The sequence below is a fragment of the Haliotis asinina genome, chromosome 11 (genome assembly GCF_037392515.1).
Source record: "Haliotis asinina isolate JCU_RB_2024 chromosome 11, JCU_Hal_asi_v2, whole genome shotgun sequence".
Taxonomy (NCBI): Eukaryota; Metazoa; Mollusca; class Gastropoda; order Lepetellida; family Haliotidae; genus Haliotis; species Haliotis asinina.
The window spans coordinates 3,855,798-3,915,694 of record NC_090290.1 but is presented as its reverse complement, the minus strand read 5'-3'; the positions used below and the strand labels follow the sequence as shown (position 1 = coordinate 3,915,694).

General features: G+C 42.1%; 2 protein-coding genes across 2 annotated transcripts; one reads left to right on the top strand and one right to left on the bottom strand.

The window, feature by feature from the left end:
• Window positions 1-15,672: 15,672 nt before the first annotated feature.
• Window positions 15,673-22,446, bottom strand: LOC137256222 (synaptosomal-associated protein 47-like). The gene is made up of 3 exons (XM_067793944.1): window positions 22,341-22,446; window positions 19,579-20,564; window positions 15,673-18,525 (listed from the first exon to the last, which is right to left on the bottom strand). The coding sequence occupies exons 2-3, from the start codon at window positions 20,528-20,530 to the stop codon at window positions 18,176-18,178; spliced, it is 1,302 nt and encodes a 433-aa protein (XP_067650045.1). The 5' UTR covers window positions 20,531-20,564; window positions 22,341-22,446; the 3' UTR covers window positions 15,673-18,175.
• Window positions 22,447-24,024: 1,578 nt separating this feature from the next.
• LOC137256098 (tubulin monoglutamylase TTLL4-like) lies at window positions 24,025-55,968 on the top strand. The gene is made up of 18 exons (XM_067793797.1): window positions 24,025-24,116; window positions 25,103-26,427; window positions 42,188-42,294; window positions 43,408-43,662; window positions 44,044-44,154; window positions 45,570-45,646; window positions 46,554-46,748; window positions 47,264-47,346; window positions 47,965-48,093; window positions 48,481-48,603; window positions 49,327-49,425; window positions 51,019-51,153; window positions 51,635-51,769; window positions 52,813-52,924; window positions 53,459-53,669; window positions 54,116-54,189; window positions 54,550-54,650; window positions 55,322-55,968. Exons 2-18 carry the CDS (start codon window positions 25,196-25,198, stop codon window positions 55,488-55,490), a joined length of 3,348 nt encoding a protein of 1,115 aa, XP_067649898.1. The 5' UTR covers window positions 24,025-24,116; window positions 25,103-25,195; the 3' UTR covers window positions 55,491-55,968.
• The last annotated feature ends 3,929 nt before the right edge of the window (window positions 55,969-59,897 follow it).

Sequence of the window (59,897 nt, the reverse complement as noted above, 5' to 3'; positions counted from 1 at the left end):
CCACTTCCAGGATACCTGTCGAGACATCCAACAACACTTCCTACACCTCTGTCGGGAGATGCTACAACACCTCCAGGATACCTGTCGAGACATCCAACAACACTTCCTACACCTCTGTCGGGACATGCTACACCACTTCCAGGACACCTGTCGGGACATCCAGCAACACTTCCTACACTTCTGTGGGGACATGCTACAACACTTCCTACACCTCTGTCGGGACATCCAACAACACTTCCTACACCTCTGTCGGGACATCCAACAACACTTCCTACACCTCTGTCGAGACATCCAACAACACTTCCTACACCTCTGTCGGGATATCCAACAACACTTCCAGGACACCTGTCGGGACATGCAACAACACTTCCTACACCTCTGTCGGGACATGCTACAACACTTCCTACACCTCTGTCGGGAGATGCTACAACACCTCCAGGACACCTGTCGAGACATCCAACAACACTTCCTACACTTCTGTGGGGACATGCTACAACACTTCCAGGACACCTGTCGGGACATCCAACAACACTTCCTACACCTCTGTCGGGACATGCTACAACACTTCCAGGACACCTGTCGGGACATCCAACAACACTTCCTACACCCCTGTCGAGACATGCTACAACACTTCCAGGACACCTCTGTCGGGACATGCTACAACACCTCCAGGACACCTGTCGAGACAACCAACAACACTTCCTACACTTCTGTGGGGACATGCTACAACACTTCCAGGACACCTGTCGAGACATCCAACAACACTTCCTACACCTCTGTCGGGACATGCTACAACACTTCCAGGACACCTGTCGGGACATCCAACAACACTTCCTACACCCCTGTCGGGACATGCTACAACACCTCCAGGACACCTGTCGGGACATCCAACAACACTTCCTACACCTCTGTCGGGACATGCTACAACACTTCCTAGACTTCTGTGGGGACATGCTACAACACTTCCAGGACACCTGTTGGGACATCCAACAACACTTCCTACACCTCTGTCGGGACATGCTACAACACTTCCAGGACACCTGTCGGGACATCCAACAACACTTCCTACACTTCTGTGGGGACATGCTACAACACTTCCTACACCCCTGTCGGGACATGCTACAACACCTCCAGGACACCTGTCGGGACATCCAACAACACTTCCTACACCTCTGTCGGGACATGCTACAACACCTCCAGGATACCTGTCGAGACATCCAACAACACTTCCTACACCTCTGTCGGGACATGCTACAACACCTCCAGGACACATGTCGGGACATCCAACAACACTTCCTACACCTCTGTCGGGACATGCTACAACACTTCCAGGATACCTGTCGGGACATCCAACAACACTTCCTACACCCCTGTCGGGAGATGCTACAACACCTCCAGGACACCTGTCGAGACATCCAACAACACTTCCTACACCTCTGTCGGGACATGCTACACCACTTCCAGGATACCTGTCGAGACATCCAACAACACTTCCTACACCCCTGTCGGGAGATGCTACAACACCTCCAGGATACCTGTCGAGACATCCAACAACACTTCCTACACCTCTGTCGGGACATGCTACACCACTTCCAGGACACCTGTCGGGACATCCAACAACACTTCCTACACTTCTGTGGGGACATGCTACAACACTTCCTACACCTCTGTCGGGACATCCAACAACACTTCCTACACCTCTGTCGGGACATCCAACAACACTTCCTACACCTCTGTCGAGACATCCAACAACACTTCCTACACCTCTGTCGGGATATCCAACAACACTTCCAGGACACCTGTCGGGACATCCAACAACACTTCCTACACCTCTGTCGGGACATGCTACAACACTTCCTACACCTCTGTCGGGAGATGCTACAACACCTCCAGGACACCTGTCGAGACATCCAACAACACTTCCTACACTTCTGTGGGGACATGCTACAACACTTCCAGGACACCTGTCGGGACATCCAACAACACTTCCTACACCTCTGTCGGGACATGCCACAACACTTCCAGGACACCTGTCGGGACATCCAACAACACTTCCTACACCCCTGTCGAGACATGCTACAACACTTCCAGGACACCTCTGTCGGGACATGCTACAACACCTCCAGGACACCTGTCGAGACAACCAACAACACTTCCTACACTTCTGTGGGGACATGCTACAACACTTCCAGGACACCTGTCGAGACATCCAACAACACTTCCTACACCTCTGTCGGGACATGCTACAACACTTCCAGGACACCTGTCGGGACATCCAACAACACTTCCTACACCCCTGTCGGGACATGCTACAACACCTCCAGGACACCTGTCGAGACATCCAACAACACTTCCTACACCTCTATCGGGACATGCTACAACACCTCCAGGACACCTGTCGGGACATCCAACAACACTTCCTACACCTCTGTCGGGACATGCTACAACACTTCCTAGACTTCTGTGGGGACATGCTACAACACTTCCAGGACACCTGTTGGGACATCCAACAACACTTCCTACACCTCTGTCGGGACATGCTACAACACTTCCAGGACACCTGTCGGGACATCCAACAACACTTCCTACACTTCTGTGGGGACATCCAACAACACTTCCTACACCCCTGTCGGGAGATGCTACAACACCTCCAGGACACCTGTCGAGACATCCAACAACACTTCCTACACCTCTGTCGGGACATGCTACACCACTTCCAGGATACCTGTCGAGACATCCAACAACACTTCCTACACCCCTGTCGGGAGATGCTACAACACCTCCAGGATACCTGTCGAGACATCCAACAACACTTCCTACACCTCTGTCGGGACATGCTACACCACTTCCAGGACACCTGTCGGGACATCCAGCAACACTTCCTACACTTCTGTGGGGACATGCTACAACACTTCCTACACCTCTGTCGGGACATCCAACAACACTTCCTACACCTCTGTCGGGACATCCAACAACACTTCCTACACCTCTGTCGAGACATCCAACAACACTTCCTACACCTCTGTCGGGATATCCAACAACACTTCCAGGACACCTGTCGGGACATCCAACAACACTTCCTACACCTCTGTCGGGACATGCTACAACACTTCCTACACCTCTGTCGGGAGATGCTACAACACCTCCAGGACACCTGTCGAGACATCCAACAACACTTCCTACACTTCTGTGGGGACATGCTACAACACTTCCAGGACACCTGTCGGGACATCCAACAACACTTCCTACACCTCTGTCGGGACATGCTACAACACTTCCAGGACACCTGTCGGGACATCCAACAACACTTCCTACACTTCTGTGGGGACATGCTACAACACTTCCTACACCTCTGTCGGGACATCCAACAACACTTCCTACACCTCTGTCGGGACATCCAACAACACTTCCTACACCTCTGTCGAGACATCCAACAACACTTCCTACACCTCTGTCGGGATATCCAACAACACTTCCAGGACACCTGTCGGGACATCCAACAACACTTCCTACACCTCTGTCGGGACATGCTACAACACTTCCTACACCTCTGTCGGGAGATGCTACAACACCTCCAGGACACCTGTCGAGACATCCAACAACACTTCCTACACTTCTGTCGGGAGATGCTACAACACCTCCAGGATACCTGTCGAGACATCCAACAACACTTCCTACACCTCTGTCGGGACATGCTACACCACTTCCAGGACACCTGTCGGGACATCCAACAACACTTCCTACACTTCTGTGGGGACATGCTACAACACTTCCTACACCTCTGTCGGGACATCCAACAACACTTCCTACACCTCTGTCGGGACATCCAACAACACTTCCTACACCTCTGTCGAGACATCCAACAACACTTCCTACACCTCTGTCGGGATATCCAACAACACTTCCAGGACACCTGTCGGGACATCCAACAACACTTCCTACACCTCTGTCGGGACATGCTACAACACTTCCTACACCTCTGTCGGGAGATGCTACAACACCTCCAGGACACCTGTCGAGACATCCAACAACACTTCCTACACTTCTGTGGGGACATGCTACAACACTTCCAGGACACCTGTCGGGACATCCAACAACACTTCCTACACCTCTGTCGGGACATGCTACAACACTTCCAGGACACCTGTCGGGACATCCAACAACACTTCCTACACCCCTGTCGAGACATGCTACAACACTTCCAGGACACCTCTGTCGGGACATGCTACAACACCTCCAGGACACCTGTCGAGACAACCAACAACACTTCCTACACTTCTGTGGGGACATGCTACAACACTTCCAGGACACCTGTCGAGACATCCAACAACACTTCCTACACCTCTGTCGGGACATGCCACAACACTTCCAGGACACCTGTCGGGACATCCAACAACACTTCCTACACCCCTGTCGAGACATGCTACAACACTTCCAGGACACCTCTGTCGGGACATGCTACAACACCTCCAGGACACCTGTCGAGACAACCAACAACACTTCCTACACTTCTGTGGGGACATGCTACAACACTTCCAGGACACCTGTCGAGACATCCAACAACACTTCCTACACCTCTGTCGGGACATGCTACAACACTTCCAGGACACCTGTCGGGACATCCAACAACACTTCCTACACCCCTGTCGGGACATGCTACAACACCTCCAGGACACCTGTCGAGACATCCAACAACACTTCCTACACCTCTATCGGGACATGCTACAACACCTCCAGGACACCTGTCGGGACATCCAACAACACTTCCTACACCTCTGTCGGGACATGCTACAACACTTCCTAGACTTCTGTGGGGACATGCTACAACACTTCCAGGACACCTGTTGGGACATCCAACAACACTTCCTACACCTCTGTCGGGACATGCTACAACACTTCCAGGACACCTGTCGGGACATCCAACAACACTTCCTACACTTCTGTGGGGACATCCAACAACACTTCCTACACCCCTGTCGGGAGATGCTACAACACCTCCAGGACACCTGTCGAGACATCCAACAACACTTCCTACACCTCTGTCGGGACATGCTACACCACTTCCAGGATACCTGTCGAGACATCCAACAACACTTCCTACACCCCTGTCGGGAGATGCTACAACACCTCCAGGATACCTGTCGAGACATCCAACAACACTTCCTACACCTCTGTCGGGACATGCTACACCACTTCCAGGACACCTGTCGGGACATCCAGCAACACTTCCTACACTTCTGTGGGGACATGCTACAACACTTCCTACACCTCTGTCGGGACATCCAACAACACTTCCTACACCTCTGTCGGGACATCCAACAACACTTCCTACACCTCTGTCGAGACATCCAACAACACTTCCTACACCTCTGTCGGGATATCCAACAACACTTCCAGGACACCTGTCGGGACATCCAACAACACTTCCTACACCTCTGTCGGGACATGCTACAACACTTCCTACACCTCTGTCGGGAGATGCTACAACACCTCCAGGACACCTGTCGAGACATCCAACAACACTTCCTACACTTCTGTGGGGACATGCTACAACACTTCCAGGACACCTGTCGGGACATCCAACAACACTTCCTACACCTCTGTCGGGACATGCTACAACACTTCCAGGACACCTGTCGGGACATCCAACAACACTTCCTACACTTCTGTGGGGACATGCTACAACACTTCCTACACCTCTGTCGGGACATCCAACAACACTTCCTACACCTCTGTCGGGACATCCAACAACACTTCCTACACCTCTGTCGAGACATCCAACAACACTTCCTACACCTCTGTCGGGATATCCAACAACACTTCCAGGACACCTGTCGGGACATCCAACAACACTTCCTACACCTCTGTCGGGACATGCTACAACACTTCCTACACCTCTGTCGGGAGATGCTACAACACCTCCAGGACACCTGTCGAGACATCCAACAACACTTCCTACACTTCTGTCGGGAGATGCTACAACACCTCCAGGATACCTGTCGAGACATCCAACAACACTTCCTACACCTCTGTCGGGACATGCTACACCACTTCCAGGACACCTGTCGGGACATCCAACAACACTTCCTACACTTCTGTGGGGACATGCTACAACACTTCCTACACCTCTGTCGGGACATCCAACAACACTTCCTACACCTCTGTCGGGACATCCAACAACACTTCCTACACCTCTGTCGAGACATCCAACAACACTTCCTACACCTCTGTCGGGATATCCAACAACACTTCCAGGACACCTGTCGGGACATCCAACAACACTTCCTACACCTCTGTCGGGACATGCTACAACACTTCCTACACCTCTGTCGGGAGATGCTACAACACCTCCAGGACACCTGTCGAGACATCCAACAACACTTCCTACACTTCTGTGGGGACATGCTACAACACTTCCAGGACACCTGTCGGGACATCCAACAACACTTCCTACACCTCTGTCGGGACATGCTACAACACTTCCAGGACACCTGTCGGGACATCCAACAACACTTCCTACACCCCTGTCGAGACATGCTACAACACTTCCAGGACACCTCTGTCGGGACATGCTACAACACCTCCAGGACACCTGTCGAGACAACCAACAACACTTCCTACACTTCTGTGGGGACATGCTACAACACTTCCAGGACACCTGTCGAGACATCCAACAACACTTCCTACACCTCTGTCGGGACATGCTACAACACTTCCAGGACACCTGTCGGGACATCCAACAACACTTCCTACACCCCTGTCGGGACATGCTACAACACCTCCAGGACACCTGTCGAGACATCCAACAACACTTCCTACACCTCTATCGGGACATGCTACAACACCTCCAGGACACCTGTCGGGACATCCAACAACACTTCCTACACCTCTGTCGGGACATGCTACAACACTTCCTAGACTTCTGTGGGGACATGCTACAACACTTCCAGGACACCTGTTGGGACATCCAACAACACTTCCTACACCTCTGTCGGGACATGCTACAACACTTCCAGGACACCTGTCGGGACATCCAACAACACTTCCTACACTTCTGTGGGGACATCCAACAACACTTCCTACACCCCTGTCGGGAGATGCTACAACACCTCCAGGACACCTGTCGAGACATCCAACAACACTTCCTACACCTCTGTCGGGACATGCTACACCACTTCCAGGATACCTGTCGAGACATCCAACAACACTTCCTACACCCCTGTCGGGAGATGCTACAACACCTCCAGGATACCTGTCGAGACATCCAACAACACTTCCTACACCTCTGTCGGGACATGCTACACCACTTCCAGGACACCTGTCGGGACATCCAGCAACACTTCCTACACTTCTGTGGGGACATGCTACAACACTTCCTACACCTCTGTCGGGACATCCAACAACACTTCCTACACCTCTGTCGGGACATCCAACAACACTTCCTACACCTCTGTCGAGACATCCAACAACACTTCCTACACCTCTGTCGGGATATCCAACAACACTTCCAGGACACCTGTCGGGACATCCAACAACACTTCCTACACCTCTGTCGGGACATGCTACAACACTTCCTACACCTCTGTCGGGAGATGCTACAACACCTCCAGGACACCTGTCGAGACATCCAACAACACTTCCTACACTTCTGTGGGGACATGCTACAACACTTCCAGGACACCTGTCGGGACATCCAACAACACTTCCTACACCTCTGTCGGGACATGCTACAACACTTCCAGGACACCTGTCGGGACATCCAACAACACTTCCTACACCCCTGTCGGGACATGCTACAACACTTCCAGGACACCTCTGTCGGGACATGCTACAACACCTCCAGGACACCTGTCGAGACAACCAACAACACTTCCTACACTTCTGTGGGGACATGCTACAACACTTCCAGGACACCTGTCGAGACATCCAACAACACTTCCTACACCTCTGTCGGGACATGCTACAACACTTCCAGGACACCTGTCGGGACATCCAACAACACTTCCTACACCCCTGTCGGGACATGCTACAACACCTCCAGGACACCTGTCGAGACATCCAACAACACTTCCTACACCTCTATCGGGACATGCTACAACACTTCCAGGACACCTGTCGAGACATCCAACAACACTTCCTACACCTCTGTCGGGACATGCTACAACACTTCCAGGACACCTGTCGGGACATCCAACAACACTTCCTACACCTCTGTCGGGATATCCAACAACACTTCCAGGACACCTGTCGGGACATCCAACAACACTTCCTACACCTCTGTCGGGATATGCTACAACACTTCCTACACCCCTGTCGGGACATGCTACAACACCTCCAGGACACCTGTCGGGACATCCAACAACACTTCCTACACCTCTGTCGGGACATGCTACAACACCTCCAGGATACCTGTCGAGACATCCAACAACACTTCCTACACCTCTGTCGGGACATGCTACAACACCTCCAGGACACATGTCGGGACATCCAACAACACTTCCTACACCTCTGTCGGGACATGCTACACCACTTCCAGGATACCTGTCGAGACATCCAACAACACTTCCTACACCTCTGTCGGGAGATGCTACAACACCTCCAGGATACCTGTCGAGACATCCAACAACACTTCCTACACCTCTGTCGGGACATGCTACACCACTTCCAGGACACCTGTCGGGACATCCAGCAACACTTCCTACACTTCTGTGGGGACATGCTACAACACTTCCTACACCTCTGTCGGGACATCCAACAACACTTCCTACACCTCTGTCGGGACATCCAACAACACTTCCTACACCTCTGTCGAGACATCCAACAACACTTCCTACACCTCTGTCGGGATATCCAACAACACTTCCAGGACACCTGTCGGGACATCCAACAACACTTCCTACACCTCTGTCGGGACATGCTACAACACTTCCTACACCTCTGTCGGGAGATGCTACAACACCTCCAGGACACCTGTCGAGACATCCAACAACACTTCCTACACTTCTGTGGGGACATGCTACAACACTTCCAGGACACCTGTCGGGACATCCAACAACACTTCCTACACCTCTGTCGGGACATGCTACAACACTTCCAGGACACCTGTCGGGACATCCAACAACACTTCCTACACCCCTGTCGAGACATGCTACAACACTTCCAGGACACCTCTGTCGGGACATGCTACAACACCTCCAGGACACCTGTCGAGACAACCAACAACACTTCCTACACTTCTGTGGGGACATGCTACAACACTTCCAGGACACCTGTCGAGACATCCAACAACACTTCCTACACCTCTGTCGGGACATGCTACAACACTTCCAGGACACCTGTCGGGACATCCAACAACACTTCCTACACCCCTGTCGGGACATGCTACAACACCTCCAGGACACCTGTCGGGACATCCAACAACACTTCCTACACTTCTGTCGGGACATGCTACAACACTTCCTAGACTTCTGTGGGGACATGCTACAACACTTCCAGGACACCTGTTGGGACATCCAACAACACTTCCTACACCTCTGTCGGGACATGCTACAACACTTCCAGGACACCTGTCGGGACATCCAACAACACTTCCTACACTTCTGTGGGGACATGCTACAACACTTCCTACACCCCTGTCGGGACATGCTACAACACCTCCAGGACACCTGTCGGGACATCCAACAACACTTCCTACACCTCTGTCGGGACATGCTACAACACCTCCAGGATACCTGTCGAGACATCCAACAACACTTCCTACACCTCTGTCGGGACATGCTACAACACCTCCAGGACACATGTCGGGACATCCAACAACACTTCCTACACCTCTGTCGGGACATGCTACAACACTTCCAGGATACCTGTCGGGACATCCAACAACACTTCCTACACCCCTGTCGGGAGATGCTACAACACCTCCAGGACACCTGTCGAGACATCCAACAACACTTCCTACACCTCTGTCGGGACATGCTACACCACTTCCAGGATACCTGTCGAGACATCCAACAACACTTCCTACACCCCTGTCGGGAGATGCTACAACACCTCCAGGATACCTGTCGAGACATCCAACAACACTTCCTACACCTCTGTCGGGACATGCTACACCACTTCCAGGACACCTGTCGGGACATCCAACAACACTTCCTACACTTCTGTGGGGACATGCTACAACACTTCCTACACCTCTGTCGGGACATCCAACAACACTTCCTACACCTCTGTCGGGACATCCAACAACACTTCCTACACCTCTGTCGAGACATCCAACAACACTTCCTACACCTCTGTCGGGATATCCAACAACACTTCCAGGACACCTGTCGGGACATCCAACAACACTTCCTACACCTCTGTCGGGACATGCTACAACACTTCCTACACCTCTGTCGGGAGATGCTACAACACCTCCAGGACACCTGTCGAGACATCCAACAACACTTCCTACACTTCTGTGGGGACATGCTACAACACTTCCAGGACACCTGTCGGGACATCCAACAACACTTCCTACACCTCTGTCGGGACATGCTACAACACTTCCAGGACACCTGTCGGGACATCCAACAACACTTCCTACACACCTGTCGAGACATGCTACAACACTTCCAGGACACCTCTGTCGGGACATGCTACAACACCTCCAGGACACCTGTCGAGACAACCAACAACACTTCCTACACTTCTGTGGGGACATGCTACAACACTTCCAGGACACCTGTCGAGACATCCAACAACACTTCCTACACCTCTGTCGGGACATGCTACAACACTTCCAGGACACCTGTCGGGACATCCAACAACACTTCCTACACCCCTGTCGGGACATGCTACAACACCTCCAGGACACCTGTCGAGACATCCAACAACACTTCCTACACCTCTATCGGGACATGCTACAACACCTCCAGGACACCTGTCGGGACATCCAACAACACTTCCTACACCTCTGTCGGGACATGCTACAACACTTCCTAGACTTCTGTGGGGACATGCTACAACACTTCCAGGACACCTGTTGGGACATCCAACAACACTTCCTACACCTCTGTCGGGACATGCTACAACACTTCCAGGACACCTGTCGGGACATCCAACAACACTTCCTACACTTCTGTGGGGACATCCAACAACACTTCCTACACCCCTGTCGGGAGATGCTACAACACCTCCAGGACACCTGTCGAGACATCCAACAACACTTCCTACACCTCTGTCGGGACATGCTACACCACTTCCAGGATACCTGTCGAGACATCCAACAACACTTCCTACACCCCTGTCGGGAGATGCTACAACACCTCCAGGATACCTGTCGAGACATCCAACAACACTTCCTACACCTCTGTCGGGACATGCTACACCACTTCCAGGACACCTGTCGGGACATCCAGCAACACTTCCTACACTTCTGTGGGGACATGCTACAACACTTCCTACACCTCTGTCGGGACATCCAACAACACTTCCTACACCTCTGTCGGGACATCCAACAACACTTCCTACACCTCTGTCGAGACATCCAACAACACTTCCTACACCTCTGTCGGGATATCCAACAACACTTCCAGGACACCTGTCGGGACATCCAACAACACTTCCTACACCTCTGTCGGGACATGCTACAACACTTCCTACACCTCTGTCGGGAGATGCTACAACACCTCCAGGACACCTGTCGAGACATCCAACAACACTTCCTACACTTCTGTGGGGACATGCTACAACACTTCCAGGACACCTGTCGGGACATCCAACAACACTTCCTACACCTCTGTCGGGACATGCTACAACACTTCCAGGACACCTGTCGGGACATCCAACAACACTTCCTACACCCCTGTCGGGACATGCTACAACACTTCCAGGACACCTCTGTCGGGACATGCTACAACACCTCCAGGACACCTGTCGAGACAACCAACAACACTTCCTACACTTCTGTGGGGACATGCTACAACACTTCCAGGACACCTGTCGAGACATCCAACAACACTTCCTACACCTCTGTCGGGACATGCTACAACACTTCCAGGACACCTGTCGGGACATCCAACAACACTTCCTACACCCCTGTCGGGACATGCTACAACACCTCCAGGACACCTGTCGAGACATCCAACAACACTTCCTACACCTCTATCGGGACATGCTACAACACTTCCAGGACACCTGTCGAGACATCCAACAACACTTCCTACACCTCTGTCGGGACATGCTACAACACTTCCAGGACACCTGTCGGGACATCCAACAACACTTCCTACACCTCTGTCGGGATATCCAACAACACTTCCAGGACACCTGTCGGGACATCCAACAACACTTCCTACACCTCTGTCGGGATATGCTACAACACTTCCAGGACACCTGTCGAGACATCCAACAACACTTCCTACACCTCTGTCGGGACATGCTACAACACTTCCAGGATACCTGTCGGGACATCCAACAAAACCTCATACACTACTGTCGGACATCCTATATTACATCTAAGACACCCGTCGGTGCATCCTACAACACCTCCAGGACACTTGTCGGGACATCCTATATTTTCTCTTGGACACCTGCCGGGACATCCAACAATACCTCATACACCACTGTCGGGACATCCTATACTACCTCTAGGACACCTGCTGGGACATCCAACAACACCTCCTACACCCTGTCGGGACATCATACAACATCTCTTGGACACCTACCGGTACATCCAACTACACCTTCTAAACCCCTGTCGGGACATCACACATTACCACTAGGACACCTGTCGGAACATCCTACATCACCTCCAGGACAACTGTCTGGACATCCTACACCACCTCCAGCTCACCTGTCGGGACATCCTACACCAACTCCAGGACACCTGTCGGGACATCCTAAACCACCTCCATGACACCTGTCGAGACATCCTACAGCACTTCTAGGGCACCTGTCGGGGCATGGTACAACACTTCCTGGACAGTGTATGTATAGAGGCGAGTTCAGTATGAATGTCCATGAAAATGGCTGTATCGGTCTCTGTCACAGTAGCTATTGGGTACAGATATATATCCTGATTCAGAACGATCAGATAGTAAAATGAAAATATATTCAGATTAACAGACGCCGAGTGTATGTTCTACGTGTATCCAAACTGTCTTACAACCAAACGTATGTTTAATATACCTGCCAAACTGGGTTCATATAAAACAAATTCGAAAATAATTCGTACTATTTTGAGAAGGAAATTTTCAATTATGAGTGGGCTCAAGTTGGACATCCGGACCCAGTCGGGGAGAGAGGCCCTCAGACCCGATTCTCAAGCTTTTCCCTCCCTAGGGTTTGTATACTCTGGGTAATGCTAGCTTTCTAATATTAAGCTGTGAGAATCCCCAGGAAGACGAAGGGCTAATTAATATGCGAAGGCGTGTATCACGACTCAGCGATTACAAAGAACTGGTGTTGTTCATTTCTGAAATGTACCAGTGCTGTCGGTCACTCTATGACAGACCTGTCATAGTATCTGTCAATCATACGGATATATGTTTTTATAATGGCTACTCATGACAGATTTATCTTTCATCAAACAAACAGAAACTCAACCTAATGTTGCCCCGTCTGACGGGATTAACTTTTACACGCATTTAATGGGACAGTCTTCTTCTCTGTCCTTATATGGACATAATCGTCACAGGTTGATGTTCACAAAAGAAAAAAATATGTTGTAGTGTGGATGGTGTGATGATGATGATGAATGTTGTAGTCATATTCTAAAATGTAGAGCAATGGGAATAATCTCATAACAGTACAGAGCAGTATACTCGACATTGGGCAAGAGAATGCGCACACGTGTTGCCCGGCAACTCATCTTACATAATTCAGTTCCTGTTTGTCGTCACGCTGCAGAAAGTGCTCTTCTATGTATGTTGTTTAAATCTACAACTACGACCTACACTTATCATGCCAATCACTGGATCTGGATTCATAAGACCTGTATCATATCTGCCATGGGCTCCGTATGATAAAGTAAGCTACGATGTTCCGTACGCTGTTTTAGGCATGATGGAGGACCGCGGGCTACGACATCACGCGATTTCCTTGTGGACAGGCCGAGACAAACCTGCATGAAGGCTGCACAGAAATCGTGCGGAGATCTCACAGCGAGCGGTTTCCGTGCGGTCTCCTCAGCCCTTGCTGCGTCCTTGCGGATGTTGAACGTTGATCGTACGGTGAACGTGCAGTTACCGTGCATTATTTTTTAAATAAAATATCGTGCGTGTACCACACGATCACCATGCGGCCACCGTGCGGCGTCCATGCCATGCCACCTAGGGCTACGGGCTTACGATTTTTAAAAGTTTGTCAAACTTCGGTGTTTGACAAAGTCGTAGAAGCTACAGTGCCAGGTGATCGTACATCCGCCACACAGAAATGGAGCTATAGTCCCTTTAAGTCAGAAACGTACCGATGAATTGCTAATTTTATCATTGTACAAAATTGCCACATAAATATAAATAGTACACATGTTTATCATTTACTAATACCCAACAGCTTTCCGACATTTGAGCATTTTCGGGACTCCACGAAAAAGCTACTATCACTGAAAACGCAAAAGTTGTTATCTGTGGCGGCGGGGTGAAACCGCAGAAACGGAACAGCCAGTCATGGCGGGGGACATCCCAAAATCTGCTCCTGGAGACCTGACGGTTCGCCTTTGTGGGTTTTCATGAACTCATATAGCTGAGGTTTCGTTGCCTTTGAAGGTCGTGCGATCTGAAATTTGTCGAGCCATGATATCATATCACCTTTTCGACTGTTCGATGTCGGGGCTTTACTGTCGGCATCCTGCACGCTGTGGTACGGAGCATTGTCCGTTACGGAAAAAGACTTCTCTGGTAGAGCTGGTACCAACTTGTTTTTAACCCAATCGAGGAAAACAGCACCATTCATCTAGGAATGGTAGTCTCTGTTATCTGTGGACTTTGCACTGAATACCAAGTCGCAGCCTGGGAGAAAGCCTTTGCTGGAGCAACCAGCATGTAGAATGATAAGTGTTTCTCCTACGTGACCCTTATCACCCCCATCGGATACCCACTTACTGATGACAGTGTGCGAGGCATTGACCTTGGTGTCGTCCAAGTACACTGGCTCGAACCCTTCCTTGCGCTTCTTCTTTCTTACCCTGAGAAAATTATTTCTCAAGCGAACGATATCAGGGCGTTCACAGACTACTTACCTATTCTCCCCCGAAATTTTCTTATAACGATACCCGATAGAGACTAAGGATCGCCAGAATGTGTACTTTGATACTCTGAGGTGCAAGTGTCAACACACGGAACTGTTATAAATATTTCAAGAAATCACTTAAACATTCCATCCATCTGTGCTACCTATTACAAAACACTCACTACATTTCTCGTCTGGCATGAGACGTTGTTTCTTTCAGTTTTCGAGGCGGTAAGGTAGCCTTGTACTTCGTCACGCTGAAGACCGATTCATAGTATGTTGGTGGCTTGATCCAATGTTCTCGCCCTACCTTACAAGACTAATTTATGTTTAGCTTGACGTACAGTAATAAATTGCTGCATGTTCACACAGGAGGACATGGACTTCATAATGTCACATTTAACCCTTTCAGCCATACATTTCACATATTCATGTTAACATTAATAACATAACACAAGCAAATTATGGTCCAAAGTTTTCTTCACCAACTCACATATAAAGTAACACGATTAAGTCACAGTCACACTGTATTAATGTCATGATCTCCATAACAAACTATAAATCACAGCATCTGGAATGAAATCACTTTAAAGTCAGAGCCTAATAGAAATGTCTAGCAAATCAGCTGCAACAAGCATTCATGAACACACAGTTTGTTCCTGACAAACAATGGACACACTCTGATAGCTGAATCACTTCCAGTTGATCATTTCATTATTCAACACCACAGTCATCAGTTTTCCAGCACCAGTAGGAGGAATAGAGTCTGGGCCAGACAAACCAGCGACTGAAAGTGGAATCCCAACTACCTGAAAACTTCATCCCAATCACTGGCTCTTTTGGTCTAGATTTCACCCTCTAAACAGGGCCATGGAATCATTCTGTGTGTTGATCAAATACATGATGAAACAAACGGTCAAACAAATGACCAAGCACATTATCATATAATCAAACACATGGCACATTCAGTCAGCTATATGTAGTCATTCTAGCAACACGTAATGGAATCTGTGGCCCTGTTGTACCCAGGTCCACTCAGGTTCCGGCTAATGATTACAACTAACTATTAGTACTTTGTACTGAATTGGTGGTTTGCACAAAGCAAACAAACCGAGCTGAGGGCCTATTTCCGCAAGTAAAGCATGGCCATGCTGTCAATCAAACCACTGAATAAATAAATTAATCTATCCAGTACATGTGAAATTGTTCATTTGTTCATTTTTTCATTTAGTTGTGTCTTTCATCATAAAAGTACTGTGCATGTGTATCTCCTGGTCAAGGGGGCTAACTCTTGACTCTCACCAGTCCAATTCGGACTCCTCGTAATTCAGACACAAAAGTCGGTCCCAGTCGAGTCTGAATTAGACAGCTTCCACTGTTTTACAAAATCTGCATCATAATAACAATGAACAACAAGCTGACTAGAAATATTCATCAGTATTGCATAATCATATCACATTGTACACTTACTCCCTATTTCAAAGAGGAATACATCAACAATCATGATTGTGTAAAGTAGAGGAGGAGGTTATGGCTAATCACCTTGTTGAAGGTTGCCATGCTGTGTGACCTGGTACCCATATCCCGGCAAGCCGTTATTAGGGTTTGAGATCATACAAAAACTGTAAGTAGGGTTATCACCACTATGAACATCAAACCATGTAACTAGGATACAATTACATGCATCATGGCATCAGGGTATGAACCTCCCAAAACTTTCAGTCTGACCACAGATGTAAAACTGGTCAGATGTAAAACTTGACAGCAATGACCAAAACTTGACAGCCCGCAAATAATTACTTAGGTTTGACGCGTGACATAGTTTATCATGTAATTGGAATTAATTTTACAAGTGGATTTATAATGACTTATTACCCTGAAATATGGCAAATATTTTCCTACACATGTCTAAATTTAACTGGACTGTCAGGCAGATGAATTTGAAAATCTGGCAGTCCGTGCTGAAAATATCCCATCCCAGGTTGTTGGGCAGGCAGGAATTTCAAAAGCTGAGCATGGGTGGGTCGTCGAAGTTTCAAAGAGGGGTTCAGGAGGCTTGAACGCCCTGAACACACCTCACCCCACCTGCTAGATCTGCCTCAATGCGTTACATTAGTAACTATGTTATACCTCACAATCACATCTTCAAATGTCAAGACCAATACAAGTTGTTTGTCTAGTCAAAACCAATTTTAGCCCAGAATATACAAAGTGGAACACAAAATATTTCAATCAAGTCTTCATGTGACTTGGTTGACATGTCATTGGTTCCCAGTTGTGTAGACTGATATTCAGGCTTTTGATCACTGGATTGTCTTACCCAGATTTGATTATTTACAGATTATAACAAGAAGGCATCCAGTCGGACAGGGAGTTACACTATCTGATACAGATGGTTGCAACTTACGACAAGTACAGGTTGGTGAGGGGATTACATTCTTACCTAGAGTCCTCACACCTGGTAAATATTCACAAAAATATCAGCAAAAAAACAGCTCTAATGTATTTGTTGATTAAAAAAGTGAAAATTAATTCAATAACAAATGTTCTGAATCTTAAAAATGACAAAATCCTGTCTAAGAATGGAACTATGCTTTTCGCAAGTTCCATGTATAAATACCCTTCTTGTAAGAAGGACCGTTCGTAAGACAACATTCAGAATTTTGTCAACAATATCCTTTTCAAAGCATCCTTCAATATCTTCTTCAACAGCCACAGAACGCGATGAAAGCTTCTCCACGGTACACATCCGATGCTGGAAACACATGATGATTTGTGAATTCAGCCCCACACCAACATCAGCATATAAATAAGTATTAGATTGATTCATGCTTAATTCATTCAATAATCAGCATTCAGTTCAACACAGTGACCTTCACCTGTAACCATCACCTTACATAATATTAAACACTGAGAAAATGTCAGTGTGAATCTGTATCCTCGTCATACTGTTCATGCATCCGATTCACAGCAGTTTGTTGGTCCTCTTTGTGGTAGCAGCTATTCGATCATTTGCCCTGTCCACAGAATCCTTCAGAACGTCCAGCTTCCCATTCTGAATATCCTCCTCATGTTGAACGGCCAGAGCCATCGATTTGAGATTGCTCAAGGTTGCGGACAGTTGGTCCACCTCCTGGTCACTGATCACCTCCTTGTACATGGAAGCCTGTGATTGGCCATCCTTCTGGACGTCCACTTCATCCACTAATCCAGACAAGTCATACTTCCTGCTTGTGGCGTTTGATTTAGCATTAACGGTTGTCTTGTCAGAGGTCCTGTCTGACATTGTGGCTGATGATGTTGATGCACTGGATGCTGGAATATAAATATGAAGAACATCAGCTTTACTGGCAGAGGTAGATTCAGCATGTCATCAAAACAGGTTTTCAGTATTTCCCTTTCCCGGTATGTACCGGATTCTGACTGGTACATTGATGTCTGGTAATTTCAAAGCCTCCTGGATATCATGTCTGGCAAATTTTGCAATCAATTTTCTAATTACCCCTGTCAATGTTAATGTGGTGGCACTGCTGTCTCCAATGCCATAGCGAATTCAGAGAGGGTGCAAATGTGGCGTGAAACTAAACTCGCTCACTCTGGCACCTTTTTTGACTTTTTGACTTTGACATCACTTTTGATGTACGAATATCAAAAGTCTGTTACTGCCACTAGTTGATATACTGTATTGCTGCCTCTAAACCACAGCTGTGAGTTCAAATATGATTTATTGATTGTAAATGGTCCCTGATTAGTTTCAGAATTTACCATGTTTACTTTCTGCATAAAAACCTCCAGTGACATCACTCTACTGTCTCGCCGGGTTCTCCTTCTATTGAGCAAATCCCTACAGGCAGTTTCATGGGCACTGTCCTAGAAATCCCGGGGACTTCCTACAGAACTGCATGCAGTCCAGGGGTTTTCTCAGGAATAGACCCTGACTTTTTTTTACTTGTTTTGAAGATTGATAACTTTTTTTAAAAGACACATTGACCCTGCCAATTGAGCATTAAGTCTCTGAGGTTTCCTGAAAAGTTGTTTAACAAATGACCACAAGATAGGTAATTTTGTCCCACTATTAATGAATATGATTGTAAAATATTGATATATATTTGAAAAAAAATACTGTGTTGATAGAGCATAGAGAGCATGTGCAGGACACATTGAGGAAGGCAAGCCATTGCCAGTTGCATACCAGTTGATTTAAACAATAAATAACAAATACCAAAATTACATCTAAAGTATATCTTTGTTCATTTCAACAGTTGCATCAAAACCTCGGAGTTAGTTTTGATCATTCACAAGTCAAAGGTCAACCTCTACATCTCAAAAACGCACCTAAAATAATATAACAACAGTGTCTATCCTTACCCAAAGATGTGTCATGTTGTTGAAGACGATGATGTACAGTCACTTCATAATCAAGTTTCCGTCTGCCAGGGGCAAATAACTCTATCTTCCTTAAAATGTGGATCAGGTTTGCGCAGACAATGTCATAGCTCAGATCAGGAGACCCAATGAAATTTTGTGTGAGAACCATCTCCCAAGGACTGACGACTCTTATAGTTGATATAATCGACCAAGCGAAATGCTTAATGATCTTCTGTGTGAGATTGAGGATTGTGATGCCATCACCAGATATTTGTATAACTCCATCTTTCTGAGGATGAAATTTTTTACTGTCAATCACCGAATACAACATTTCATAGTCAAATACCTGTGGAACATCATTGTCTTTTAGGATAATTGGATCCACATGGATGTATTTCTTCGGCATCTGCCATCGTCCAAGCCAAGCCTCGAGGCCAGAGACGACATTGGCTGCAACATCAAGGTCATTATGCAGGTCTTCCATGGTTGCTATGGAATTGTCAATCTGCTCCCCTTGTTGGGAGAGCCGAGTGGCTGCATGTTGCAAGGTCTGCTCCGAGTCTGTGGCGATCCTCAGAAGATTGGTCCCAAGTTTTGTCCTCTGACCTTCAGGGATGCTTTTGACCTTGGAAGATTCTGACAGAGTGGCAGCGCTCAGGAAAAAATGATTTATTGCCGAGAAGACAGACGACCGGTCCTGGAAGGAAGAAAACCAGTGTGTATGTCCTTTATTGTCCACGATAGTTATCGCACCGAAGATGAAGGAGGAAGATGCTTTCTTCATCAAAGCAATCTTGGAAAACTTTATCACTAGGTCACTTGTAAGAGCTGGTTTCTTTGACTCGTCATGAAATGCCACTCCATCAGCGAACACAGAGAACTGTCCATACACCCACTTCCTAAGTGGGCTCACGTAGTACGATGCATACCACTTGCGTATCGCAACATTCATCTTGCTTCAGATATCAGGCACGCTGACACTACACCTGTAATACAGAAGAAATGTAATCACTTAAGTTGTCCAAAAAACAAAACTGTTCAGGTGAACAATAATGGCATCCTCTAACATTCAACTCAACCATGGAAATCTCCTCACCAGGATCGAAATCACATGACAGATTCTGTTACTTATATATTGGGAATTAAACAATGAAATTATGTTAACATCTTACACATTGGTATAATGAATATGCTGATTAGAAAGTTTTGATCAAAGTCAAGGTTTTCGGATATTTGATGCTGAGAATTTATCCCGTGACAAGCTTTAACAAATCACCTTCACAGGTGACTCGTAAACCCAAACTAACCATTTTAAATATTAATGCATTTCACCAATATCAAAATGAATGCCTTTAAATGAGATATTCACACAAAATGATTCCAGCATATGAAACTTTTTATTCTCAAAAGCAGCTTGACAACATTCTCTTCATAAAAAACATTTCAAAATAAAACCTATTGTTGCTGTGAAGGAGTAACTTAGGAACATCCTATTTTAGTCCAGTTTATCCAATAATTTCTGAAGGATTGGATTGGAGCAAAGCCTGGTTTTTATTAAATACTTCTTGAGTTTTCAAGCCAACAATTGATTGAGTTTAGTTTTAAGCTGCTTTCTGCATATTCAAGCATTATCACGGTATGGAACAGTGTCCATGTAGGGAATCCAACCCTGGTCTTCTGTGTGACGAGTTAAAACCTTAACCACTAAGCTACCACACCATCCGTTGAAGCTAACAAACATGATATGTAGACTACAAAAGACATAACACTACGGGTGAAAATTATGTGATCAATTATTCATTTCTTTTTAATATCAATAATAATAAAGTTTGTAGATTGTGCTTGTTTGCTTATATGACAGAAAACGAAATTAAAATGGGGTAGCTAGCACTGATCATTTGAGTGACTGAGCTTTGACTAATGCCACACTCCCAGAGTAATATGGTTGTGTAAGTTATATACTCCAACCACACAAACCAATGATTCATATCATTAGCCATGTCCCTTCCTGTTTGAATAAAACACACTGCCAGTGTTGACAAAGCCATCCTTTGGACCATCCAACCCACTTTGTTTCAACAAGAATAGATGTCTGCTGACCTGTCACAGTCTTTCCACAAGGAGAAAAATTCTTTCAAAGAATCCAACCTGGCCACTTCATTCTCTCAGTTTATATTTTCTTCTTTCACTGACCTGTTTATATTATGCAAGACATGTCAAGAAATAGGACACACTTCTTTTGACAAATTACTTTCTTATTTTTATCCCTGTCCTATTTGGTTTTTTTAAAAAGTATCTAGAAACAGGGGCTCCCTCTCACTGGATGAATATTTCAGGGATTAGTATACATATGCAAGATGTCAACACAAATTCTCAATGTAAGTTGTTGTTGTTATAATTAATATTTGTAGAAGTGACTTATGTTTCTCTGATAGCAGCTGTTACGAATGGTGTTTCAAAGTAACAGGACAATGGGTCATGTCTGTCTGACTGACCCACTGAAAATTCACAGGACCCTCAGAATAATTTTTAAACACACATTTCAGATTTAACACTTCTCATAATTTGCACTGAAAGTATTAACATTATATAATGACAAACATTATAAACATAAATTTATAAACAGGGACCAAGCGTCACAAGTCACAAGTAACAACTTCAGACATAGTCACTGTAATATATTCAGACACATACAAAAGATGCTGAAAACACGCAGTTAAATCAAGAAATATATTACTAATAAATCACCATATTCGTTGTACCTCATCAATGAAAAGTACTGAATATCTGCCGTCCAATATGGACAGCAGACCTCGGAGTTCAGTGTCACTTTTGGATGATGTTACGTTTTGACTTCCGGGAAAGGGGAAGTAATTATTATGCAATATGAGTTGTCTCCCTTTGACAACGTATACCCGGCCGTGGCACGCGATGGTGAAGAGAGCCAGTCAAAAAGCCCCAGATACAACAAAAAGTCACAACAAATTTGGTCACTATGCCCAAGATCTTTTTCTCACAGTGCCCCAGGGGGTAGTCCAAATGCCACCAATATTTAAAATGATTTTATATATATTTATTATGTTTTGCATATTTTCAAATTTGAACGAAATTCCGGGGCCGTGGGGTAGCCTAGTGGTTAAAGCGGTCGCTCGTCATGCCGAAGACCCGGGTTCGATTCCCCACATGGGTACAATATGTGAGGCCCATTTTCTGGTGTCCCCCGCCGTGATATCGCTGGAATATTGCTAAAAGCGGCGTAAAACAAAACTCACTCACTCACTGAACGAAATTCCAGAAAATTCTACCGCTACCCTCGTAGTAATGACTGTAACGGTATAATTTCTGAACATGTTCATTACCGGACGAGGATATTACCATAGAGTGTTTCCGTCACTGAGTTCATCTCAAATTTCTTAAACCCAGCCAGATGTAGTTAAGAACTGCAGGCATGAAAGTTCATAAGCCGACCCAGACATTGTGCGATTAGGACGTTCTTCCTTTATTGTTCAAAATGGATGTGCCCGTTAGCGTTACAGGATAATTTTCAATGCATAACAGCTGAATTTATTTCCTAAAATTGATCGCATGGTGTTCCACTCCCTGAAATAGAATTCATTTAAGATTCTGACACGGTCGGTTTTAAATAAAATAATTCTATAAAATACTCAGTAACACCTGAAATTGGTTAACAGTGAATATATAACATGAGCCAGACATAATTACTGCGCACAGTCAGTCTTGGCAAATACCTCTTTCATCACAGTGATATGGTATTTCGCTTACTGATAAATTGCCGTTTCTGCCATGACACGAACCGTTCGCCATGCCATTTTAATCCCTTAAAATTACATTCTGTTTCCATCTTAACATCTAGGCATACAACTTTAGGGCTTCAAACCTTTGAAACGAACAGCTGTACCAATCATTGAGATACCTTTTCAAACATTCACAGCCCCGAATATAATTTTGTAATAAATTGGCCGTTCTTAGACATCCAATCAGCCATGTCTGTTTTATTTCTTAAATGTTAAGAAGATTTTAGATGTCCTTTTCTCTTGATTTGTTGAAAATGGCCTACCAGCTGTTTGTTACAACGGCAATACCTGATTTTATACGTTACAATGCAACTGGGGTATTTTATGAGGAAAACGAATTGTAACGAAAAATACGTCTCGTTTGATTTTCGGAAGGCCTGTAAGTCATTTCACAGAACTGTTAAGATTTTGCTAAAAATTTACGTCACTCTGGAGACGTTCCACGAGAAATATTATATATCCAAGAACATAAGTTAGATTTTTGTACTGGGCTGCGTTAATGTTCGTTTTTGAGAGTAATTTCCCTTTACTGGCGGGAATCCCACTACCTGTATCGAGAAAAATGATTGGACGACATAATGGTACAGTTATTTTCATTGGTTACATTCTCAAGTTCCCTGTGTTTCTTAGCATCTGTTGTTGTTTGTCAATGGAGGATCGATGGATGTAGGTGAGAACCGGGGATTTTCAATGGGAGAAAATGAGTTGCAAAATCCGAAACAGGTACGTATCGGACATATCACTTTAAGTTTCTTTAAATCGGTCACATATTTGTTAACGTTTAGTGACAAATTGGTAACTGTGTCATGGTTCAAGTCAGAAGAAAAGTCAAGGAGTTTGAGTGTCAGCATTCTCTAGCCATACTCATTCGCAATCGATCACTTGATCTGAACGCGAGAGTTATATGTTCGGCCGATCAACTTGACACGGGCCAACTCATATCTCTTAGTGGGAATAGATTATATCGATAAGGTGTTTGCCAAGTGTCTGATAGCAGCTTGGAATGGTTTTACAACGACCGAATCTGGTGCCAGTGATAGGCCTATCAACATGTTGTTTTGTAAACATTCGTAGCTAACATTTTTTTATGACGTGAATTGTTTTATACGTTCCCCCATTCGAGATTTTGACCTAGGATCTGCACTACGGATATTTTGACACCATGTTTTCCTTATTTTGATCATGTTGAAGAACGTATTGTGAAATAATTCAGTGTTAGGTATTTTGCCCAAGTTTATTGTAAATATATCTGTTAATAACATGTATGGGTGTGAAACTAAATGCCATGCAAATGCATCGCTGCATTGAGCAACATGTCCTTTTAATCCTCAGCTCCAAATATATACACTTTAGCACTTTGATGAGATTGATAGCAATTGTGAATTTAAATAGTGATTATCTTATCATGTTTAATGGAAAGTTCAAGTTTGTTGAACCATCTTCACATTGTAACCATTTTGGTGTAATGTTCCATCAACGCTGAAGAAAGTGTTAATCATTTTTAGATTTTTGGAAAAGGCAATTATGTCAAAGGGACTTAAATAGTAAATAGATCCCAACAAAGCATATCCACGTGCAAAATGAATTTTAATAAAGGAACATCTTCATATGTATTGTGAAATAGACAGTGGAATCACAAATTTCACCACACATACAGCAAGAGCACCCACTCAGAGTTTTTATTTTTGTTTCTTACTGTTTATTTTCAGGGCCATCCAATGTTGAAGTAATCATTCCATAGATGGAGATGATGGATAGATGACACCATGTTGTTACCTTAGGAAGTCATCTTTCAACACAAAATGGGTGACAGTGAATTGAATCTGAGCAAGCTGACAGCCAGCTTAGAGGAACTGTCACTACGAAAACAACTGCCTCTTAGACAACAAGCTCAAAAACCTGTGCTCAAGTACAACACAACGATTACAAAACCTGTCCATTTGTTCAGCCAGTCAGATGTTGTCACCCTCAGAAGAGAGCGACAGCGAGAAAGTTCACAGTCGCCGACATCCCGACAGGCGGCTGTCCATGGTGCACTTCAGAGTCGCAGATCCAATCATAGTCTATCGCCAGTTCGCTCCATAGCTTCGTCAGTATCCTCCAATAGCAGCTCACAAATACAGCAAGGCAAACCAAATGGAAACCCATATGCACGACCAGTTAGTGCAAAAGAAGTAGCTGAAGACATCTTCGGCCACACTATTAAGAAAAGCCCTAGCACATCTTCCGTCTCCAGTGTCAACAATGCCAGTAATGGCATCTTACAGCTGAATTCCTTCATGAGGCCACAAAGTGCTGCCATGAAAGAAAAATTTGATCAAGCCACTAAAAAAGCCACATCTACAGGGAAAACCATACAAAACCAAGAGAAAACAGCTGCAACAGAGCTTTATCATGATCTTAACAGAAATGAAGCTCATTTAGAAAATGGATATGACCTGAAATCTGGGTTGCAGAATGGAAATGAGAAATTGTTGAAAAAACCTCCTATTGGGAGACAGGATGTACAGGGACACAAGCACAGTCTTACAACTGATATGAAAAAAGTCAGAAATTTGAATTACACACCCACAAAACCCTACAGTGAAGTGAGTGATACAGATTCTGATAGCACAAAAGATTCTGACAACAAGCCAAGTAATCGTAGCATTATTATTTCTCATGCCAAGGCTAGCTCTCCAACCAGATCCGTTCCCCCACAAACCGTCCCTGTAGCTTTAAAGCCTTCTGTGTTGAACAGACATTCCAGTAGATCTCCTCAAACTTTGACGGCAACAACAACGATGAACACAGACATGAGCACTCTGGTTAGTACCAGTGGAAAGAAAATGCCAGTAACTAATACAGTCACGAGAACAGTATATTATCAGAAGGGGTCTAAAGCTGAAGAAATTATTCATGAGCAGAGACCGAAAGCTGATGGTGCTCCTGCTGTCCAGAAGAAAATCACAGAGAGGGATGATATTGGGGAGGAGGAAGACGATGACGATGAGTATGAGGATGAAGAGGAATCGGACACCTGTTCACCATCAGGGTGAGTTCACTTGTCGTCCAGTTTTAAAGGGTCCTAGTCAAAATGGCCACACATCAAAATGGCCACACATCAAAATGGCCACAAAACTTCCAAGTCAAAATGGCTATACCAAAAAGTCAAAATGGCCACACAAAAAAGTCAAAATTTCCATAAATTATTTGATTATCTTGCAATACTCATGACATTTGTATTATTTGATATCGAAGTGCAGTAATAAGAAAAGAAGTTACATCAGACAAAACTTGATGTTCATTACACATATACAAATAACAAATATATATGTATGTTGTTTACTCATGTAAATAATAAACTAATGTATGGCCATTTTGACTACGGGTTGTGGCCATTTTGACTACGGGTTGTGGGGGGCCATTTTGACCTTTTTGTGTAGCCATTTTGACTACGGGTTGTGGCCATTTTGACTTTTTTGTATGGCCACTTTGACTAGGGTCAGTGTGGTGATTTTGTCATGTGGCCATTTTTACCTGTTTCCGTTTTAAATGTCTCTTTCAGTTTAGTGAAGCAACTAGTGTGGGGTTACAAGCTTAACACTGATTTGAGTCTTGTTACTCTCCAGATTTAGCGGCTATGGAGTATGTGAGTATGAGTGAATGAGGAATGTCTTAGAGTGAAAATACGAAATAATGTGAGAATAAAGATTACACACAATTGCCATAATTCTAGTATCATTAGTCCTTGTAAAAGTACCGCGATACATATGAGGTCAGGAAACAATCATACCGTACCATAGCAGTATTACATCATGTCACTACTCGGTGGCCTGCTTCATGTGTGTCAGTTGTGTTGATTAAGGTAACCATGGTAACTCAAGAATGCTCCTACTTTCCTAATAGTCTCTGTGTTCATGAATAGTGTCTGACCTTCTGACAAATCCGGCAGATTTGCCAACAGTCAGATAGAAGTTCCCAACCTGCTGGCCCCAGTGTCTGACTGAATATATCACAATAACTTTGTCTGAAGTTATTTGTGGCATGTGACACTTGGTCACTGTTAATTAATTTATATTTATGATGTTTGTCATTACATAATGTTTGTAATTTCAATGCCAGTTATGAGAAATGTTAAATCTGAAATGTGTGTTTAAATTTATTCTGTGGGTCCAGTGAATTTTCAGTGGGTCAGACAGACATTTGAAACATACAGGACCCTGTTACTTTGAACATGTTGAAACACCATTCATGAACACTGTAGTCTGCAGTTCCTGGAAAGATGCAATTGATATATCAAAGATCTTGGTTCCATTTTATCATTTAGAACTTGCACTGGTGCACCGGTGCACTGGTGCAGTCTGAAAATGCAAACTGCAACCTTATGTTTACAACAAATTGTGCCTAGTGACTAGGAACTGACTTGGAGCAATGATGGAGGACTTCATGAACAGTGATTAATTTACTACTACTGTCCATGTCAGGAAATGTGTTGTAAGATAAGATTATCTTGTTAGACCCAGAATAAATTGGATATGTATCAAAGTCAATTTTATGTTGAAGAGCAAGTGCAACCTGTTTTCATCTGGTGCAACTCAATTGATACCTGCAGTTGTACTGGGTTCAGGTGGATTATGTTTGTTTTAATCAAGCCCAGATTTACCTATCACAGCCTGAGTTATTTCTATTTGTATACAAACCCCAATTTTAGTTTTATCTAAACTTTAAAACAGTATCCAAGATTTAAAAGAAGAGGGCTTTTAGTGGTCTCAGAAGGCAAAAACACATCCGCTTTTATTTTGAGTGAGAACCAGTTTGATTTTGTTTGGGTTTTTGTTGTTGTTGTCTTTATGTTGAGTGAGTGAGTGAGTTTAGCTTTTACTGTACACTCTGCTCAGGTCTCTTCATACTGAATTTGAAAACAAGAACACATCAGTGGCAAGGCTTTATTCTGAGGCAAGGTGTCTACTTTGCCAGTTGTGTTGTAGACTGCTGTCAGTTGAGAAACTTCTACTTGTTAGCAACAATATGTGAACAGCACCTGTATTGACAAGAACTTGACCTATATTGACAGGTGACAAGTGCCATGTTCTCTCCACACATGTACACACTAGTACACACAAGTACACACAAGTACACGGCCTATTATTCAATCATGGCGAACACACTACATAGCTGGAACACATGAATACAGTGACAAGCTTCACCGAGCACCATTATAAGAACTTGGAGTTATGCAACTCGTATCCACTAAGGGAGAGTTAATGTTTGATTAAAGTTGATTCAAAGCTTCTGTCCACTCGTTGACAGTTGGATATTACGTGACACACAAATGTTTATTGTAAGGAACTGAAGATATATAGTTGGACACCTGTGAGTGCTTCCAGAGTGTATAGCAGTGAATTGCTGCTGTAGAACCAATACGGAACGTTTAATCAATCAATCAATCAATCAATCAATCAATCAATCAATCTTCTTGGACTTTCACTTAGTGCTTTGTCTGAGTACAAGTAGGGGCAATGGGGTAGCCTAGTGGTTAAAGTGTTCACCCCTTATGCTGAAGTTGTGGGTTCAATTCCCCACATAGGTGCAATATGTGAAGTCTCTTTTGGATGCCTCTCACTATGATATTGCTGGAATATTGTCAAAAGATGCTTAAAACCATACTAGCTCACCAAGTGAAGTTTCTGTGTGTACTGAAAGCAGTTTGAAAATAAAAACCTGCAGCCACTTACATACTGGCAGGACCCATGCAGATCCATGTTAGAATTTATCTTCAGTATCCCATGCTTGTCGTAAGGGGCAACTAACAGCTAGGAATGGGTGGTAAGGCTCACATTTTTGGTTGGTTGACACATGTCAGTGTACCTTAATTGCGTAGGTCGATGCTCATGCTGTTGGTCACTGGTCCAGATTAAATTATTTACAGACTGGTGCCATTAGTGTTGGGAATTGGTTGAAATCTCCCAACTGATGATTGCTTTATTACCAACAAACATCATTGAAAAAAATTGGTCATTTTTCAAATTTTCCTATCCAGGTTAATGTAGATAAGTATGACATGATGCAGCTGGATACTTGAAAGTGATGACTAATATATCATGAACATAAACATCCTGGAGTTTTCAAGAAAACCAAGAAAAGCCACGATGTGCATTTTTAAAAATAAATATACCAGTGTCAGTAAGTTTACAAGTGAAAGTGCACAAGTCTAGATTTTTAAAAGTGACGGGGAAACTGATGAACCATAGAGGTTTCACTGAAACATACCAGTTAGCAAGTTGTTCCTACTGTGTTTTTTTTTAGTTTTTTTTATTTCAGATAGCAAAATAGGATTCTCAATAACAATTTTGCTACCTCAAAGCGTTAATTTCAAACCCTGAATTCAATGTTGTAGACATGAAGTACTGACAACTAGTTGACTTCGTAGTCTCAAGCTGTTGAACTGTCATGAATTTCGAAATCTGCTTGTAAATTGCAGATACAGTATTTACAGTATTCACATTACTTGTCGCCTGATCTCAGCATTATCATTTGGTAATTCACCTGACACACTAACATTTGAAACCAGGGAGGCTCTTTGATGTGTTTTACAGGTTGCCATGGTTACTAGATGTGATGTGAATATATGGGATATGAAACGTGTATCAACTGGCAATAGCTTGATTGTGTTATTGCTGTATTTACTGTAACACCACTTTGAACTGTATATGAAAGTTAAAACAGAAAACCAAATGCATCGAAAGTTTTTTTAGTTATGGTTTGAGTTGTACGTCATATTGCAGTTACTTTAGGGAGAAGTGGGGTAGCCTAGTGATGGACTATGATGCCAGGGTAGGACTGCAGGACCTGTTAGATTTAAAACTTTCCCAATGTTTCCTGCCTGGACCAAAACTTGCCTGCCCACAGAATATCTTCATATACATGTCTAAATTATAACCTGACCATCGGGCAGGTGAACTTGAGAATCTCGCAGATTGTGTTGAATATAACTAGGCTGGTGGTCAGGCAGGAAGACTGGTTACAAGGCCAGGTTTGATTCCATGTGGGGTGTAGTGTGTGAACCCTGTATCTGGTATCCCTCTGCATGTGTTTTGGAGTATTGACAAACAAATCGGAAAGAATGTGCCCAAAACGTCCTCATGCATCGAGCACCTTGACTACATGCATGTCCAGCTTTCAGAATTAAACATAGAAGTCTGTTGAACATGTTGAATGTTGAATGTTTGTGGTTGTTATGTTTACATGCTTACATGCATGTCAAACATTGCTAGACTCAGACTTCAGGAAAGCATGTTTTGGGCCATGCTGTAACGCTTGAAGACATAAGAATTAGTTCCCTGAAACCAACTGCCAGGCTGAATTATATTTGATTGACAAATGTGATTTAAGACATCTTGTGAGTTCAATGTTTCAGATGATGTTTAAATGAACAAATATATATTGTTTTTACCAAGGCCACAATTACTGTCTTAGTCTTTCAAAAGTGTGTTATTTATTGTCTCTATCAAGAGCATCAGGTTACAGTTTAACTGTGTAAACCCCCAAATCCCAGGATTCCAGTTTGCCATAAGATTTATGGTCAAAGACAAGTAACATTCAGAACCGGCAAGTGACGTTTACTTGTAGACAGTCATTTTTACCATAATTAGGAAGACATTCAGATCTGGGGAATCTAAAGTCAGTTTGACACTTCAGTCTGCATTTTTGTATTTTACGTTACAGCAATGTACATCTTCAGACCACACTTGTGATGAGGAACTCATAGCAATCTATGCATCAGCAGATGAAAGTCTCCATGTTCTGTGTCTTTAAATCCCTACCTTTCTTCTTCCATCCTAGTGATGAATATTTCATCTGAATTGGTTTACGCTTTGTTCACAAAAAAAGGCAACTGCCTGATGTCACGGCAGTTTGTGATGCTGTGATTGAAGTTGGAGGGTCTTTAGTTTACCTTGCCCTGAGACCTCCCTTGTCATGTATTACCTAGAACATCTGCATAGAGCCCACCTCTGTGGTGTATTACCTAGAACATCTGCATAGAGCCCACCTCTGTGGTATATTACCTAGAACATCTGCATGGAGCCCACCTCTGTGGTATATTACCTAGAACATCTGCATGGAGCTTACCTCTGTGGTGTATTACCTGGAACATCTGCATTGAGCCCACCTGTGTGGATTATTACCTGGAACATCTGCATAGAGCCCACCTGTATGGTCTATTACCTAGAACATCTGCATAGAGCCCACGTCTGTTGTGTATTACCTAGAACATCTGTATGGAGCCCACCCCTATGGTGTATTACCTGGAACATCTGCATGGAGCCCACCTCTATGGTGTATTACCTAGAACCTCTGCATGGAGCCCATCTCTATGGGGTAGTAGCTAGAACATGTGCATAGAGACCACCACTGTGGTGTTTTGTCCAGAACATCTGCCCACAGTGTAGAACGTCTGGATTTGCCCTCTAGTTCTTTAATACCTAAACCCATTGAAAGGTGTTACTTGTTGTTACCAAGCCTGGTGCTTGTCATGATGGGTATATGAGAAGTCCCAGTCAGCTAGTCAGTCCTCTGGGTTTTGAGGCTTGTATCCATGTTAAACTGCAGTTTCAGATCTCATTGGATGATTGCTGTATATTCTGACATGCATAAAATGCACACATGCGTGTACGTAGCTACACAAGTGCAGAAATCTTGTGACATTAGAGCCTATCTCAACTTCACCTTCACCATAAGTTGTTCTTGTCTCAGTCATGCACGAACACTGTGCAGGGTAACTTTTATTGATTCATCTGAGCATTGATCATGGTGATTCTCGTAGTCATTCTAATTGATTGGCCATAAAGCGGGGTGTTAATCCCTTGATTGATTAACGAGACATGATATCACCGTGGCACCTTGTTCTGGAGGATCCTTGTCATTTGCATGACACAAACAGACGGTGTTGGCTGACAGTTGTGCAAATGGAGTCATTTGTTGTGAGGGTGCTCCACTACAGCTGTCGTGACCTAGTGTATCTCAAGGCCAGTACTGTTAGGAATATGTTCATATTCTGTTAGTGATTATTTGCCTACACTTCCCGAGTGATGTTATAAGTGGTCTGGGCCTTTGAAGTTGGGCGGTGGAAATGTTTGAAATTTAAAACATCTACTTGGGGATGCGTGAAGTTTTGCCTGTTGTAATTTTTATTTCAAAAGGTCTTCAACAGTGCTGGGAATTAATTGTTGAACATTATAAGCAGCACATACATGGAGTCCAGTCTGCCTGCTACTAGTGGTGTTCCAAGGATCAAAAATATTGAAATTTCATTGAAAGAAGGACTAAAAATAATAATTGATTGTAAAAACTTATACTTTGATTAATCAGTAAAATATTCATCACTTTTATTGTTTACAATTCCACTATCTTTCTTGCATGCGTGCATTTCTTTGCATGACAGTATTATTTATCAAAAAACCCGAACCATAAGTAGAAACAAAACAGGGATAAACCCCTTAAAATCAGTGATTATCTTAAAGCTACATTAGAGGCTTATTATTATCGATAGTCACTCACCAAAAGTCCTTCAATAACCAATTGTGGAGTTGGTTTTCAATATATGTATTCCCAACACTACCTGCTACTATGACAACCATTTGAGTAACAAATGTTTGGTAGTGATGGGAAGGGTGACGGTGGTGTAGCTGGACATAAAGTGTCACTGTCGCTGAAACCAACAAGTGTGAACAGGTTGAGAGCCCTCAGACACAAGTACAGAAATACAAAAATAAATAATTGTTATGTGACCAAGACTTTCAAACAGTCTTGATCTTGTTCCGACCAAGGAATTCATTGATCATTCAGAACAATATAATGGTTGAATGAACAACATGAGGTAGACCTTGTCCCTATGTATGGATTTCCTGACAACTGCTTTAGAATAAGTCTCACAATGACAGCATGTTTCCTGCAACATGTGTCGGTGTAATTGAAGTTCATTACAACGTGGGGGAGTGAATGGTTTGAGGCAGTACAGCAGGGACATTGATCTGCTGTACATGGCCACATGTAATAATGATAAACATTAATACACATAATGCTGACGACATGTCAGAAATTGGTCATGTCTAGTGGCTTTACCTGGCTTATTGGCTGGTAGAGCTGTGTATTGGGAGCTGTGCTTTAGTGGAGAGATGGTATCTGCTGATATTATGATATTGGCATATGATAGAAGTATTTGCAAGGACCCCGCAAGGAATATTAGGACGATCAGGGGTGGCGATATGACACCTATCCCGATATTTTACAATTTCTTAAAACAGGACAAATAGCATAGATAAATGACTGAGACTCTTTTTGTTACACAACAAAACGTCACACACAGTTAAATAGATGTTGATCTAAAAACATTCAGCATTTAATGCTTAAGAGGAAGTGAATGAGTGTGAACATTTTTCAAACTCTGTAAACTGTGAAACTTGTGTTCAAGTAATTGAAACACAACTTCAGCAGAACTGTAAAACCTTTCACTATTTTTTCACCAGACTTGGCTCATGGATTGGTCTGGTGGTGTACTTGTGCCTTTTAGTAGTTTTGGAATTCTGAATGAAATATTTTCAATACTCTCCTACTTTGCCAAAACTTTTGACATCATCATGAATATTAGACATTCATGAATAGTATTTTGCCATTACAGGGGATATTGATGACTTTGTCCTCTTGTTTTCTTCAGTTACAGAACACCTTTTCTTGTAGAGTGCAATTACCATAGACCTGTTCATCAAAAATATAAAGCTGCCATCGTCAAGTGACTTAAATTGTTATCTGAAAGTAAATTTTACTGACATCTTGCAAATTACCATAGTCCAGAGAGGGAATATGTTCCCATTTTAGCATCGTTTCCGAGGACGAGCGTGAAAATGTATCTGAAACTGGTCTAACATCCATCTTAGGCCAGACAACTGGAGCTTAAGTAATGACTGCACTTGACAGTTGTAACTTATTGAAAGGGAAAGGTTGCTTACTGGAACATGGCTTGTCTGTCTTCACAACTACAGATCTCTAGTCTCCACAGATTCTCAAGTTTCACATTCAGTAGCGCTGCATTGGAATCACAGAGACAAATATACAAATCTTAAAGGTCACATTCAACACAAAACACAACTTTGTAGGTTCTGATTCCTTTTGGTATGAACTTAACGTAACAAAGGAGCAAAAATGCAAATTCAACTTTTAATGTTGAAAATTAACGCAATTAAGAAACCAGTGAAATCAGAGTCCAGACGATTCACTAATTTCATCGTATGTCACATGTACATTGATTGGGTTTGTGCAGCTTGAACTGGGAAGGCGAAAACACAGCATGTGATGGATTATTGCTGTGGTTGAAGTTTGAAAACAAGAGATGTTTCTTGTGATTACTTGCAGATTTTAAGAAAGTGTAGCATTAGAAATTGCTAAAATTGCTCAGTTTGAAGCTGAAATGTATGAATACATGTCTTTGGAAACATAGAGAAATATGTTGATTGTGACGAGCAGTCTCTGTCATAGACAAAACACAATGTGTGTTTATTGACACCTAATGTGTCTGTCTGCCTGTCAGCTAATGATAGTATGCAATGCACAACTTTGATCACTGACCACGCGTAGTTTGAACTTAACACATATCAGGCTGTACACCATAAAGAAAAGACATTGATGTATGGCTCGTGCATAAAAAATAAAAATTAATTTATTATTATTTCTTCTAATTCGTCAGGTATGGAAATTTGTTTCAATTTATAATTTGTTATGGCTAGTTCCACATACCGTTCCACATGTTGTTTGTATAGCATCTAGGTTTAAGTTTCTGAGAAATTAAATTGTTCTTTAGTGCAGTTGTCCCAGACATGACCACAATAGTCAAACATAGGGACTGTGTGCTCTTTGTGCATGATTTCAAGTTTTTCACAATTGAGATGGTATTTAACGTCCGGTAAGCATTTATCATTGAAGTTGCTTTTTCTGCAATAGCGGTAATGTGTTTGCTCGAGGTGCAGTTTTGATATTTGCTAATATTTATTGGCCTTGCTTTAATGGTTGTTGTTAGCATGAATTTGGAACTTTGTAAGAGACAGAGGGATTATAACCAGATCTATGACATAAGCAAGATAATGGCTGTGCATCATTAATTGAGAATATGCAGTCTAGATCAGTTATTTGTGATAGATGATACTCTCACAAACACGACTTAAAAAGAGGTCTAGATTTATTGATATCATCAGCAATAAAAGATCCTTGTTTTACTACGTTAAAGTAAACATGATTAATATTCCCATGGTGACAAATGATTCTGCCACAGTGTGAGTGGTATGTGCCCATGGCTTGTCTTGGTTGTATATTGTGTTGTAGATCAGTCCACTGCCTGTCACTTGAGGCTCAACACAGGTGGCCTGATGATGTGTCAGTGGTATATTGTGCTGTAGATCAGTCCACTTTAGGATTCAACACAGGTGGCCCAACAATATTGATGTGTGTCAGTTGTATGTTGTGCTGTAGGTCAGTCCACTGCCTGTCACTTTAGTCTCAAAAGAGCTGATGTGTGTCAGTTGCAAATGGGATTTCATGAAATGACAAGCTCTGAAAGATAGTTGACTCAAGTTTGAAATAAGAGCATGTGTGATGCTTGGGGTAGACTAGATTTATATCCCCTAAGATAAATGAAAGAGCCAACACGAATTTCAAACTCAACAAACTCCCTCATGTTTTGTGTTTGTTATTTTGTGATTAACATAACTAAGTAAAACTGTAGAAGGATTTGCAGTTTAATGTAGTAGTGAGCAATATTCTAGGTATATGCCCGCAGTCTTGGTGAAACCATCCAGTGATTGACATCATGATCATCGATTTACACAGAATCTGATGACATGGGTCAACAGGTTAGCGAGCCTGACTACCTGACCATATTAGTGGCCTCTTATGACAAGCAGGAGCTGCTGAAGATCAGAAACAAAAACGTAAACCAAAGATTTTTACTGTCTGCACTCATTTACATCGAGTACGAGTACAGCTGAGTGAAGTGTCATCAGCTGGCCGTTTCAGCTGGTTCCCATGGTAGCATCTGGAGTTGCTCATTTGTGACGTCATTCTGACTTTACGTCACAATAAGATTTGAATGACGTCACCACCGTTGACGACACCACAAAACAATTGTTTGCAATGTTTGTACAGTTTTGCAGTTTCCGGGAAACATATACCATTTGATCATGTTGTCAAACCAATCAGATTACAGAACACAGGGACTTTTGGTTTGCAATTTTAACTGAATCCTCCCATATGTAGAATAATTCTAAATGGGGTTTCCTTAGATTAATTCCACATGTTCTATATGGTATACATACTAATGAAGATGTGATACTGTGCCATTTGATTAATTAGCCAGCGGTATTTTTAACTCCATAAACCAGAGAAACATATAATTAGCTGATGTCTGTTAACAGCCTGCTGACAAGCTGACAATGAAATAGGCTGTGCTTGTGTTCCTGCATTGTGACTAGAGTTGTGACGATTAATCGATACGTAAGTTATCACGATTCAAGAGCTACATGATACGATACATCGATACGATTGTCGTGTATCGATTCAACACGATACTTAGATACTTAGCAGGCTTCGAAACACTGTCTCCCCTTCTATTTAGATTTTTGTGGAAAATATTGCTATGGACATGCTCCGACTGAGATTATTTTCACAAATTTATTTTGTTATCTGTGCAAAAAAGCCAGTTGTGCCAATGTTGATCCCTGCTGTTCCATTTTATGGGAAAACACTACTTTACTGACACATGCTAAACATTTTTAATAAAATGTCTTTCTTGATGACGTGTTTTATTTTTTTGGGAGAAGAATTCCTTCCCTGAAATGATAACATTACAGCACATTATTTCCAGTACTTTTATTTTTCTGTATACAAGGGCAAAATATCGTGATACGTATCGTATCGTATGTATCGGACAACCAGTATCGTGATACGTATCGTAGCGTGGCATGGTCACAACTCTAATTGTGACATCTGTGAGTTGGTATTGTTGTTTACAAGTGTCTGTCGTAGTGATTAAATAAGTAGTCTTAATTTAGTCTTGATCTTTATTTATAAGAACTGAAAATAGCATTTTGTTGTAATTGTAGAGTCATCCCAGTATGCAGGGCAGTTTTGACACATTATTGCTTCAAACCGAATACATACAAAAATTGTTAGCATAAGCAGTTGTATGGTTTAGACTAAACTTTTCTGTACCACTCATTCACTCACTCACTCACTCTCAACTTTATCTCAATATCATATTGGCATCAGAGTGACAGTAGGGTAGCATCATGGTTAAGAGTGCCCACATGCGACTCTGAAGGCCTTGGTTTGATTCCCCACATAGGTACATATAATGTGTGAAGCCTATTTCTGGTGGTCCCCGCTGTGTTATTGCTGGGGTATTTCTAAAAGCGGCTTAAAACACAACTCACTCACTTACTCACTATTGCCATCAGATAAGTACATATCTCTGTATCAGGGCAAGCATTCTTTGCCTGATGCCCTTTTAAATATTTACAGTGACCTCATTTCTTGGAGACAACTATCCAAGATGCATATTGTTTTAATGGTTCTGTTTTTAATTATTGATAGGAAAGAAAGAAAACACTCTAATGAGTATGTAGTATATAAGAAATGATTAAACTAAGTTGCCATGGTGATGTTTTCTGTTGCCAAGAGAAGGACCAGGTTTGTGAAAACGGTCTTCTCCAGACTATTGATTGGAATTGGTTGAAGTCTCACAATTGGTGATTGGTTACCTGTTTTGGTCTGGGTTTTTTTTTTTCAGATTTTCCTATTCAGCTTGTTATTGCAGATACGTTTAAAGTGAAATCATGTGGTTCTCTGTTGTTTGTTGTTTTAGTAAGAAACTGCTCAGATAGCATGTACAAATTTCACATCCATTGTAAAGTGATGCAACTTGCTGCTTTAGACTGATGACCAATATATCATGTACATAAACTTCCCAGAGTCTTAAAAAAATATTCAGTCCTGACTTTTCAGTTTTTGAAGAATTCAACATGCCTTCAGGCCCTGAAAACTTCAATGACACTTTCCATGATTAAGTGTTTCAAGCACTAAAATGGTAGTTAAAAAATACTGTTTGTGTTCAATTGTTAGAAAATTTGATTGATTGCTCTGTTGTTTGATCACTGCAACCTAATTTCGAATATTTCAATTAACTTACTACGAAAAACAAACACTCCGACTAGCGTTTGTAGTGGCCTGGTATTGTTGCTTCTCGGCTTAACCACATAATCATGAATGTCACTCTACCTGCTTAGAATACCTGGTGGGTGAAGGGTATTATCTTTCAAGCTTTATGGGGTACTAAAGGTGTTTTCTTGTCAACTCAGTGACAGAAAATATTTTTAAAGAAGGTCATTGAAGGACCTCTTAGCATTTATTGCTTTCTAGAACCATGGAGGAAACGTACAAGGGGCACTAAATTTCCTTCAGCGTGATATTCACAGGCTGATAATAATGCCCAATAGAGGCCTCCAAAGGTTATCAATTTATCTGTGTTACAAATGTTTTAATGGACTGGGGAGCAAGCGTCTTGAAAGCAATAGTTATCTTCTCTTTTCATTTTCACAGAGGAATATTGCCAAGCCATGTATGAATTTGACGTGGCATTTTGCCATGTTGATAGCAATCACAAACATCTATTGATTGGTTAGTGTATCACCCTGATCAAGTCACAACCTGTCATTTGAGAGATTGTGTCCCTTTCATGGCTGGAATATACATGGCTGAATGACAAGAGGGTTTATGGTAGCTGATCCACTGATAAGGAATATGGGGCTAGAAGGTCACTGACTGCTGCCTCTGTTTCAGGGACGATTCATTTATAGTGCATAGGAGCAATTAACAGTACTTAGTAAATGCCGACTCAGCATTTAGCTTTGTGATTATTTAACAACTGAGTGCACATGTACCTAGGTATGCTTGCACCACCAGTGTTCATTCTAGGCCGTGCCCTTTCCCTTTCTTGCACTGAAAGTTCTTAAGGTGCACTTTACTAGTGGACCATGTTGGCACATTGGAGACACTGACCATAAATATGACATGCAGTAGGGGTTTGTTTTCATGCGGCAACTCAAGCAAAGCTCACGACACAGGCTTTAAGTTTAACTGAAGCAAAATGTGCTACTGTCATGATGATGATACAGAGAGCACAACCAATAGCAACAATGATAACCGAAAAAAGGATAGGTCTGACTAGAAATGCCAGGATGAAGTATCACACCCACATGTTTTTTCATAATATGTGGTTGCAGCGTGGCCTGTGGTTTACAGAGAAAGGCACAGACAATTTTCGGACCAGTACACTCAAAAGACATGCTAAATCTACAGATGGCATCTCATCAGTAGAAACGGTGAATTTGAGTTGATGCTTATCAGTGAAAAATCATTTTCTTACAGTCAGGTAATGTCACTTCTTAACTCTCAATATCAACTTCAAAGTACAAACTGAACACTTGGTACACTTACTAATTTGCTCAAAAGTCATACAAATATGTTGTCCTCAATGTTCCTGATTGTCATTTTTCATTGTTGAAGGGGTAGTGTACAAAAAAAAATCACTATTTTCTTAAGGGAACCAACATGGAATTTTTCAATTACTTAATGTCAGTGTTTGAAAATATGCTCTCAGTTTTACTACAATGAATGTATAACTCGCACTGTAAGTGCTGAAATTTTATGCCATTGTGAGACCTCTGTTTGCTCACCTACACAGGCCATAGCTACCACTGTTTGATTATGACGTAATTGGTGCCAGCTGGTTTAGACTGGTCTCCTGTCTAGTCCCAAAATCAAAAGATGTAAATACTGACATTGATCATGTGAAAACACATGTATAAAAATAAGAAAGAACCATTACAACTGAAAGTGTAAGCAGCAAGATGAAAATGATTGTGCATATTTTCATTCATAACCTCACAACAATGAAAATGTCAAATATGTATAACAATGTTCGTACGTATGACATCACTATCTGGAAGTGACTTTCTCAAAATACTGTGTTCATCGAGGCGAGTACGCAGAATGTTTGGAAGGAAACTTTCACAGTCTCAAGCAATGTATGTGCATAAATGTGACGTAAATAGTCCGACACATCATGACAGTCTGCTGGTTGTTATTTTCATTTTGTTTTCATTCTGATCTAGGGCAGTATGCAGAAATGAGAAGTTCCGTTTGTGTCAGTAATATTTAGCATCACGCTTACAGAAACTATGACATGTTGTGTTGAATTGTGGAAATGATTGGAATACACCTATTTTTATTTAACTACCTCCTGAAACGGTGCATGTTCTAAAACGTAGGAGCAAGTGTATGCAACGAGTAGGCAAATAAATACTCACAGTATGAAAAAATTATTCGCAGTGTCAAATATGAGATGGACTTTGTTTACTCTTCAAACAAGTGGTTCATTCACACCTGATATATTTTGCTAGATTTCACTTGGTTTTGGTGACAAAGACCATTTGTCATTTTATTTGGAACTGTATGAGGAATTCAATGATTCATGTAAGGAAGATGGTTTGGAATAATAGGATGTAATTGGCAAAACAACAGACATGTGTGACGTGATTTTGTAAACACACTGGCTGAAAGTTATCTTTTATTGTTTGTGTAGTTTCCTAAACATTCTCAGCGATTCTCAGTTCACAGATGATGTTTCAGAACGATCATTGGTGATTTGTGCCAAACAATATAATAAGCGATGATCATGATGGTACTGTTTTCTATGTTGAATATATATCAGATTGTGCTTACTTCTGAAGACATAATGTTTTAGATATCTGTTTTAATTTCTTTTAAGAATATAAGTAATAGAATTAACAAAAAAGTCAGAAACTAGCATGATGATGTGTGCCTGATATATTTTTCTAGAAATGTGTTTAATAAATGAGATGCCATTGCCTAATTTAGTCTGAAACTAAAATATTATAACTGTGAACATGATCAAGAGCACTATGTTAATGTTTTGATGTTCTTGATTTACTTTCAAACTTTACTTTGGAATATGCACATAACATTACATGTTTGTCTCCTGATCATGTTTCCTGTGTACTGATATTTTGGGGTGGTTTAGTGGTCTGGTTACGCTGGAAACTTGGGTTCAATTCCCCACATGGGTACAATGTGTGAAGCCCATTTATGGTGTACCCCGCCATGATGTTACTGGAATATTGCTAACATCAGCATAAAACAAAACTCAATTACCTGATACTTTGCAAACCAAACTGTTGAGTGTAAGTTAGTGTCACCCTGCAATGACAGTGTTTATTAGTGTTCATGCTGTTAGTCATTTATCGTGTCTGTTTCAGAATATTGTTACTGACTAGGGCATAAAACGTCATTCATTCAGACATTTCTGGTGTTATAAATACTTATTAGGCATACCGAATGTATATGTTTTATATCTGATATAATGACGAAAAAGTATTATGCTTGGTTGATGTAATGATCATAATCGGTATGTATGTAAACAGACATTTTCCTGTCTTCTCTGGGTATGGAGGAACTTAATGACTGACTAGCGTGATCCATTATTTGACTGAAACTTTCTGCCTTCGGGTCAATTTAAACTATGGTTCAAATGTTTTTTATTTAATATCAGTATCCATAACTATGTTTTGATATTGTCTTGGCATTAAAACATTTTTCAATATTGCCATGAATAAGTTATCAATATTGTGATATCAGGTGACGTGGAAGTGGTGTTGGAAATAATCTGACCTGAGATGTCTTGTTTACAGCGAGCGTCTGCCAGGTGATGGCGAAGCAAGCTATGATGATGACCTTGATGACGAAGACGACGGTATTGATGGTCTTGACGATGACTGCGTGTGTTCTGACATTGAAGGTTGGTTGACAGACATGCCAGATTGCTTTATCTCACCCACACCCACACCCACACCCACACCCACACCCACACCCACACCCACACCCACACCCACACCCACACCCACACCCACACCCAACTGCCCACCCTCACGCTCACTCAAACCCTCCATATAAACCTGATGTGTGCTTTTCACTATATATTAGGTCATCTCTTATTTTCCCAGAATGCCCGCATTTGAGCTTTTTGTTTTGGAGGGACAGGTTTTACTTTTTGTTAGTAAGACCGCTTCCCAGGGTTTACTTTTCCTAACTTTATATAAACATCAACATTCACATGATGCGTGAATGTTTGAAATCAATTGAAAAATATCGTTCTAGATTAAAGTCACAATGCAAAGGTTTTCCGATGCGGGATTGGAATTTTATCATCCGTAAGCAGACGCTCTACCACACAGCCACCGGGCCGACGAAGGTGGAGTTGTTAAATTATCTACTTATAGTTACTGTCATTAAACTGATTTTACGCACGCTTCAGTTATTGTTATTCAGCTTCATTATATGATCATCTACACCGTAATTATCCATCATTGACTATATATATAAAACCCTCCCCCTCTGTTTTTACATTGTCTACCAAGACCTCGGAGGCGTGTTTTCTCCAATACCCCTCACCCTCACCAACACCAACACCAACACCAACACCAACACCAACACCAACACCACCAACACCACCCACACCACCCACACCACCCACACCCACACCCACACCCACACCCTCACCCTCACCCTCACCCTCACCCTCACCCTCACCCTCACCCTCACCCTCACCCTCACCCACACTCTCACTCTCACCCTCACTCACACCCTCACTCACACCCTCACCATCACCATCACCATCCCCCCCACCCCCCATTCACCCACACCCTCACCCACCCCCACACCTTCACCCACACCCACCACCCCTAAAATACCTCTCTTCTTTACATGACACCCACACCCAAGCCCAGTCCCATCTCCTCCATTACCGACCACACAGACCTCATCAGCCACCCCAAGCACCCTTGATTTAATACCCAAACACCCATTTTCATCTCTGTCACTAGTTCTTTAACCATATCTTGTCCTGTTTCAGGGGAATCTGATGGCTTCTCAGTTGCCAGCAGTCTATCCAGACATTCAACTCGCAGTTTGCGTTCTACCAAACGGCCAACAACAAGTCTCACTTCCAATAGGACAGTGCCTGCATCTGAGGAGCGACAGAAGACATTCCTCCGTCCCGTCACAGCCTCAACCAGTGACAGGGATTCACAGACCAAGCCTGCCCTTCGACCATCCCTCTTCCCCAACATCCCTCCAACTATCAACTTTGTGTCTGAAGGAGAGAAAGGTATAAAGTTAGATTAGATACACACACTTCATGATTCTTTCATTGTAAGAGGTGGTTTGGCAACCCTGTGGTTAAAGCGTTTGCTCGTCGCGCCAGAGGCCCAGGTTCTATCTACAACATTGGTACACTGTTTGAAGCGCATTTCTGAATCAAGCCGCCATGATATTGCTGGAATATTGCCACAAAACCATACTCACTTTCATTTCCAATGTCAATATGTGAAACCATTTCATATTGCTGGATTATTGCTAAATATAGTTAACCAGAGAATAAAAAGTTTCTGGAGCTAGATATGCTTCAGTTATGTTCAATCTGATGAGTTTTATTAACTGCTGCAGACAAATATATGAAATAATGAATAATGCAATGTTCACATTTCAGTGGAGCAACTGCCATGGGACATCAGGAAGCTGCTGAAATGGCGTATGAGTCCGATAACACCAAATATTGTCAAGTCAGCACTTGCCAGAATTGGCTTTCGAATAACAAAAAGTAAGATCATCTGGTAGACATCTTGCAGCATACAGTGGAATTCAGTATCTCGTGTCTCTGGTAAAACCAGGGTGGAGTGAAAGCAATTTTCTCTTAGTCCCAACATTCAGACTGAAACCTTTTACCTATGAAATTTTCTCTCCTGTTTATGAGAGTTCTTTGGAAGTCCTTCTTCAGCAGAAGCTTTGTCGAAGATTTATCGCCAAACTTGTTTCCATACGCAACATATGTCATATTTAGGATTTCACATTCTCAGTAAAGTACAAATTCTAGTACAGTTTTGGTTGAGTCCCATCCGTGATTCGAACCCGCACCCTCAGTGTCAGGCACCTAATCGCCAGCACACAAAGTCAACCGCCTAACCCGCTCAGCCACTGTGACTTCCACAAAAATGAAAGTCAGACAACTGGTAGTATAGACTGCGTACTTTGTGTACCCCTCTGATAAGTGTGAATTGGCACGGCTGCCACAGCCGAAAGCTATGATTACACCATGCCACTTAGAAAGTGGTCAAATGCAACATATGTCATATTTCATATTTCACTTTCTCAGTAAAGTACAAATTCTAGTACTTTTTTGGTTGAGTCCCATCCTTGATTCGAACCTGCACCCTCAGTGTCAGGCACCTAATCGCCAGCACACAAAGTCAGCCGCCTAACCCGCTCAGCCACTGTGACTTCCACAAAAATGAAAGTCAGACAACTGGTAGTCTAGACTGCGTACTTTGTGTACCCCTCTAATAGGTGTGAATTGGCACGGCTACCATGCCAATTCCAGATTCGAACCTGGATGGGACTCAACCAAGAAAGTACTAGATATGACATATGTTGCATTTGGCCACTTTCTAAATGGCATCGTGTAATCATTGTTTCCATACTGCTACACCAAGCTGTCAAACACCTTACAAAAAATTTACCGAATTCTGATTCATGATTTGAAAGCATGTAGGCAGATTTGTCAGGATGTACAAACCATACACCTCGTCAGACCTGTCATGTGACTACACGGGTTGTACAAATGACTTTGACCCTGGATGCAGTGTGGTTGCCAGTTTGCTCACTGCTTCAAAATTTTAGATTTCCTGTATACAATTGTGAGTGTAAACAGAAGAATGAATTGTTAAAATAATTTCTTATTTGTAAATATGTCCCCAAAATAAAATCTTTCTGTATCTCTCTTGTTGTTTGGCAAATAGCTCAAATTTGATCATTTATATCATAAACTCTGAGTTACCTCACGTACGTTGCTATTGTAGTTGTTGTTTTGTTATTATCATGAGGGGTAATCATGATCTACCCTAGGACAGCACTTAGTTTCAACCACAGATAGTTTTTATGACTTTCATGTTTGCTGCTTGTGCATTGAGTTCAGATTTGAGAAATGAATTAAGTCTAACGATGATGTTCCTGTTTCAGAAAACCATGACTGGTTGGGATGTTTTGGGAAACACATGAAATCTCAGGGATTCAAGGCCATTCGAGAATATCAGAAAGTAAGTGGAGGGGATTGTAATTTCAAGAGCTACAGAACTGTTTGGGTCATTGAGTTATGTACTCACTTTTGTTCATCTGAATTGGGTATCCTAATTTTCCTTTGAGTAACCAAATATACTGAACCCACCTCATATTTGCCATTTTCTGTTAATTATCAAAATATGATGTAGTTGAAATGTTGGTTTTAATGTTGGCTATGCATATTTTGCTTGAGAGGCATATTTTAGAAGTTGGAAGTAAATAGGATATATGTATATGGATGACAACTTCTTTAATACTGGAATGCAGATTTGATGTTGGATATGAGAAACACAGCAAGTTTCATGTGCTGAAATAGAATCTCTCAAGATACATCAGTTATTTTATCTTTTCTCAGCAACCTTCATCACATTTTTGTGTGTACACATGTAAGATCATATTGTTTGAGTATTTACAAATGTTCAAGTGTACTTTTACATCCTGAACTTACAAAACATTGAGTTTTCACATAAATATTTTGGTAATTATTGCAGATAGGCAGTTTATCTGTACCTCTGGGTATCTGTTCTTTCTTCCTGTTTTTCTTTCGCTGCCTTTTCATCTACCACAATATTTATACGTAGGGATTATTACAGCAGTTTTTGTGTCTCCCTGATTCTAGAAATTGATCATAAAGTGTTTTGCACTTGAAATTTGACACTCGTTTCCTTATCTGAGTCATAGAATTGTGACAGTTTCACATGGTCACATAACTGTGTCAATAACTGTGCTTGTGTTGTCTTTGTGCAGACATTTTAAGGCATATTACATGAGAACCAATGATTTCATGTACCTTTATGACAAAGGAATCTACTGGATGCAAACCACCCAGTGAGCCCCCAGTTTATACATCCTCGGTAAATCACTGATGACGAATTTTCCTTCCAGCTGAACCATTTCCCCGGGTCTTTCCAAATTGGCCGCAAGGACCGATTATGGCGGAATCTCTCCAAGATGCAGGTGCATTTTGGCAAGAGGGAGTTCGGCTTCTTCCCGCAAACTTATGTGCTGCCACAGGATCTGAAGCTACTGAAGAGAGCCTGGGAGGATGGGGGAAGCAAACAAAAGTGGATCATCAAGCCTGTGAGTTCCATTGCAAAGCAGTATCGAAACAGTTGGCATCAGACTGCCTTCATTGTATGCAACATGTTTCATTAAACTTTCAAAGTTAAAATTAAACTTACCAAATTTGTAAACATTGTGTTTTTATCATTATAAACTGTTGGCTAAACTTGTCATACAGTCGCCAGCGGCTGAAGGGATGGTGTAAATCCAGCTAGGTCAATGCAGAAAACAAACATTCTGTAAATCTCCATGGACCCAAGTATGGTGATCTACCTTCCTGTTTATATATTGTATAGTCCAAATAGTGCTGTTAGTTTTAACTTTCCACTCTTGTTTTAATTGTAATTGTGATATCCTAGTTGTTGTACTGTCCTTTGATGACAGTTTTATTAATATAATATACTCATATTCCATTTCAATGTCAAATATGCTCTTCTCACAATATGGCTGAAATATTTTAACTCATTCATTCACTCCACTTAACCCTGAATATTATTGCAGAGTAAGTTAATGCAATAATATTGTATTCACAGCCAGCATCAGCTCGTGGAATCGGCATCAAGGTGATACACAAGTGGACACAGATCCCCAGGCGTCGCCCAGTCATAGTACAGAGGTGAGACGTACACCATTACTATATAGAGATCGTGCACATGTCCTACCATTAGTACATCACTGTCTTTCATCATTTACATAGGTGTCATTACTGGCACAAACTGGTAAGAAGTGAGATCTCCTTTTGACATCAACATACTGTGTCTTGCACAACTTATTTTGGATCGTTGACATTGAAGAGGGCTTTTGTTAAAAATATGAAGAAATTTGTGGTCTTGCTCTTTTCCTGAGCTCTTTTCCTGAGACATATTTATATGAGTATTTTGCAATTACAGGGGATATTGATGACTTTGTCATTTTGTGTTTTCTCTGTTATTAAACAGTGTGAGGGTTAGCTCTTTCGGCATTATGATCATATCTCATATATTAAATTGAAACGAACTGAACCGAACAGAACCGGACCGAACCAAACCGTGCTTTGGTAAGAGCATACCATTTCCCCCTTTGTGCATTACAAGGAATTTGATGTCGCCCAGACTTCATGCTTTTACTCCATGCTGTTGTAATCTCACAGGATTACTTCTGGATGTTTGATGGATGGATGATTGTGGTTGTGTCCGTGTTGATTGTGCCAGCCAGGCTGACATTAATCTGCTCCGTGTTGTTGTTGTTGTTCCAGATATTTGGGAAGGCCATACTTGATTAATGACAGTAAGTTTGACATGAGGGTGTACGTATACGTCAGCTGCTACGATCCTCTCAGAATCTACATATTTGAAGATGGCCTGGCTCGATTCGCTTCTTGCAAGTAAGTAACCTGAAACATGTTTTCGGCATATTAAGGGCAATAAGTGTTAATTAATGCGACATTTGCAATTACCCTCCCTCAAACTATGTGCTTTTTTTTTTTTAATGTATAACAAATTATTAATGCATTGAAGTAAGAGACAGAAAAGTGTTAACCAATGTGCAATTGATTATTGTTTGTTCCCTTGTATCTGGTCTTTTGGGGTTTTTTAGGCAAGGAGTAAACGTTTCACCAAAGCTTTGATGCTAAGGAAATATTAAATCACAGCTACCAATGTTAAACCTAACTCGAATATTTGTTGTTTTTAAGCATCTATTTTTCACTCAGATGTGTACACGCTGTGTTGATAGGTTGAAATCATTTCCAAACTTCCTCACTCACTTGCAGGTACTCATCTTCCATGAAGTCACTTAGCAACAAGTTCATGCATCTAACCAACTACAGCGTCAACAAGAAGAACACGGAATACGTCAGCAACGCTGATGACTCAGTGTGTCAGGGACACAAGTGGTGAGTTGGCAGCAGTCAAAACAAGCCTCACAACTTCTCATACTTTCCCTTGAGAGTTTCCAAGTCTTCTATCCAGAACCCAAGTCAAGGGCCTGAAGAACATGTTGTGTCTCTTTAGGCAGGAGTGTTTGTAATGCTTTTCTGTTCTCTTATGCCATTATGCTGCTGTGAAAATGTAGTTTGGTATTATTGTCCCCTGGCATATAATGCAGAGGGGTATAATCAACACTGTCTGTTTATCTGTCCATCCATCCATTGCGATTTTGTTTATGGAGCATAACTTCAAAAATGTTCAATATTTGTCAACAAGAACTGGTAGATATAACAAACAGAACTGAAGTGGTGTTTTTCGTTATTTGTAGTTTATTTCTGTGGGTTTTTTTCATTGCCCAAGGAATTTATTTGGAGAGTTTTGTTTCTGGGGTGCAATGCAAACACCGTTCAATATCTCAACTTTCTGTGTAGATATATCAAACAAATCTTGAAGTGGTGCCTTTTGCCATTTGCAGATTTGGGGCTTTTCTATTTTTCATGATTTTCATTGAAACAATTTGGACTTGGCTATAAAGATCAAGTATGTAACTCACAGATAAATAGTTCTTTCCAGTTTGTTGGGGCCAAAGGGATTTGTCATCCCAGATGATGCTTGTACTATATATTAGCATCAGAGACACTTGTTTACTGATAAAAAGACAAAAGACACATGTTTACATGATGTTACAGGAGTCTCAAAGCGCTGTGGAACTTCATGAAGAGACAGGGAATCAACACAGTGGCTATCTGGGACAGCATCAAGGATCTGGTTGTCAAAACCATCATCAGGTGAGTCACAACTCAAACCTGTCACATCCATCTCCTGTTGCCCCATCATCAGGTGGGCCACAACACAAACCTGACACCTCCATCTCCTGTTGCCCCATCGTCCGGTGGGTCACAACACAAACCTGTCACATCCATCTCCTGTTGCCCCATCATCAGGTGGGTCACAACACAAACCTGTCACATCCATCTCCTGTTGCCCCATCATCAGGTGGGTCACAACACAAACCTGTCACATCCATCTCCTCTTGCCCCATCGTCAAGTGGGTCACAACACAAACCTGACACATCCATCTCCTGTTGCCCCATCGTCAGGTGGGTCACAACACAAACCTGTCACATCCATCTCCTCTTGCCCCATCATCAGGTGGGTCACAACACAAACCTGTCACATCCATCTCCTGTTGCCCCATCGTCAGGTGGGTCACAACGCAAACCTGTCACATCCATCTCCTGTTGCCCCATCATCAGGTGGGTCACAACACAAACCTGTCACATCCATCTCCTGTTGCCCCATCGTCAGGTGGGTCACAACACAAACCTGTCACATCCATCTCCTGTTGCCCCATCGTCAGGTGGGCCACAACACAAACCTGACACATCCATCTCCTGTTGCCCCATCGTCAGGTGGGCCACAACACAAACCTGTCACATCCATCTCCTGTTGCCCCATCGTCAGGTGGGTCACAACACAAACTTGACACATCCATCTCCTGTTGCCCCATCATCATGTGGGCCACAACACAAATCATCCACATTCTCTTCTTGTTACTCACTCACTCATTTGACCTGTGATAGCCCAGGGTAGAATAGACCTTCAGCAACCCATACCTGCCATAAATGGGAACTATGCTTTTTGTAAGAGGCGACTAACTTGATCGAGTGATCAGGCTCGGTGACTTGGTTGACACGCCATTTTTTACCACTTGAACAGATCAATGCTCATGCTGTTGATCACTGGATTGTTTGGTCCAGAATCGATTATTTACAGACTGCTGCTATATACCTGGAGTATTGCTGAGTGCAGTGTAAATCTAAGCACAAAAAATTTGTGCAACTTTCATTCCTTCATAAAGGCAAGGAAATTAGCCCAGTGTAACTTAAGTGACCAGTACAGTGGAATGGTGTGAGGTGTTTGATAGGCTTGACTGTTGTCATGTCTCCATGCCCTGATGGCATGGAATAATGAAATTAGTAGCAGATGTCAAGTGCACAACTATTGCAGGGTTCAAAATGACAAAATGAAGCACAACCTTTATAGGTTTCTTTGTTAAATGTTGAAGATTCAGCTAGTAAATGAGAAAAGTCTGTATTTCAATGTACAGTTAAACTCAACTGGCTGTGCTCTCACTGTGAAGGTGTTGGATCTTGTGCTCAATCAGGGCGCATTCTAACTACGTGTTTAAGTATGGGAATTGTGATCATCTGAGTATTAGACTGCTTGATGTCTCTGAGTAAGAAGTGGTTCCAGCAGGAAATTTACCTGGGATAACCATGGCTTGATTGGAATCAACTCAGCCAATGTTTAAGTAGCCTGTGTGTAATGAAGTCAGTTGTCATTATGTTTAGGTTCTTATGCTCTATTTGTTCGTGTAGCTCTGAAGCTCCTATCAACAGTATGATCAAGTCGAATGTACGGAGTCGCTACTGTGTCCATGAGCTGTTTGGTTTTGACATTCTGCTTGATGATCACCTGAAACCATGGATCCTTGAGGTCAACATCTCCCCCAGGTGAGTCTCATAGATTTGTATGGAGGACAGGGAATAAGATGCTAGCTCAGCTCCCTGTAGCTACACACAATCTCTTTCTCTTGCTGTCTTCTTAGTATAACTCAAAAACATCTCAAGATACCTCCATGAAACATCAACCAAACTGTCCCGATGTGCCTGTTGAGTTTGAGTCTAAGAATAGGCGTAGTTTCTGCCCTATGGAGACATTGAGTTATTTTGGACTTAAGCAGCTTCTGTTGATTGGAAGAGGCGACCAAAGAGATCAGGTGGAAAGGACAGTTTGATTGCCTGACAGCTTCCATAATGGCTCATAATAATGATCACGGAATTGTCTGGTCCAATCATTTACTGATAGCAAATGTTTAAGCAGGCATGTCATGAAAATGACCAAAGACCATATAACAGATGGTCTCTGAGAAAACTAATCTCACTGAGTTGTGAGTCCCAGACTAATGAGATTTTCTCTCTCCGTTCCAACCAGCCTTCACTCTAACTCCCAGCTTGACGTGAACATCAAGGGGCAGATGATTAAGGACTTGATGAACATTGCCGGCTTCCGTATCCCTGACAAGGTGGACATCACACACAGTAGCTCCAGCGCTACCTGTGACTTGAGGTGAGAGAACCACTCTGTAGCAGCGTTTGCTCTAACCGCCGACCCGGAGCCCCAGGCCAGTTGTTATTGTATCGGACCGGCAGTTACAAATATTTGAAGGCCCTTGTGGCCCTCTTGAATTAGCTGGTTTTCTTTCAAAATTGGAATCTTTTCTTTACTTTTTTTTTTTCTTTACTAGCTTTCGGGGATTATCCATGAGCCATCAATTTGACTTCTTGGTATTTCAGAGCTTACACAAGTCTTTAATCAGTAAGAATGTCTCTCACTGATTGATTTTGTAGGAGCTGTATACAGTGTAGTCTAGTTTGTTTCTTTTGGTTTGACTGTAACAAGATGGGCCTGCAGATTTCATTCAGGGCCTGCAGATTTCATTCAGAGCCTGCAGATTTCATTCCGGGCCTGCAGATTTCATTCAGGGCCTGCAGATTTCATTCAGGGCCTGCAGATTTTAAAGCCTGGCGAAGCCAAAGTATTGCAAACACAGGTCTGTAGCTGACATGGGGAAGAAAGTAAATGTTACTTGTTTATAGAGTTGTGACGATACGCCCATGCCACGATACGATACGTATCACGATACTGGTAGTCCGATACATACGATACGATACGTATCACGATATTTTGCCCTTGTATACAGAAAAATAAAAGTACTGGAAATAATGTGCTGTTACATTATCATTTCAGGGAAGGAATTCTTCTCCCAAGAAAAATAAAACACGTCATCATGAAAGACATTTTATTAAAAATGTTTAGCATGTGTCAGTAAAGTAGTGTTTTCCCCAAAAAATGGAACAACAGGGATCAATATTGGCACAACTGGCTTTTTTTCACAGATAACAAAATTAATTTGTGAAAATTATCTCAGTCGGAGCAATATTTTGTCCATAGCAATATTTTCCACGAAAATCTAAATAGAAGGGGAGACGGTGTTTTCGTATACTGCTAAGAATGTAAGTATCGTGTTGAAACGATACACAAACGATCCATTTTGAATGAGTATTGAAGGTCTGTCCTATTGTTCATGTATATGTCTTGGCATGTTCCAGTGCCCATGTCCCGTCCAGCGACTACTGCATGGACAAGAGGCTGTATTCCCAGCAGTTTGCCCCTGACGAACGCACCAAACATGCCTACTACTGCCAGAGACACCAGGATGAGGTAGGTCCATCCAGTCACCTGCTGTCGTCTTCTTTTCATGATCGCAAACATTTTCGTACCCATGAACTATGGTGGCTATTTGCATTTGTGTGTCATGAGTGTCAATCGGTGTCTCGTTTTAAGAAGCAAGTACAACACTACCATTGCCATAACTTTCATGCCCCAAGATAGATTAATTGTGATTAAAACCTACATTCACTATGTAAAATGGGAGATAACATGTTGACTGCCACCATCAGTATACTTGTAGTATCAGTGTCTGCTTGAATTTGCCACTACGACTTATCTCCTAGCTATATCAGTGGTATTTCAAAACAGGTCTCTCATGTTGGCAAAATAAGCACAAAAAACAAATGTCTCCTGGAGTTCTAGTTACCACCAGGAGACAATTGCTTATGCCTGTTTGCCAACATGTGAAACTACGAGATAACTCGTATGGGCAAATTTGACTAGAATTCATACTACGAGTGTTCTCATGGTGGTTGTCACCTTACTAAGGTTCACCATTCAACACTCACTCAATCCTTTTTCCAGCAAGTCATGCAGACTATCATGGACACTCTGACTCCCAATGATGTGAGAACACTAACAGAATGTATAGACGAGGACAGTAGAAAGGGGGGCTACCAGCGGATCTTCCCCACGCCTTCCACCCACAAGTACCTGCGGCTGTTTGAGCAGCCTCGCTACAACAACCTACTCCTGGACCAGTGGGTTCAGAGGTTCAACCGCATGGAGCAGAGAGGTCAGTTTCGCTCCTGGACTCGTAACGTGGAGATCCAGCTGGCATTAGTCAACACTTTGCTTATAACCCTTGGAAATCCTGTGTAGAATTTGTTTTCAACAACCCAGTGCTTGTATCTTGTGGAGATTTGGTGTAGTCTAAAGCAACCCACATCTGTTATCAAGTGGTGATCTGGGTTAGAACTAGTCTTCAGCAACTTCTATGTGTTGTAAAAACCATCTAACTAGATTGAATGATCAGGCTCACTAACTTGGACACATGTCACCTTATCTCACCAGGTGGACAAATGCTTATGATTTCAGTCAATGGATTGTGGTATCTAGATTCAGCGACAAGTAGAGTTTGCCAGGTGGTGTGAAGTGATGATCTAACAAACTCTCCAACATTCAGTGCAGAATAACTACAGCATAACGAAATGTTAAACCCCTCACTTACTTGTGTTGCAGGTATCACCATGTTGCAGGCATTGTGTGAGGAAGGGCTTCATCAAGAGAACCCAACAGAGAGCCCCAGCCACCAGGTGCAGTAGTAAACACATGCTGTTTTTACCAAGAATGGAATTTTCTGGGATTTATCCAGGATTTCATCAAAGGTCTCACTGTCAAGCAAATAAAGAAAAAAGTGTTATGTTATGCCAAATTGGATTTTTAACATTCTTTGTGGCTTTTTACTGCAGACACCGTGATGTTCACACTGTGGTCCAGATTTGTTCCCAGTTTTTATTTAGGCAGCTCATTTATACAAGTTTTGTTAATACATCCTACAGCTAATAGAATTTCAAACAGTTTTAGGCTAATTCATGTGTTAAAGAGTTTTCAGACTGTTGCTGTGTATTGGAATTGCTTTTGTGGATGTATAGACTTTGTCTTTCATGCTATAGTGGAACCCGCCAAACTCTTCCATCATGACGTTCCGAGACTCCCGCTTGTACAGCGCCCCAGCAGTTAAAAACGACAAACTGGAAAGCAATCTTAAACTGAGGTAATTATTGTTCCCTAATGTTGGTGTTAGTTCTTGATATTGTCTTGGTGCATACATGGTAGAGTGTGCTGAGGTGGCCCAGTCGTTTAAAGTAGCACCATTCACGGTATAGAGGTGCCTCTGATGCCAGACTCTGATGGTTGTGGGTTTGAATGTCCGATTTTACTCTGGTTATGTGTCGAGGGTTGTCAGCACCATAAAGTGGTATATTTAAGATTCATTCTAGCTTTACCATCCACATCAACTTCTAAGTACACCTTGGGCTGTGGGGTAGCCTAGCAGTTTGCCAGGACTGGGGTTTGATTCCCCATGTGGGTACAATCTGTGAAGCCCAGTTCCCGTGTCGCAAGCTGTGATATTGCTGGAATGTCGCTAAGGGAGGCCTCACTCACTCGTTCACAATGCCACTGAAATACTGTCACACTGCATATTATAGTTTATGATGTAGATCCATTTGTTAGAACCCCATGTGTTATTTCCTGTCAAAATAATGACAATGTCACCCATTAACCAGTCTGCTTTACTGAGCTTGATTTGATTCAAACCTATTATTGTTTCTTAGTGTGTAAATATTCTTGTGTTTCATCTTATTATGGCAGTGAAATAGTGATTTTGAGAAATAATCCTTATCTTTCATCTGTATTGATGCTCATGCTTTTACCTCGTCACAGTGCCTCCACATCTCAGCTTCCCAAGGTGCCTCGGAGGGTGCCACGCCCCCTCCCCCCACGATCTCACTCCCAAACCAGTAGCACTTCGTCCCTGGGCTCAGCCTTCACACCAGGCTCACAGCCCCAGTCACCCGCCATCCGACAAGGCCTACCTCAGTCTACAAGGTGACATAATATCCGTCTACCCCCTCTCAAAGATATCTTCAACGGAAGGGAGCCTATGTTTACATCTAGGCGCTACCAGCGACACAACATTCAGCAACCTCTTCCTCATCGTCTCACCCGAACCACTCGATCGGGAAAGAAGAGAACAACCAGGGAACTTCTTTCCAAATCCGATCAGTTTTTCTTGTCATAAATTCATCGTCATCCATAAATCATGTTGAATACACAGATCTCCATTGTTGGGTCAAAAGTTACTGGTCAAGTCCTGTGATCGTAGCATAAACTAATTACGAAACTGCTGAGATTGTTCAGGGAAACACTCACCAGTAAGATGGTGAAACAGTGTTTCAAGATCAGATCTGCTTGTCATGACTTATAACCGATTTGTCAAAGATACATTTTATGATTTTACACTTTATAGTGTATAGTGGCTATTAAAGTTTCTTGTGCGCTTTTAAGTTGTTTTAAACATTTGAACAAAATAATTCATAGACAGCTTTGCTATTTAGAAATTAGGTCTTTCTTAAGTTTATTAGACCAGACCAATTTTATTTCTTGTTTTACGGATCCGCCTGCCGTATTTTTTCAAGAATGAGAACAAAAATAAAAATCAATTTCCCCCACTCAAAAAATAAAATCCTAATGTTTTTATCAGCTAAAAATGTAAACTCACAAGAAAATACATTTTAGGGTTTTTTTTACACATATTCATTTCATAAATTGCCAAAAGTAAAATATTTTGAGTATTTAGAAGGAATATTACATTGATTGGAAATTTTTCTTTTTTTTTCCCACCTGCCTTTAGGTTTTCAGAGGACAAAAATCCGTAAAACAAGAAATAGAATTGGTCTAGCCTTAGTAAAATATTTTTAGCATTTCAGGATTCACTCAAAATCTATCATGATCTCACTGAAACAGATGTATTTTGTTGAAACAAACATATCAATACCTGTCTCATTCATGATTTTGTTCAAAGAATATAGTTTAACTGTATGTTTTGTTTGAAAATTCATGCATAATATACGATATACTGTTATTCCATGCTTTGCCATGTGATATGGACACAATGATGCCTTAGAATGTAATTTTGCCAAAAAATGTACCAGTAAGTCTCAGAATGTATCCGTGTGAATGCTTGGTTATTGAACTAAGTTGTGGTGACACTTTACTGTTTGTATTCATGTATGAAAATATCTTTAAACATATTTACAGCCATTACCAAACGTTTGTTGTATGGTCTGATGTAGCACTTCTGCTACATTATAAACTATAAATGTAAAATATTCAAAGAATTCAGTATATGCCAAGGTAGTTTATGAGATATTCTCTCTTTATGTAAGGGCAAGATTGTTATTTATCATGAATTAACCAAACTACAAATATACAAATTACAAATACATTGATATTTTCCACCAGCAAAGTACTTTTCTTCCACAATGTAGAGGTTCTGTTTAGCAAGGTGCTGTTGTAAGTCTGAACGGAATAGGAAAGTATCAAATGCGTGCATCTATTGTCTGCTTCCTATACCTATTCTTGATTCTGTACCTGTTCTTTGAATACTTAGAGGTCTACAGTCTGTTATGTGACCAGACGGTTTTTTTCTAAACAAGGTCAACTGTCAGCTTTGTGTTCTGTCGTCTTCCGCAAGCTCAACATGTGATGTGCCATGTCTTGCCAGTGTTCTTTATGTAGCGTATACCAGCTTTAACTTTACTTGTTTACTGAATGCCAAACCTGATGTAAAGATTGAGTTGTGCCAAAGTGAATTGTCTAACAGGACAACAGAGCAGAGATATATGATTCTGTATCTGTGCTGATGGTTAACAACCTGCATACAACCAATGGCGTATATCTACAATGGAATCAGTGTACAGCAATTTCTTGTATAGACAGATTGGATCGCATAATCTTTGATGAATCTTTCGGATTATCTTTGGTTTTTGAAAGATGTTGATTCCACCTTATGTTGAGTTTTAATGTCATCAGAGGAGCATGTTCACTGAAGAAAGTTGATAGTAGATAAAGGAACAAACCCCCTTCTGGACTTCATTATGTTCCTCTTGTTTTCTCATGTGATAATTCCAGGCTTTGTTTTTGATGATTCCTCACTGATGGAGAGGGTTAAAATGTCTCCCTGGACCAATAGAACCAAAGTGTTCAATAAAACAGTTGAAACACGACACAAATATCCAAACCTAAATTTTGAAGGGAGATAATTCTAATGTAGAGTAACCTGCTCCTGATAACCAATTTACCACCAACATGATTCCTCAGCTTTTCCAGATTGGTGATTCGTTGTTGTCTGAATGGAATTCTGTGTTAGAATTATTGCCTAAGTGACATTTCTTTCTTGTCTGCTTACAACGTCTCAAATCTTTTGATCATATTTATTAAAGGTTACATGCAACCAAAAAATCAAACATAATTAAAACACAGTTATCACTTACTCATGATATATAAAATGCATGGCTGATCAAGAAAAAGAAATAAACAAAATTATAAGTGTATAAACACAAATCAAAAGTGCAATATTCTGTACTTAGGTTTACTTCCTTCGAAACGAAGCGGCAACGATACCGAACCCAGTCAGAGCTGGTGGTTGTGCACTCAAGTGTAACAAAGCCTTTTCATGGCCACTGGTTTATATGCTGATACGCTTAGCCAGCTCCTTGTTTATGGCTTAGAAGCCCAATGGGTGTAAATTTCAAACTGCATGTGATCAGTGATTGTAGGTGTGCATTGCATATTGTCATTAGCAGACAGGCAGGCAGACATGTAGGTGTCAGTTGAGTTTTCTGTGTGACAGAGTCTGTGCTGTGCGAACATATTCATTCCGCATGCACTTTGAGCACAGCGCAGCATAACTGTTGAAACCACTTTCCCCCCAACACTGGGGAAAAATTGGTGAATCGTTTTAAGTCTGTTTTCGATGATTTGTTTCGGTAAGTGCATATCAAAAGGTATCAGAATTAGCAAAGTTGTGTTTTAAGTTGCATGTGACCTTTAGTTAAATTGTATGAGGATTACTTACTCATCGTAAGGATCCTTGAAGTAGTTGAGATGAGTATTCTCTCATGTTTTGTTCTTCTAAACAGTTGGTTTTGAAACAAAAACTATAACTGCTATTGGTTTGGATATTTCTAAATATCAGTGGAATCATCGTCTGAGAAACTGAGATGAAGATTCTATTTTCAGTGATACTTGGAACTTTTCAAACAAGGAACAAAGGCTGCATCATACAATATAGAGTGCGTGAATATGTTTATTTACAAGCATTATCTTAGTTGTGGCTTCATATTAAGCAGAAAATATTTGAAGAAATTGTTGTCAATTGTTTTAGGAATTTTGCTATGTACAGTGTTTTGTGGAAAACAGTTTATGTGTTCACTGTGAGGATTTAGAAATGTGTATGTGTGTACATGTCACATGATAGGTGTGTGTCTCATGGCATGTGTACATGTCACATGATGTGTGCACATATCACATGATGTATGTACATGTCACATGATGTGCATATGTCACATGATGTCTGTACGTGTCACTTGATGTGTGTACTTGTCACTTGCAATGATGACCTGAAAGATCACGACAAAAATCAAGTAGCATTTTACCCCTCAAGATAACTGAAGATGATTGTTAGATAATAATTTTGAAGTAAAACTGAAATAGGCCTCGGGGCATATCAGATTCTTCTCTCTTCTAAGTTAAGTAGAAACATGCTTTGTGATGAAAAATACATTGCCTGCCTTTCAAAGGCCTCACATTTAGATTCTGGTATGAATTGGCTTTGAAAATGGATTACTACAAACTAAGGGCTTGAATCTAGATTCTAATGTGAATAGGCTTCCAAATGGATATCTACTTTGAAATGCCTCTATTTGTCCGTTCCAATTTCTAGTAAAGTATCTGAATATATCCTTTTATTGTGAGCAAAATGTTGTACTCTGCATGCAACTGAAGGGAATGCACTGAATGAGTGTTTGTGGCCAGCTGCTATATGGAGTTATCTCCCTTCCAATGATGTGCAGCTTGTTAAATTCTTAGAGAGAAACGTGCAAAATTAAATTTTCATGGCAGAGATTTTGTTAAAAAACTCTGTTCCAATTCTGGAAAAAGATCATGTCTTATTCTAAATCCATGAAGAAGCCATTTAATTGTGTGTTCTGTGCAGGTCATTCAGCAGTACACTATAGGTCAGTTGGTAACCTTAGATTATATACATTCTGCCCCGAGTTGTGATCGATGTAGTTTTAAAGGCATGCATACCAGTGCAACCTATTGGGAAAATATGCTACATAATATTTTTTTTAACTCTTTCAACAGTGCTTATCAAAACTGCCAAAGTTTGTGTGGAACACTTACACATCCACGCAACGTTTACTTTTGAACAGATTCAATACTTCTTGGTCTG

What these genes read in the sequence shown, in the direction of transcription:
- LOC137256098 (XM_067793797.1), top strand. Translation starts at nt 25,196, where the DNA reads ATGGGTGACAGTGAATTGAATCTGAGCAAGCTGACAGCCAGCTTAGAG. An exon ending in GCCAGAGACACCAGGATGAG is followed by an intron (nt 52,925 to 53,458) that starts GTAGGTCCATCC and finishes TCCTTTTTCCAG; the next exon opens with CAAGTCATGCAGACTATCAT. An exon ending in CAGAGAGCCCCAGCCACCAG is followed by an intron (nt 54,190 to 54,549) that starts GTGCAGTAGTAA and finishes TTCATGCTATAG; the next exon opens with TGGAACCCGCCAAACTCTTC.
- LOC137256222 (XM_067793944.1), bottom strand. Translation starts at nt 20,530, where the DNA reads ATGAATGTTGCGATACGCAAGTGGTATGCATCGTACTACGTGAGCCCA. An exon ending in ACAACATGACACATCTTTGG is followed by an intron (nt 18,526 to 19,578) that starts GTAAGGATAGAC and finishes TTTATATTCCAG; the next exon opens with CATCCAGTGCATCAACATCA.